Raw genomic sequence first — 72,089 nt, 5'->3', positions numbered from 1 at the left:
AGTGGCGCAACAATGATGATGATGTGGGGATGAACCATAAGAAGAAAAGACCCCCGCTAAGGTGGTGTGGTATTTCCCTATAATCCCCCATTTGAAGCAATTGTCTACGAATAAAAGACATGCCCAGTTATGCGATGGCACGGCGAAGAGCGCAAGAAAGACGGAATGCTTAGACACCTTGCTGATGGCATGCAATGGAGGAACATCGATAGAAAATACAAGAAGACATTCTCATATGACGTGGAGAATATAAGGTTCGGGTTGAATACTGATGGGATGAATCGTTTCGGCAACATAAGCAGTAGTCATAGCACTTGGTCCGTGACTCTATGAACCTACAACCTTCCACCTTATATGTGTATGAAGTGGAAGTACCTTATGATGCCATTGCTGATCGAAGGGCCAAATCAGCATTGAAACGATATCGATGTGTACCTAAAACCCTTAGTTGAAGATCTTATAATGTGGAATGATGGTGTACAGATATTGGATGAGTACAAACATGAAAACTTCACCCTACGCATAATGTTATTTGTAATTATCCAAGATTTGTCTGCTTTTGGTAACCTATTGGGACAGTCAGTTAAAGGATACAATTGATGTGTCCAGTGCTTGGAAGATACAATGGGTCGGTGGCTAAAAAATTCTCGAAAAATGGTTTACATGCATCACTGTCTGTTCCTTCACCCAAATCACCCGTACCGCATCAAGACAAGCACTTTTGACGGGATAAAGGAGATTGGTTAAGCTTTGAAGATTCGCACAAGAAAATAGGTATTTGAGATTGTAAAAAAATATTAGAGTTATCCTTGGAAAAGGGTAAGATAGTACAAAATTCCCGAGTGTAAAAAATAGCTCTTATGTGGAAAAAGAGATCAATATTTTGAGGCATACCGTATTGGAAGGACCTAGAGATGTGACACGCACTCGATGTCATGCACATCTAGAAGAAATTATTTGATATCTTGATTGGTACCATACTAGATATATGTCACACCCGGTTTTACATAGCCAAAATCAGATGTGGCTTATATGTGCCCAAGATATTCAACACACATAAGGACGTCACAGGTGAAGTAACAAAAGTAATACTTTTATAGAATAAATGTTAAACTCTTACAACAATTGACATATATTGTCTTCTATGAAGATATCTGCAGCGGAACAGAAGCACTGGTGCCCAACAACACCGCAGGCAACCAACCGGGAGACACGCACCTAGAACGTCACAACCTCGTCTTGATAATCTTCAACATCTTCACTCACTGAGCAGCACCACACATGTCGTAAGAAAAATAGCAAGTGTGAGTACATGACACGCTCAACAACTGTGGGAAAGATAATGATATGTAGGCTTTCAACAAGAATAGGCTAACACATGGTATATTTACGTAAATGCAAGTAATAAAAATATATTTGGACTCAAAAAGTAATAAACAATTATTAAGTGAATGTAACCCGTACAGTGCAACACTCAGCGTATAAGGCTTCCCACCTTGCATACCATAACCGTCTAGTACTCCCTATACTATAACTAAAACCACAACCAAACCCATAACCACAATCCACTAATCATGTGAGGATCCTAGTCTCCGACAACCGCGGGCACGACTCTTATAACAGTTTTTAACACTCTGCAGAAATTGTCCAGCTTTCCCCACGAGTCAGTGAATTCTATGTTGTCATGTTCGTGAAACACTTAACACACGCCAATGATGTGACGCCAAAAAATCACTAAATGACATTTTCCACTAACCAGAGCCTAATCCAGTATGCATCTGCCCACTAGGTTTCACCGCTAGGGTTTATGCGAATCTAACTCCAACCCAGAAACCCCCTTTTATGCTGATACAACACACACTGGATAGACTCTAACTAGTATGTCACGCCTTACCCATATCAGCCTCGTGGTTGGTACATTACTAGCACGCTTCTCAAAGCGTGACTAGTCACCGCTTGCTTTTACCTGAGGAGAGCGCTTTGACGATGACGCGTGTTCTCCGTCTTGCGATCTTGATCGTCGGCAAGTCTCTCCCGCTCCCGATCCCTCGGGCAGTCTTGTCACTTGCACCAACATCCCCTTTGCTTAACTTTGTCAACACGCCATCTTTATCCTCCATTTTATGCTTTGCTTGACCTCCATGTGTATGGCTAGGATCACCCTTGACTCTGCCCGGCCTCCTTGATCGTCCGGCACAAAGCCTCCCACTTGGCCCCGATCATCCCGTCGTCAACCGCCAAGTTGCATCCATCACCTGCACACCATGAGACAAGTAAACATGTTTCTCCAACTCCAAACTAAATTAGTTCAAAACCAAAATCACAAATCCTCAGTTCAAAATAAATTATACTGAAAATGTGAATACTAGATGATTCACCGGACCATCCGGTGAGTGTAGCACTATTTGTTCCAGAAAAATTTTGCTCTATGAAAAAAAGGTTGGGTGGAAGCTTCCAATGATCTCATGCCCATCACCAGATAATCTGGCATGCGTAAATCCACCAAAACATCCTTCTGCAACCTCTCTGCAACAAAAGATACGGCAATATCCTCCCTCGCACTGAAATGGCGGACTACCCAGTGTTTGCTCTCATTTCTTCTTCAGCACTGAAAATACTCTGGTGCCCACTTCACCGTACCACCGAATCATCCGGTGTGGTCAAGAACTTATACACCGGATGTTCCGGTGAGGCATTTTTCTAGATTCTGAAATAGTCTGGTTCAATTTAAACTTTGGTTAGCCATAAAGAAAAACATGCACAAACAAGCTCATGTCAACCAAAATCATCTCAAATCTAACATTTTCATAACTTATCATACGCAATGAAGGCACATTTCAACTTGGTATCTCACAACCAAAGTGTTACAGAGTAAAGTGTGAGAATGGCATCATCAACATGCAGAATGAGTTCATACCTGAAGACATACGAGGTCAAGGTCCAATGCCTAATTTCACAACCCTGTGTATGACTTCAACCCCTCCAGGGTTACCTCCTTGATGTGCATCTCGCCACCCGCCGGTGGCTTCGCCAGGCAAAGATTGGATTTGGCAAGAATCGAGCAAATCAATGCGACCAACAAATCAGGAAAACAGCTCTCAACCATGGATTCGGATGGGCGTACCAGATTCATCAGTGGTGGGTGACTCGATTCCACGGTGGTGGACGACCTTGTCGAGGTAGGTCGAGTCAAGGAGGTTGGCTTAGCAAAGGATGGGGAGGACAATTCTCCAGGCAATCTTCACATTGATGCCAATGGGAGGGGTGGTCCTCCGGCCGCTTTGGACATCGGCGGGGCAGCGTGGCGGCCCTGGGGGTGCTTCTTTGGCAGCGTAGAGGAGCTCTGCTCGTTAGGTTCCTCGGTGGCATAGAGGCAACAGGGCTCGCATCTCGGCAGGCAACAGGGTAACGACGGTGGGGGTGGGGTTGGTGGAGTGGGGGGCGTGTGGGAGAGGGTGGTCCTTGGGGCGCTCTGGACATGTGGTGGTCCTCGGGGTGGTGGGAGGGGTTTAGGTGTGGTTTTTTCAGGTTGCTTGGTCCAGCATGGGTTTTTTGGATTTTGGTCGGTTTTAACCGAGCGATGGGAGGGTGAGATGCAGACGAAAGCTGACATTCATGGACTACGCCTTTTTAAGTACGAGAGATTTTAAAATTCTCTTGTGGTGACTTTTTCTAGGGTTCTTACGTCAAATTAGCTATGCATTTAACCTTTTTTATCTATTTTAAAATTCTGCTGTGAGGACCCTCCTTACCGTTCTTACGTAAAATAACAATGTCCAAAACTATATATTGGGTACCCACTTGTATCCCTAAAGTCTGAGACATGCTTAGTTCAGCGCTGGCACAACCACACAGGCCATTCGGTGATCGGGCGAAGCAAACGCAACGCAACGACTGGAATCGAGACCAAAGTTACGATTCACGACCATTGATCCATGGCCGTGAGTGTCGATCTGCCGAACCGATCTGATCATCTCTTTGCGATCTGCCACGGCAATCAGCGCATAGGGGCGAGCAGCGATCAGCAGGGAGCGATCTGCTGCACTGAGCATGGTGTCACAAACGAAGAGCTATCGGCTGTGAGCCTGTGCGTGGCAATTAGTGATCAGAAAGGAAACTAATATGCCGCGCATGCATGAGCGAGCAACTACAAAAGTGATCGACCAGGAACAGCAATGATCGGGCTTTTTTCCTGTTAAAGTCTGGGGCTAATACAGACTACCAAGTTGAAAACGTAAAAAAAGGCCCCGTCTAGCCCTTGCTCCGTCATTTGTAGCATCCCTCCTCCCTCCCTCCCTCCCTCCCTCTTTCCCCGCCAGCACCATCTGGCCACATTCCACCACACCACCTCCAGCACCCTCGGCTAGCCTGAGCCACCATCTATACCCACACCGTCTCCATCCTCACCTTCGGTGAGCTTCTTCTTAGAGTCATCGCCCCACATTGCCCGTCTTTCTTGTCTCTGATGACACGCCACCTTTCCTTGTTAATTTTTATGTTTTATCACTCCCTCGCTGCCAACTCTGCCCACCACCACCCACCATTGGTCTGGCTATTTCCCGCTGCCCTCCCTCTAAACCCGCCCCCACACTCCAAACCATAGCCCCGAACCCTAAAACTCTAATCCTAACCTTGCGAGAGCATTGATGGAGTCGAGGAGAAAGGTCTAGAGCTTAATCGTGGTAGGCCAACAACCCAAATAATTCTTGAGCATAATATAGCTTTCCGAAAAAATTTGCCAAACCAAGCTGGCTTCCATTCAATTCCAACCCGGGATTTCAATTTGGTTCTACAATATTTTGGTTCACCCGCGAGAAGATCGAAATTCGTGAAATTCCATTAAAATTTTGGTCTTTTTTTCTCTGCTCGATGGGTCTACAGATAAATGAAAGCAAAATTCGAAATTAGATATTTTATTTCTCTCCAAAATTTTCAAAATTTATAAAACTTCACCGAAATTTTGATAAAATTTTAATCCCTCATTCCAACAGTCTCACACCTTCCGCACACCACGCAATGTGAAAAGGCAAACGCGGCATGCATGCATGCATGCACGGCAACGAGTCAAGTGCTGCTTGCCGCGGCGGCGCGAGCCATGTGCCCCGTCCGCCGTTGCACCAGTGCCAGCTCACGGCCACCCGGCGTGACGCACGCGACCGGTTCTTCCTCCGCCTATATCTCTCTCTCCGGTTCTGCCCTCCTTGCCACAGGCCTGGCTGAGCTTAGAGAGATCGAGTTGTGCTCGTCCTTGTCAAGGTAAAGTCAAGACCGGCCGAGGCATCGGCGTCGACATGCCTCCCCAAAGAACCCTCCCTTCCGTGGAAGCCGGCGCGCCGATGGTTGCGGCGCTATTGCTGTGCCTGTGCGTGCTGCCAGTGCGCGCGGCACCGGCAGGAGCGGAGGTCACCGAGTTCCCGGGGTTCAGCGGCGAGCTCCCCTCCAAGCACTACGCTGGGTAAGATTGAGATATGCATTTGTTTAACCGTCAGGATTTTAATTTTGTTTTATAATTTTTTTCACTCATTGGTGAAAAGATTGAAATTTGTGAAATTTTGATTAAATTTGGTTATTTTTCGTCCGCTACGTAGGTTTCACATGCTAGTAAAAGAAAATTTTTAAATTAGATATTTTATTCTCCTCTGAAATTCCTAAAATTCGTGAAATTTCACTGAAATTTTAGTCGTGGTCAAGTTTCGGAGAAAAAATGTTCTTTCTCATGATCTGAAAAACCCGAGCCACATGGTGATTTCTCCGTGAAGTTTCTATAACATCACAAAGGTCAGGTACACCGCACGGAGCTCAGATCTAGCAAAACCAAGCCGGTTGCCGTTCTCCTCCGTGGTTTGGAATAGTGGTTTGCGTGGTCTACTTTAGGGGGGTACTCTAGATCTTTCGTTCAGGTGCTGAAAGAGGCTCCTCGTGAGACCCCTACCATGGCTGGCCGTGAAAGATTTGTCCCCCACCGTGGCTTCGGTCCTGGTCATTTTGGCCGAGGTCCCGGACGTGCTGGAGTGCGCGGAGGGCTCGGGAGAGGAAGAAATGGCCGGTTCAAGAGTCACCCTCAGAACAATAAAAAACCGTGGGGACATTGCGATGACGATGTGAGACAACAGGGGAAAAGCAATAAGGGCAAGGAGCAGGCCGCTGAACCCCAAGCGCAGCAAGGGGAAACATCTAAAGGCAAAGAAATTATTAACGACCAGCAGGAAGTCAGGGGGGCAATGATGTTGGGAGAGATGATATCAACAATCAAAGAGAGCAGATCCAAGCTGGGAGAGATGACATCATCCAAGATCTCCCTCTGCGACACCCTTGGGGGCATATGGCCCCTTTCTGTGGCTCGGCGGTGCCAGGGCTTGGATTTTATTTGATCCCTGCTGGATCAAGTGACAAGAAAGTCCGAGACATGGCTACCTGTGCCATGATAACTGTGAAGGAGGGGGCTGTCACTGCTAGACAAATTGAAGCAGAATTTAGAACCCTAGCTGAACCTACCTCCACCTGGAGGTGGTATGCTAAAAAAATCAATGATAACCCATACCAGTTCAGACTTCCAACTGAAAAGAAAGTGGAAGAGTTGTCACACTTCTTGGAAATGAGGATGACAACTATCTCAACTGCTATTATCAAAGTCAGCCAATGGAACTCCTCGGCTAGTTCAAAAGGCCCTCTGGAAGTTGCTTGGTTTAGAATCAAAGGCATACCCATAGATAAAAGAGATGAGACCACTGTCTGTTATGTTGCTTCTCTGGTTGGTCTGGCAATGGAGGTGGACAGGGGAAACGTTGGGAAACTGGAATATGTTAGAGCCAAAATTGTTTGCAAGGACGTGAGCAAAGTGCCAGCTGTGGTAGAAGGAGTGCTAGAGTTCCATTTATATGACTTCCTCTTCCAAAGGGAAGTTCCCCAGGAAGGAGCTACAAATGCTACTGGTAACAAGTGGGTTAGGGTTAATAAAGATCAACCTGATCAGCCTTCCCCTAAAAAACCAAAACCTTCTGAGCCATGGGAAGAGCCCAAAAACACTGAACCCTCTACTCAGATGGGAGGGAAGTCAAATGCTCCAGTGAGGAAACTTATGGCTGATGCCCAAAAGGCTTACAGTACCATGTGCCCATCTCCCACTCCAATGGAAGCTGATAAAGGAAAGTTGTTGAATCCGCCACCAGTGAAGAGGAGGAAAGTGACGAAGGTCTGTTGATTGGTGACATAATTGCCCTCGGTGGGGACTCTGTGATGTTGGATCAAACCAATGATCAGACTGAGTGCGAGGAAAATAGAAAACTATGGTCAGTCCAAATCCCAGTATCTGGGACCATTGTAATCAATGAGTATGGATCTAATTGGACTAAATCAAAATTTGATTCCCTGGCTGCTGTAGAGGCCAAAAGAGCCATTACTAGTGGGAATATGGAGAAGGAAAAAAAACTCCCCCAATCAATGAGAACATAGCTGTCCAGACCAAAGAGATGCTAGAGCCCTCTGTGCTAAAAAATGAGAGCTCTGAGAGAAAACAAGTTGCTGTCTCTTTGAGCAATGAGGGAGGAACTGAAGGATCTGCTCTGGATCTAAGTCAGGAAGAAGTGGAACAACAAAAACAACCACAAGAGGAAGCTGTGGATGGGGTGCTCAAGGCTTCTGTGCATGTTGAACAGCCCCTGCCTACTGACATCGAAAAAGATCAAGCCAAAGCTCAAGGTACTGCCAAGATCAGGCAGAGTGAAAGAATACAGGGTTAGACACAACCCACCTTGAACATTGCTGAGAAGGCTTCTCTATGGACTAAGAAAAAAAATCTTGAAGGTACCTCCTTAACTGACTCCAATTCATTTGTTGTTCTTAAGAACTTAGAGTTGATAGCCAGATCTAGAGGAATGGGTATAGATATTTCTGTAAATGACATGCAGAAATTTGATGTGATAAGGGAGTTGGAGATGGCACGACATAACATGAAGGTCAAGGAGGAAATAGGGGGTCAAGATACTTTAGGCAGTACTCAGAATGATCAAAATACTCTCCCCTTTGAGGAGCAGTTAGCCCTCTGCCTTGAGTCCGAAGAATCCGATAAAGAGGGCTTCCAAATTGTTTCTAATAGAAAAAAGAAGAGATACAAAAAGCTTAACCAAACAAAAGGTAAGTAGGTATTCTAGATAGGTGAAAACCCAACCTCTTGTTGATGAAATCAACTCTGAAGGAGAGACCCCCATGATTTGCTCTGGGTGGAATCTCAGAAAAAGGCCAACTAACAAACAAAAATACAAATAATGATAGGAATCTTTTGGAACTGTAGGGGGTTTCCAAAAAAGGAATCAAAACTTTTTTGAGGGACTTGATTCATGAACAGCAAGCTGACTTCATTGGGTTGCAAGAAACCATGAGGAAAAGCTTTGGGGACAAGTTCTTTAGAAAAATTGATGCTACAAAGTCTTATGTCTGGCACTGGTTGCCCTCCTCTAGTAGATCAGGTGGCATATTATGTGGTGTTAACTTGGACAGATTTGATGTTGACTCCTCCTCTGGAAGGTTTCACATCCTGGCTTCTGTAACTGATAAAAAATCTAACAAGAAATGGACAATGGGCATCGTGTATGGCCCTGCACAGGAAGAAGAAAAAGACCGGTTCCTCCTTGAACTGTCTAGCATTTGTCAGTATAACACTCTTCCCCTGCTTGTTGGTGGGGATTTCAACATCCTAAGGTTCAGCACTAAAAAATAAGATTTCAAGAAAACAGAATCACTGATATATTTAATTCCATTATAAATTCATATGAGCTTAGGGAATTGTTTATGTCTAGTGAAAAGTATACTTGGAGTAATAACAGAACGAACCCAACTATGGAAAAATTGGATAGGGTGCTCATGAGTAAAAACTGGGAACAAATGTTTTCCCTTACAACTCTTAAAAATATTCCTAGATATACTTCTGACCACAACCCACTTGTCTTAAACATGGGTGATGATCCAATCATACAACCAAAACTTTTTCGTTTTGAATTGTCTTGGCTCTCTCAACCTGATTTTAGACCTAAGATTGCTGAGATCTAGGGTAAACAGGTGATAGCTAAATCTAGCCTAGATGTCTGGTCAATCAAAGAGAAAAGGATTAAAAAAATTTTGAGAGGGTGGGGAAATAACCTTAGAGGGAAGGCTAGAAGTAAGAAGAAAAGCCTCAGTGATGAATTGCTCGCCCTTTGAAAATCTGGAAGAAGATGACATTCTAAATAAGACTCAGCTAAGAAGAAAAAGTGAGATCCAACTGGAGATGATGCACATGTTGGAAGAGGAGGAAATTTACTGGAATAAAAGATCAAACTTGAAATGGCTCCTAAAAGGGGACAATAACACCGAGTTTTTCCACAGAATTGCAAACGGCAAAAAAAGGAAGAACACTATTTTCTGCCTCCAGCAGGATGATAGGATTATTGAGGGTGATGATAATCTGCTCCATCATGCTACTCAGTATTACAAATAACTCTTTGGTCCCGGGGATGAACCTCTCTTTCATCTGGATGCAAATTGCTGGGACAGTGAGGAAAAAATAACTGCTGCTGAAAATACAGCCTTAACCACTCCTTTCACTATCAAGGAAGTTAGAAATGCTGTCTTCTCTAAGCAGAAAAACACTGCCCCAGGACCTGACCACTTGCCTATAGAGTTCTACCAGCAATGCTAGAAAATCATTGGGCTAGATCTCATGAATATGTTCCATGATTTCTATGAGCATAAGTTAGAAATCTGTAGATTAAATTATGGGACCATTACTCTCTTACCGAAGCTTAAAGAGGCTAATAAAATACAACAATACAGACCTATTTGCCTCCTAAATATCAGCTACAAGATTTTCACTAAGGTGCTGACTCTAAGACTAGAAAAATATATGCATAGGTTGATTGATCGTTGTCAGAATGCCTTCATAAAAGATAGGGACTCTAAGACTTGAAAAATATATACATAGGTTGATTGATTGTTGTCAGAATGCCTTCATAAAAGATAGGAATATAATGGAGGGGATTATATACCTTCATGAAACTTTGCAGGACACTAGAACAAAAAAGAAAGATGGCTTAGTCTTGAAATTAGATTTTGAAAAGGCCTATGATAAAGTTAGTTGGGACTTCCTCTTCAAGTGCCTTGAGCAAAGGGGTTTCAGTGAAAAATGGTTCCAATGGATAAGAGCAGTTGTAACTCAAGGAACCCTTAGTGTCAAAATTAATGGGAGAACTGGGCCATACCTTCAAAGAAAAAAAGGGGTCAAGCAAGGGGACCCTTTATCTCCCTTCCTGTTCAACATCACTGCTGATACCCTAGCAAAAATAATGGCCTTGGCCAAACAAAACCAGCTTATCAAAGGTCTGATGCCAGAGTATATCGAGAATGGTGTGGCCATTCTCCAATATGCTGATGACACAATAATTCTCTTAAAAGATAATGAAGATATGGCTATCAACTTAAAACTACTCCTTTATATTTATGAAGCCATGTCTGGCCTCAAAATCAATTTCCAAAAAAGTGAAGTTCTAATGATAGGTCATGATGAGGAGGAAAAGAAGCAATTGTATGCTGAGATGTTTAATTGTGCTACTGGTAACTGACCTATTAAATACCTAGGGGTCCCTATAGCTAGTAGCAGGATCTTGGTGGCACACTGGCTGCCTTTGGATGAAAAACTTGTGAAGAGGTTAGATGGCTGGCAAGGCAGTTCTCTGTCCCTTGGTGGTAGAACTACTTTGGTCAACTCCAGTCTCAGCAGTGTTCCCATCTACCATATGTCCATATATCTTCTCCCTAAAACCACTCATGATAAAATGGATAAAACTAGAAAAAAGTTCTTCTGGCAAGGGGGGGGGGGGGACTTAAAAAAAGATACCACTTAGTCAAGTGGGACAAAGTGTCCAGCCCCAAAAGCAAAGGGGGTCTGGGGATACAGAACCTCAGGAAGCTTAACATCGATCTGTTGTGCAAATGGTGGTGGAACCTAGAAGATGAAAAGGGTATGTGGCAACAGATTGTGGAAAAAAAGTACATCCAAGGAAAATGCGTATCCCAATTAAAACCAAACCCTTGCAGAATGACTTACTAAAGGTCAAGAATTTCTACTTGGTCGGTAGAAAAATGAGGATTGGAAATGAAGAAAAAACTAACTTCTGGAGGGATGCTTGGTGTGGGGAGGTGGCTCTCAGTGACAAGTTTAAGGGTCTCTTTGAGATCTGTAATGAACAAAATTTAACTGTAGCGACTGTTGCTTCCAAACACTGGAACTTCTCTTATAGAAGATGGCTAAATGAAGAGCTTCAGTGCCAATTGAGAAGATTGAAAGATATGCTTTTGACTTGTGCTCTGTCTTTGGAGAGAGACAAACCAATTTGGAATTGGGGGAATGCTACGAATTTTTCTGTGAACTTTATGTACAGTCATCTATGTAGATCCCAGGCTGGTCTGAATCATAAAATAATCTAGAAAGCTAAAATTCCCTTGAAAATCAAATTTTTATGTGCTTGATACATGAAAATGCCATCCTTACTAAAGATAACCTTATCAGAAGGAAGTGGAAAGGGGACCCCAGGTGTATGTTCGGTTGTGAACCCGAGAGCATTGACCACCTGTTTTTTACATGTACCATGGCTAAATATGTCTGGAGTTTGGTGGGCTTAGTCATTGGGGCTAACTGCCGACCACAAAACATTGATCAGTACTTTTGCTGGGTAAACCACTTCCTCCCTGAAGGGGGAACCTTTTATATGATTAGTTTAGTGGCCATTATTTGGGTCATTTGGGGAATGAGGAATAGAATGGTATTCGATAAAAAAAACCAGTTAGAACTCCTACTGAGATTGTGTGTTCTGCGTGTTGTTTCCTTGAATACTGGGCAGGTCTCCTTGATGGTCAACACAAAGACACGCTGGTGGCTGGAGCGTAGGCGCTGTAGGAGATGGCGCTACTCTTCCACCCCAAGAAGCAAAATAATGTTACTTCAACCAGTGCAATCATCGAGATCGTCTAGCAGGTGTTTAGATGTATGCCGGTCTTTTGTAACTACGGTCAGGTGTGCTGTCACCTGGGGTGTATTAACGTATATCGATAGCAGTAGGTGCAATGATAGATGCCTAGTTGGTTGTTTTGATGTGCCTGTTAGTTGGATTCGGTGGCAGTATTTGCTAGGGGGCAGTCCTCAGTACTGCTTTTGGTGTTCAAATTTGGCCGTTAGTGAGTTTTGCTGTAAATATTTTGAGCCGGTACGCAAAATTGGTTGTAATTTCGTTGCCTTTGAGTAATGAAATTCGGGGATAACCCATTGTGGAGAAAAAAACATCACAAAGGTCATGACAGAACGGGTGCGGATCTGCCGCATCGGTTCCATGGCTGTAGGGATCGCAGGCTCAGAAGACCGTCGAATTGTGGAATCTGATGGCGGACCAGCGCGAGATGCTAGGTCAGAATATGTCAGGGGGATTTTGTTGGTTCCTCGCTTGAATGATTGTTCGTAAATGTCCGAATTCGCGATCCGGCAGGTAAATGTTCTATGGCCCATGGCCTCCCAAAAGCAGCAGGGATATGTAGCTCTGGATGGTGTTTGCAATTTCCCAGAGGGGGAAGTTGACAAAATTATTCTGTTATTTGCACACAAGGGAACTCTGCATTTTGCCAACTATTAGGGGACATAAATGTAGTGTACTTTGCTACATTTTGGTGTAATGTTCAATTGAGCCATAAACGAAGACTAAGCAATTTCATCACTGTTACTTGTTTTAGATGTGCCGGTAAACATCCTGTACATTGAGAAATTTGGCACAAGACATTTATCATCTCCATTTTTATATTTCGCAGGTACGTAACAGTGGGGCATGTACTGCAAAAGAGACATATGTATTACTATTTTGCCACTTCTGAAAGGGACCCTACCTTAGATCCTATCGTCATATGGATAAATGGTGGCCCTGCATGTTCAGGGTTTAGTGCTTTTGTACATTCAATTGGTAAGCATAATCTTCCCAGCGGTTTGTAATTTTTTCTGTTGTGTAGTTCTTTTATGTTATTGTTTTGATGTAATTCATGCAATCCATATCATAATGGACAAGTTCCATTTTGGGATCAGTTGAGTTAACTTACATTTGTACCACTACATTTTTGACAGGACCATTCACAATAGAGGGCTCCCAGGTTCGTGTCCACGATGAACCAAGAGTGATGAAGAATCCTTTCTCATGGACCAAGGTGTGCCAAATCAATTATCACATTGTCTTTTGACCTTTTCTTTTGACAAAACTGTATTCTATTTGCGTAAAAATTTTACAGCAAAAAATATTGCTTATTGTCCCAAAAATATTACTGATGCCTTCGTTGCGCAACCAATCACAGATGGCTAGCCTCCTTTTGGTTGACTCACCAGCAGGTGTGGGCTACTCTTACGCTGATAATGAAGATGACTACGTAACAAATGATTCAAGCAGAGTAGTTGATCTGTACAGTTTTTTATCGAAGGTCAGAAAGTTTCATGAGCATTTCTTGTAACAGAAAGGAACTTCTCTTATATTGACGATTATTGACGATCGAGGTGGTTCTTAATCCAGTGGTTTGCTGAGTATACTGAATTTCGGTCAAATCCTTTCTACATAGCTGGATGCTCTTACAGTGGAGTGATAGTACCGGTACTGGCACAGGAAATTCTAAGGAGTGAGTTGCTAAAAACATTTTTTTTGTACAATTCCTGTAGAATATTAAAGTGATGTTTCTTCACTATAAAATACAGATTTAGTGATCTTTCTAGTCATCTCTTAATTCTAGAAGGATCTTTTATAGTTCTGACACATTGCAATGTTTAGGAAATGAGGAAGGTGGAGTACAGATAAATTTCAAGGTGAGTTACCAAGAAATTATATTGATTTTATAGCATAATAACTATATTATCCTGTGTCATGGCAATTGAAACCATAACAATTCTTTGTCCATTTAAAATGTATTTACAATGTAACGGAAACAAAAAATTGAGTGGAAGGGCTCAAGGGAATGATCTGGTTCATGACCCTAGACCCTAACACCAAAGATTAGTCGGAGCGAAACAAAATTCATGCAGGTTAGCAAAGAAATGGTGGCACCTACGTACCAGCTGATCATATCATTAATCGAAAGGCCCCCATTAAATCAACAGTAGTTTCTTGCACTATATTGCAGGTGTCGTAGTGCAATACCTGATGAAAGAGGTGGCTCCTAGAGAGGCACTTGGAAGCGTATCCTTGAATGGTTTTTAGGTGGATAGCCTATAGAGAATAGACTATCTTACGCCTACCTCGTCGCGAGATAAAACCTGGCAACTTGATCTCAAGTCTTGAAGTTGCTTGATCATCTTCAGTATGTTACAATATTAGATTTAGTCCTTGCATTGGCCCCTGGAAGGTCAATTTTGTGACTTGAAGCCATCCAATAGTCATGGGAGAGTTGATACATGATGCTTAATTCCTCTTTTTTTTAAAAGAGACTTGATGCTTAATTGCCTCTATAAGGAATCCTTCCAGATATTTCTTTCTCCCTTCGAGATAGGATAACTATAGTATCCAAATTTTATATTGTCATAGTGGAAACATGGACTGCTCAGTGTAGGCACAATCAACAAGAAAGTTGCCTTAAAACTCGAAGTAGTGTGTTAGAAGAAACATGATTACAGATTTTTCTTTTCTTTTTTCATTCGGATATTTATTATTCGCAAAAGAATTTACATTATAAGGTAGGTTGGATTTAAACTTGAAGTCTGTCACTAGTGAGGAGTATGACTTTTATGCACCTCAGCCTTTCTCAGTAACGGTTTATTGTGCCACAACTAATTAATTAAGAAGACGTTTCATTGATCTGTGATCGATAGTTGGCATAAATTAGTAAGCCAGGTTGGCTCATGTGCTTTGAAAACATATTCATGTGCAAAATAAATTTAAATGCATGTAGCTAGACAACTTATCTTTTGATCTTCTCTAGATACTTGGGTGTCAATACCAAAAAGTGAGCAATTTGCTAGGTAATATCGTAAAAATTACAAAAGTTAGAAAATATCATCGGTGTGAGGATGATATGCAGGCCCTAGGCCCATATGTTATCCTCACAGCCGATGGTATTTACCAATATAGGCACTTTTACGATGTTATTCATCTAATTTTGCCAAAAATTTACTATGTCACACCAAATTTGTGGATTTCAGTAAACAACATTTTTTTATCCCATATTCTTTTTAGATCTTTGATTAAGTTTGCATATAGCATTATATGTATGCCACATTTCTTCCAAAGTACATACACATTTTTAAAAAACTTGACCACAGACAGAAGATGTTTCCCTATCTTTGTTTTAAGAGAGGAGAGTATCGAACCCTTAAGGAAGGTTGTTGGTGTAGTAGGTAAGGAGGTGCCTCACCTGACGGGCCTCATGCTACCAAGTGTTAGCCGAACGGTTGGCTCATCAAGACTACGGTTTCACCCCATGATCTGGGCAGGCTCAGACGACCAGCTCCCTGGTCGATGGAAAAGACTATACGACTAACCCCTCACCTAACTAGTCAAATCGCATTAAATGCCATCAACTTAAGTTTTTTTTTCTTTCTGAGGCACCTCCTTTTGGAAAGTATGATGGTAGGAAGGCGTAAAGTTCAAATGACCCATTCTGTAGTATTTAATGCTATAAGACGACCTCGCAGGCAAACGTGACAGTGCTCGGAGGACGTGACAGGGCCTGCAGGGCGACCAGAGCCAGATGGGCGTGCATACCCCTCGTAATGATGACCTAGAAGTAGTCGACTTTGCTAAGAGTCTATGTTGTATGGCTTGGTACAGTCTGTTTGTTTGTTTTGCTTTTTCCCTGTTATATAAAGGGGAGGACCTAACTTATAGCAGGAATTTTTTCGGTAACAAGTTCTTTCACTCCATAAGAAAATACATATAACGTATGACTATTATCTCATGATAGGCCTGAACCTGGAAAACCCTCACGTTCTTGCGTCCATTTGATCCAACCATAAGAAACACCGATCAACGTACCCATCATCCGGTACATTCCGGATTTATTATTAGGAATCATCCCGTAATAGAGATACTCACACTCACACGACTTACAGGCACCCTGGTTCGAGCTTAGGTGAGCATCCTCACAACTTGAGACTCTACCAATATAGCTATTGCTCAGTTCCAGTACATACACATTTATATTCTAAAGACCATCGCAGTGCAATTAAATCAATTTTCTGTTTTTTCTTCGCGCAGGGCTATTCGTTGTGTAATCCAGCTATTGACGTAGACATAGAGAACAATGCGCTTGTTCCTTATGCATTTCGAATGGGTTTGATTTCAGATGAATTATTTCAGGTATAGTTATTACAAACATTGCATTGTTTTTTTCTTTGTTGCTGTTTGATATTCGACTTTTCTGTCCCATCCAACAGTTTTTTTTTGTTTTTGAATCAGAGTTTGGTTACTACGTGCAATGGAAAGTATTGGAATAACACCACTCCAACCTGCCTAGAGAACTTGAACCAGTTTTATATGGTAATCCTAAAACTTGATTTATGCAATGCATTTACTTATTTGGATCTGTCTAACAATTTTGAAAAACATGAGATGCAGCAAATCAAAGGTATTAACGTGGAGCATATTCTCTGCCCACCATGTCGATACAAGATGGGTATAACCAAAGAAGTTATGGAATATGATTCTGGTCAAATGTTTGAGCGTCTTTCTGAAACCTCCGAGTATGGTTTAGAATGCCATGTCAGTAATTGATCTATGAAGTAAACCTTAAGATTCCATCTTCCATTTTTTAGAATTATTTCTGTAGCGTTTAGTGCATACATTAGTTTGATAGAAAGAAGGCTTTTTTTAAATCAATGAAGTGAGAAATCATATATATTGAATTTTCATTTCAGAATCGAGAACTAGCCCTCGAGAAACTCTTTGGCACAAAACTGGGAGGAGAAAAACTGCATGCCAAACCGGTAAGGTGGTACCGAATTTGGTTAATAGACTTGGTGAGATTTCGTCAAGTAGCAGTCATTCTATATTTGGACAATGTCTCCATTTCTTTAGATTGAAGTATCAGGAACATGGAAGAGGTGCCCCAAGTTTATCCGATACACAAGGGATATTCTAACATTAACAGAGTACCACCTGAACATAACATCCAAAGGTTACAGAGTGTTTTTGTATAGGTAAGTAAATTAGATAGGTGACATTGTCTTTTTAGTGTGGCACTGATATATCGTGGTAATTTTAATAGATGTGTTCAGATATAAATTATAAACAGCAATATGGATGGCACTAGGTGATTTTTTCGTACATTCTGTGCAAATTATTATTTTTTGTTATGAAACATTCAATTTAAAAAGACATGTAGTACTGCTGGACAACTTGTGCAGCGTAACTCATCCCAATGGAAAAATGTAAATTAACTAGGAATTATACCTGATTTACATTGTAAAACTTTTTTTGTTATTTTTTCATATTTAGCCTAGTGTAGTAGGTCTGTTATAGAAGACACGAGAAATACCAGAAAAATGCAGTTGAGTGACTTTAAGGGGAAGGGTATGTGTTATGAAAAGCGAATTCACTTATGAAGTGTGCACGAACAAAAGTACGGCAAAGTGAGAAAATGGTGACCAATTATTTGTTTTTTGGGGGGTATTTTTCCATACATTTTTATTTTAGAACAGTTCCATATATCTTTTGTGTAATCTGAATTATTTGCTGCAATGCAGTGGAGATCATGCCTTGCTTGTTCCTTTTTCTGCAACTTTAGAGTGGCTGAAGAAATCAAACTACAACGAGATCGAGAAATGGCACCCTTGGTTTGTGGAGAATCAGATTGCAGGGTAAGTAATAAGTAATTTGACTGGTTGACTGATTTTAATACATAAGAGGTGATGTATACCCGGTGTTAGAAATTTTTTTAATGTTATAAGCTAATATGTTTCCTTTGATTATTTCGAATAGGTATTCCATTAGGTACGAAAATAATATATTATTTGCAACAATCAAGGTATGCATTTCTGGTCCTTATAAAATATAAAAATTATCATTCAACCAGTTGTTCTAGAACCATTGCGTAATAATTTTTTAATTTCCTACAATCATTCTAGGGGGCTGGTCATGTTCCATCAGACTATTTGCCATTCGAAGCATTTGTTGCCTATCAAAGATGGATAGATGGGGCTGAATCTTTGTAGTAGCTTGACTCCCACTGTCATTGGGAGAAAAATAAATCTGAATTCAGCATCAAGGATTGTAAGAGCATCCCTGTTTTGAGACCTATGTTAGTGGCTAGTCAGAAGTAAGCTGCTTCTCAGTAGAAAGGTTCATCTGACAACTAAGGTTTGAGGATTTTGTTGATGTGCTGACAGGAGCCAATATTTCCCTCATCCTTCAATGGAAGATGCTTATCCCGATGTGCTAACAAAGATGACATTTGATTTCATATATTGTTAGTAGACTAATGATTGGACTTAATATTTTCTTCAGACATTTGTAAGATCATGGGGGGCCGTGATCCTCTTTCTTTGATCCCAGTGAAGCTCCGCAATTGCTGGGAATACAGCATGTTAAACGTTATGTCTAACAGACACCTGTAGATTTGGAAGTACAGTCCATAAGAAAGCCGGACACACGCGTCAGTAGAGCAGTAGTAAATTGTTTGGCAAAGCTTTCTTATAGCTAAATCTCACTCGAGAGTACCATGGGGCTCCAACACCTAATTTTGTAGCCATCAGATTTCTTTCACTAATTAGTAAAGCTGATACCACGATATGAAATCTAATCACCGTTACCACACCGAAATAATACGAACAATACCGAGAGCCTGGAACTTAATTACCAACCTAATTAAGAACGTGCGTTGCTTGTGTGTACAATTTTGTAGTATAATTGACGAGCGAGATGGCTCTTCTCTACATCCATATAGTTTTAGATGAAAGAATCTTATTTCAATATAAAAATAACGTTCCAGTATCTGCACCAAATGAATACATATAGATTTTACAAAAGAAAAATATAAAAAGAACAAGAAGAAAAGACTGAAACTCAGTATGCACAAAACAATACTGAATCTCAAACCAAGTCCTTCAACTCAAAACCGTCCTACACTCCAAGACAATGAAATGCTTACTTGTTGCAATGTTCACATGTCTTTCATCACATATTGAGAGGATCTCAAAGACACCCCAATCAAAAGGTCACCCATAAATAGGAGGCAAAACTATAGGCATCTAAAGCAGCACACACATCCAAGGCCAAAATCTTAGCCAACGTAGACATGTCAGATCAGAATCCATACCCAAAGCCACACCTGGCCAGCCATCACCACTAATGGAAATAGGTGACCGCTTGACATGACTAGCACAACAACCATACCAACCATAATCACATGAAGGCTCCTCCATGCAGCCGGTGAAACCAACGTGTGTCCACCAATGTATGCCTCGACAGTGTAGCAACCCAATGGGTAAACTCGTAAGATTCAGCCTAACATTTTCACTCCAGAAAAACTCCAGTGACCTGGAAGCCACTAAGGACCTCGCCGGACCGTGCGAAGGTGCATCACCTCCCCACGCACCAAGCACAGCACTCTTGATGCATGTCTTCCGACTTCAAAGTCCATAGGTGCCCCTATTGAAGACCACAAGCCTTGCTAGACTGTGCAAATTAAGGTGGAACACCTCCCCGCACACTGGGTGCAACATTATCACATCGTGCAGCAACAAGCAGCCAAATAACTCGAACACCCATGGACACCCCATGTCCAGGAATTTGCTGAGGTGGGTGAAAATCTAGGAGACCATGACTTCATCACTGTTAGTGAGGAAGGCAATCATGTCATTGTGGGCTCTGAAAGTTGCACATCGACGGCATTCCCAACAGTGGTGATCTCGCGTACGAGCGAAGGAAACTCGACCAGTTCACCAGCACACCACTGGAACGATGACCAAGGATCATCCCAGGGCACTCTCGACAGCACCAAGCCAAGCTGTAGCGGCGACGACAACCCCCGCTATGCATCGTCAATAGTCAACTACGCCGGGAAAGCAGATCTAGATGTCACCATGTTGATCCACTCACCAACACACTCACCAACACGTAGATTCGACCAGCTACCGAGCAAATCGACCACCACAACAACATTCATCACTACCACCATCATCAATAGCACAAGGAACCGAGGAACCACATTAGGAGTGGGGGAATGAGAGGGGAAAAGGGAGGAGATGGAGACCGCGTGTGGTTGCCGCTTGGCGTCACCACGGGCTGCTGCCATCACCTCATACCCTTACGTCGTCTCTTAGAGCAACTCGGGGGCGACACAATCCACAAACACCTTCTTCGCATCATTGACCTCCCCCGAGCTTGGCTCAAACGATGAAATCTTGAAGCCTTCGGCTTCAATAGCCTTCGCATCGAGTAAGCCACTATGACTCATAAGCCCCTTTCTGCCACAGTGGGGCATGGGCGGCGAAGTCTCCTCTCCAGTCTCTGTAGCTCTATGGCCACCGGACGACTTGTCGTCAGAGGAGGAACTCGAAGACGAAGAGGAAGATGAGTCAGCTACCGCCTCAACATTCTCGGCTCCTTCAGCCTCAGTTTCCCCTACCGCTGGCTCAGCGGTCACGTGCGGATCCGAAGGCTCCTCATCGTCGTCACTAAGAATTAGCGTGGGAAGGTCCACGCACAAAAGGACGACTTCGGTGAAGAGGAGCAAGGATCTTGTGTGCCCTTTGGGGGCTCCTATCGAATGGGTACAACTCGAAGGGCCAGTAAGCCCTCGGGAGTCAATTCCTCGAGAAGTTCGTCGAAGGCCACTTCGCAAGGTCTCTTCCTTAGGGCAAGTGCTTTCTTCTTTTTACCCCCTTGCGACAAGGGGTTTGCATTTCTTCGCTTCCTTTGGCTGCCAGCAGAAGGTTCTTCGCCGATATCGGCGGTCGGGGAACCCTCTCCTCTTTGAAACGGTAAGGGCGCGGTCACTTTTTGTCTGTCCTTATAGGCAAGACCTCGAAACTCAAAAATTCGGTTGAGCCACCGGTCGAGACCTTGCTCAGCGCATAGCTGGGCTTCACCCTGGGTGAACTTCCCGAACAGCATCATGGCCTTAGCCTCCACTTCGGCTACCGTTAGGTCTGCCACAAAGCAAGAAGTGTAAGCAAATGACAGCCAAGGTGCATTTAGGAATGTGATAAAAGATAATACCTATGAAACCTTGGAGAGCAGGATGAGGGCGGTAGAGCCCCTCCAGCCCTTTGTCACCAAATTCCGGGATGGTCCAATCACGGCTGAGGGGCCATACTCTGGATGCCACAAACTCTTCTACGAGATCGCGCGTTGACAGGTACTTCACACACCTGGCGAAGGCCTCAAGTGTCGGTCTTTGAGAGGCCTTCAATTGCACATCGGGGCGCGGTTCCCCTTCACTTCTTCGCATTTGGATGCAATAAACTCTTCTTGATCCACTTTGTGGTAAAACCAGCACTGTGTCCAGTCCTTCGGCCATTTATTTTTGTACACCACGACTGGCGGCCAGCGCGGTAAGTAAAGTTCAAGCATCCATAGTGGGCTTCTCTTTGCACACTCCAAGCAAAGGCCCTGGCTGACGGCTTCGCTCCTTCGGAATAGGCTGCCCAGGCAAAAAGGCCAAGCCGAACAATGGCGTTTGGCGTGAGCTGATGCAGGTAGACTTCAAACAATTTCAAAACTTTCGAGACCATCTTGTCGCAAGGAAAGCGGAGCCGCGCTCGGAAGTAGTCGACGAAGACGATGGCTTCATCATCTTCGGGCTCTAGAGTCTCGTGGCTCCCCGGGAGCCTAGCCTTTGAGACATCACTAATCAGGCCCTCCCTTACTAGCCCAACCAGGACCTCGTCGTCCACTTTAGATTGTCCAATCTAGTAGGTCTTCGGACGGTTTGCCTTGCCCTTCAGAGCCATTCGCACTAAGCTTCGAAAACAAAAGAGACTGCGAGAGACTTCGAAAAGAAAACCTTCATACGAGAACTGCGGCTTCAGCGACTTCAAGCGATAAAAATTGAACCATCGCATGGAGCATATTTATTGCGGTAAAAATAGGGGGTAACAGCGGTTAAAACGAGACGCGTCAAAAGTTGAGCCGTAGCCGTAAAAGACATTTTGGCATGAAGCGAAGACATTTAACGTCCTTGATCCGATGGTTGTGTAGGGGCAGAATGGTCATAACAACACAAAAATACCAACAAAAAATAAAAATAATAATAGTCAAAATGAAAAACAAGAGGGGACAATCTGCTAAAAAAAGTTAAACTAGCCCCGGTGGCCTTCGATGGGTCGAAGGGGACGACGCTGAGCTATATCATCAGATTTACGGGCTCAACCCTTCGAAGATGAACCTTACCTATAGGGGGCTACTGTTGGGGGATGATCTCCCACACCCCTACGGATGGTGAGTCAAAGTCCACCGGTGGTTGAGCAGTGATGAATATTGCAGTTATGTTTCAGGAAGTGCAGGCAAAGGCTCTGGCAGGCCTTCGGTCGGAGGCCAAAGGTCGATCCACGACGCCAACTGTTAGCATAGGCGAAGGCTTTAGCGGGCATTCGGTCGGAACCCGAAGGTCGACCCACAGCGCCAGGGATCAGAATAGGCAAAGATCCTAGCGAACCTTCAGGTGAAGACCGAAGGGTGACTCGGGGTGTAGCGTTGAGGCTGGCTGAAGGTGCCTGGTGGGCATCGAAGCCCGTGTAGCCGCTCAGGGTATAGTTGTAAATGTGCAGATGTACTTGATGGTACCATAATACCCCGAATATATCGGGAATGTGGCAGTTAGAGGGTGAAACTATAAATCCTAGCGTGAAGTGGTTGTGTACGAGCTATAAATAGCCTAGCACTGTAACTAAGGTGATAGAGGAATTAAGATTATCTCACCCTCTAATATGTGTCACACTTAGAAACCTTTGGCAGGTAATGGCTGACTAGACGTAGTGACAATGCTGGGCTGGACTCTGATCGGTTCACGATTGGGCCCGGATAAAGCCGTGGACTTGGGCATTTGATGTTTCAGCCTAGGTTTGCTTGCAACTGTGGGGCTGAATTGGCGTGTTGCATAGGAGTGGATTCTGGGCTTCTGAAACTTCAAAACCAATTAACTCCCAAATAGGCTGCTGATCCTCCAGGAGAGCTCTGGTGGCACCTTCCTCGGTGTGATCTCAGGAGGTGTCAGCCTAGGTGCGTATTCCGGTGAGGGTGTGAGATCCAGCGATTATCTTGTGTAGTTTTTGGTTCCCATGTTCCTCCCCAGTGTGAAGAGCATATGGATTTTGTCCTTCCACCTTCAACGTTGATGGTGATAAAATGGGCATCCTCTTCGGCGAGATCAGGGTAAGGTTTGTTTACTCGTAAGTGGTGGAGTTCGTATCAAGGTTGATGAAGGTTGCGTCGGTTGTCTTGTGTCCGACGAGGTTACGGCCTTTGGCTGTTGTGTGGTGCCAATGCGTTCAGCGTGCTTAAAGTCTGTCATTGGCGGATTGTCTCTTGTCATGGAAAAAACGGCTCCCAGCATCTTCTTTGGTCCGTTTCATACATCGCTGGCGTGGCTTGTTATGTATGGGCGTTATTTGGTGTTTGTAACAGGTGGTCTGTAATTGTCATGTTTTATCAACGTTCCTCTCAAAAAAAGTAAATTAACTCCCAAATCGGGTGTACGATTTGAAACTGTTTAAACCATAACGTTGTTCATAGGTAATGCTGCAAAATAGGAACATGTTTAAAATATTTTGCCTTTCTAAAACATAAAAAGCTCAAATATACCATTTCAATAATTCAAATATATTATCTCAATAAATCCTCACATATATCTTTTCAAGTTATTGAGTTAATCCTCACAGACGACAGATTGTTGAAGATATCTTCAATAATTTCAAATAAAATCAAAATAATTGTTGAACTAGGTTCCGCAAATGTGGAATCAAGTCTTTTTTATTTTTTAAGTGTATAAGTGCATATGGAAGACAAGAAATCATATAGATTGTAGAGAACTAATTATAGGGATAAAAAAGAGAAAATAGAGAAGATCGGATGTATACCAGTTTGTCCATAAACAAAACAAGCTGCCTTTGTTCGATTAAAAATTGCGGGAACCATAGGTTCTACTGTTTCACGATAAACCTATAAATTGGATGAAGACGTGACTGAGAATGAATTTACAATACTTAAAAAACATTAATGAAAAGGGTATGCAATTTATACCTACCTCATCATTTGGAACATCTTCATCTAACACATCATCAAATACAAACTCATGCTTTTCAACATATTCAGTAAGGTCGACCTGCGGAATGATGTGCCAGACATTGAGTATTGAGTGAAAACTGTCAGAAGCTTAGTATTCTCAAGAACATTGGCCATAAATACTGCAAATAGAAGAAAACAAGCAAACCATAAGTTTAGTCTCATGGACAGTCAGAGAGTTTGATCTTTGTTCAATGTCTATGATATCTTCTTCTTTCTTTGATTTTTCTTTTTTGGTAAGTGGTCTTTTGCGCACCTGCATTTGACATATCCAATGGAAACTATTAGAGTGGAAAGGTTACAGTAGTTTCCGCTAAGCCAATAAGGAATATTTATCACCAATTGTGGAGCAAAAATAAAAGAACATACCACCACTTTGATTTTAGCAATAGGCGCTGCCTTCACTTTCTCAGGAAAGGCCTTCAGGTAGTTACTTTCAGCGAAAATGGTGGACTTGCTCATCTGCTTATTTGCTGTGAAACTCAGATCTGAATCATCAAAACCTCCTCCATAGCCAAACTTTTGGGCACCATCATACATCCCTGGTACTTGAAACTGTATAGATAAAATATGAACTTCAGCTCAAGTTATTATAGAACTGTCAATGTGGAAATGAGTAGATATCCTTTTTTGCAATACCACATTGCCAGGGCAGAGGTTAGGATTAAAATCAGACCGTTACATGATTAAATACATAGCATCATCTCCTCACAAAAAAAAATGCATAGCATCATCTGAACTAATGAACCAAATTAACTTTTAACAATTCAACAGCTACAATAAACATACTGATGTGGTGCTGCATCTTAACATCCAATCACAATTCTACCAAAAAATATTTGTTTAACATTCCAGCATCTGCACATGAAAAATAGTATGCCTAAAAGAAGACCAGAACACTGTATTCACTTTCCAAATCGTTGATCAATTCAAAAACTAAATAAAAGAGATAGTTTCCACGACCTCATGACCCTCCATTCACATTCAGAACGTTAGATCCACCACATCGACAACTTTCTCAAACAGTATGATTAAACCCCAGCCACACAAGAACACCAAAATAGAACTAGCAACTAAAAAAATAAAAGATACAGCTGATTAGTCTCACATCGGGGATTAGCTTGGTGTCGAACAAGTGGAGGTCGAGTAGCCCAGGGCTAAGCTGTTGCCTTTGCCCCGGCGAGTCCCCCGCCATAGCCACCGCCACTGCAGCGTCCCCTCCCCGTAGCCTCCCCGACATCGCCGACTCCACTAACACGAAGATCTCCCCATCCCTGCACCGCACCCTATCACGCTGCGCTCACAAAAATACCTGTGATAAGCTCAGCCAGAGAACTCACACCTCCACGCAGATCTCGATGAGCCGTCGGCCCATACCTGTTGCGCCCATAGGCCGCGCTTGTTCCGGCGTTCCACTGCAGCCCCTGGGCTCTCAACTCCTTCCTATGCCCAGCCGCTAGGGATGAAGGATTAGAGGCGAATGGATGGTGGAACACGTGGTAGTCGATCGTCTCGGGCGGGCCATGCTCCTTGGGACGGAGCTCGACGGCCCTGAGGAGAGCGGTGGTGGTGAGTGCCCGGCACTGGAACCACACAGTGGTGGGGAGGCGGCCCAGGTCCGCGCCCGCCAGGAGAGTGAAGTGGGTTGCCGCCATCACAGACGTTGTGGTCGCCGTCGCCATCCGCTCGAGCTGTGAGGGTCACCGAGGTTGGTGGTGGTGGAAGAGGAGACGACGGCAGTGTCCACAGGACCGCCCCCAACCTCGGGGAAGTTGGATCTGGTGAGGGAGGGCGGAGGAGAAGATGGCAAGCGGAGCTGGCGGCTGCGGTTGCAGCGCTGTGCCGTGCGGTTGGTTCGGTGGTGGTAGCGGCAGGGAAATATCCATGGGCCCATGTAACACTCTGGTTTTTAATTTTCTAATTCCCTAAAATTTTACTAGAATTTTATTAGGGTTTAAATCAACAGATTAGGACAAAGCCTATTTTCTAAAAAAATTGAATTTTGCCCTAGGTTATATTTTTGTGTTGCATTCATGCTGGAGTAGATGCATTAGAGTTTTATGTGTGGAAATGAATTTTTGCAAACCTCGAGGTGCGTTGTTTAATTTTGGAAAAGATTTGAAAAGTTTCCTTCAAAGAAAATCCAATTTTCCTCCTAGGCCGAATCTCTCCTCCTTTCTCTTTTTCCCTCTTTTCCCGACGTCCCATCTCTTTCTCTTTTTTTCTCTCCTGGGATGAGCCCACTCCGCACTTCCCTCCCCCCCCCCCCCCGCCTTCCCGCCTGCCGCCGCTCAGCAGCCCAATCCCGCGCCCCGCCTCCCCGCCTGGGCTGGTCGAAGGCCATGCCCAGCAATCTCGCGCGAAGGCGCCCAGCCGATGTCCGTCTCCACTCAGTGCCGCTGGCATGTGGGGCCCGCCCATCAGCCGTCGTCTCTGACACGAGCTCGAGCATCAGCCGAGTCCGCATCCCGCCTGACACGCTGCCGCCTCTCGACCGAATCCTAACAAATCCCAACCGAATTCGTTCGCCTGTGCGTACCTTCGCCTATATAAGTGCGAGCCCCCTCCTCTCTTTTCCATCTATTTCGCCCACACCAATCCGTCGTCGCCGCCATTATTGCTCTCGGTTAAGCTTTGTCACCGACCATTCTGGCCGCGCTTTCCCGCCTCCATGTGCAGCCCCGGCATCGCGTGCTCGAGAGGAACCAGTTCCGTCGCTCCTCGTCGTGTCCCGGCCACCGGAGCTTCGTCCATGACACGCAACCCTATGCTGTCGCTGCCCCTCTCGCCATCGACCACCTTCCCGGACCGCACCGCGCTAGGTAAGCCATCAAATGGAAAGCTCTCACTCTCCCAAGTATTTTGCGTCGTTCGCTGTCGTCATCCGTGCTCGGCGATGGGGTCTCCGCCTCTCTCTGGCGAACACGCCGCCGCAGGTTCCCTCCCGCTGTCGTGTCCGCTTCACCGCCGGCCGTTTAAACCCTCCCCTTCGCCCGAGCCAATCGCGTGTTGCCATGTGGCCTCCGTAATCCAATCACCTACCAAGAGCCATATCATCGTCCACATCAACCGACCATGTCATCCAAACCGCTGACGTGTCTGCCACATCATCAAGCCCATTATCTAGTCATTATTCCTAATTGTTCTAATTCGGGAAAAATGTTAATTTTGCAATAAAGCCCCTAAACTTTTCTAAATTTACCAAAAAGTCCTTGTATTTTTACAGTTTAGACCCTAAACTTTTCCAAAAATACTTTTAGGTCCCTCTATTTTTACAAAATGACCTCTGACCTTTCTGTTTTATTCAAAATAGGTCATTTTCTTTTTCAGAATAACCCTAAAACTTGTTTTTAACATATCTTTCTCGTTTTAGCTCCGATTTAGACGATTTTCGCGCTCCCACATTCGTAGCAGCGTGTACTATCGTTTAGTACCTTTTTCTCATATGTTAGCTACTGATGGTGTACTGTTATTAGCTAGTTTTGTTGTGTATTTTTTCGGTGTGTTTCGAGAGCAGACGCGTAGCAGTTCGAGAATCTCCAGGGCCAAGTATTTGAAGAGTCTGAGCAGCAAGTTGGGAGTGGCAAGTGTCCTTGAATATTTTGATCCAAGTTTTTAAATGAGTTCTTTATTTTGAACATGCATACTGTTAATTCTGAATCCTATTTACTTATAGTATCATGTTCTATATATTTCCTTATCACCCAGTTGATATGCTTAGCTTTGCACCAGGGGATGAAAGGGTTAATGGTTAAATATGACTAATGAACTATGCAACTTTGAGTTGGGAATACTGGAGATGGTATAGCAACATGGAACCTTAGGCCTTGAGCAAAGTAGTATTGTTGATATTGATGGTTATGATGTTTGCTTAAGCAACCTAAGTAAGGATCGGTTCGTGGAGCGACAACCCAAGAAATACCGTACCAACCGCGAGACCAGGTACGGGACATGCCTGGCCTATTAATTAGTGGATTCTAGTTTTGTGCATGCCAAACGGAAGAGTGGTTGTGTAGGGACGGCAAAGGCCAGAACCATTTGGTTAGTGGTATGAGATGGGTAGTGAAAGGAAAGGTGAAAACTTTTTGGAGACTACAAGACGCAAAAGGGGCTCCTAGGTGGTGTGAATGTCACTTTGACAGCGGTGAAACCTAGCGAGCATGCACATACTGGATGAAACTTTGTAACGGCTTTGTAGTGACTTTCCAGGCGACACACCACTGGTGTGTGTTAAGTGTTTCACGGATACGGTAACAAGAAAATTCACGACTCATGGGGAAAGCTGGATAACCTTTGCAGAGTGTAAAATCTGATATATCAGACGTACTCACGGATATGAGAGACTTGGATCCTCACATGATTAGTTGGATGGGTTTGGTTTGGTTCGGTTGGTTTGGGAACCAGCTGATGTGGAATTCAAGTGGTTGAAAAACATGTGTTGATGTTTCTAGGAGTTAGAAGTCTAGAGATGATTCACCTAGTCAAATAGGATGCTTTTATACCTCTTCATTAGTATAGTTAGCTTTTATGCAAATTTAAACTGTTACAGTTTTATTTCTTTATTTAAGCTTGCATGACATTTATTTTTCCACACTTGCGGAGTACGATATGTACTCATACTTGCTGTTTCCTTCCAAATGTCCACCAAGCTCTGCTTAGACATTGAAGAAGAACCAGACTTCTATGTCGATGAAGATTGCTGGGCTGGTGGTTCCTCCGGTTAATTGCCTGTGGAAGTTGGAGCTTCGCTGTGTTTAGTTTGTGTACTTTTGTTTAAGACTTTGAGGTCTTCCTATTTCTGTTTAAGTTAAACGTTGTAATAATGACACTGTGTGTGATATATTGGTAAAGTCGTTACATGTATGAAACTTGATCCTGGCATACATTTAGTTTATGTATGGTTTTGTCCTCTTCTAAAACCGGGTGTAACAGCCCAAGATGGTTCACCCGGGGATGGGGTGGGGGCGCGCAGAAGGTGGAGGGTAGGGGCGCGGAGAAGTTGGGGCGGCGGATGCGGATGGGTCAGGAGGCGATGAGGATGGGGATGGCGCGGCAATTTCAGGAGCCGGGGGCGGGGAATCGGGGAGAGAGAGGTAGGGCGGTCACACGGGCGGGCGGAGCGCAAGCACGAGCAAGGAATCAGAGAACAAACAGCGCGGGCATGGCGGGGAATTGCGGATTGAGGGCACAGCCATCTAGAACAGCGATCGGAGGTGACGCTCGGCAGCGAAATTACGAGGGGAGGTAGAGGAATATTCGACGACGGACAGATCACGCCTTGTTCTTTTTTTTAAAGTAGGAGAGATTTTCATTTATTGGTGCAGATGCTCTTCGTTTCATGTTGTTGTCACTCGCGTTCGGTACTGGCTATATATTGGTCGTCTGCTTCATTCTTGTCTTTCTTAATGCAACAACATGCAGATCTCCCCAAAGAAGGGAGAAACTAGATTGTGAAGCCACGTTGCATCCGCATCTCCGCACAGAAGCGTTTGTGCTACGTGATAATTTTGTGATTCATCACTTGGAATCAGCTCCAGGTCCCATTTCCAGGTTCTATTCCGGACCCTTTCCACTGGGACCGAGCCCAGATCGCCCTTTTGACAACTTGCACCAATTAACGCGTAGTGGTCAGAAAAAGAAAAAAAGAACAACTAACGCGTAGCACAACACTCGACAACCCAAAGCCTTGACAAGTTACATGCATGGTCTGATAAGATTGATGGTCAAGATTTCAAACACTGATCTTTCGGTCCCCTAAATTGCTCTGCAAGCGACGGCGACGTAACACCACTATGAGCTACTCTGAACCTAAGACCAGAGCTGAAGGCAGAAACTACGCGGAGAGCTCCAAGTAATGGGAACGTAAAGGGGCCGGAGACTTCAACGCTCAAATGGTCGGATGCTCCGGCACGCCGGCGGTGGCAGCACGTCAGTCCATGTCGTGGTGGTGGTGGTCGCCCTCGTAGGTGACGATGAGCATGGCCGGCTCGCCGGGGTCGCGCTCCACGTGCTTCCGCGCCGGGCACCCGCGCACCGTGCTGCACTTGTAGTACCCGCTGCTTGCATCATGCATCCATTGTTCAGTAACATGATAGGCACAGAAAGATTGGTAACCGTAAGTTTCTGATCGGACGGGTTGATGATTACCGGGGATAAGGCGAGCCCTTGATTGGCTTCTGACCGTACTTGCGCCACGAGTAGTTGTCCGGCGGGATGTCCGCGTTCCGGGAGCTGATCGCCGGCACGCGGACGGTATGCTTCACGCGCGATTTCCTGCCATTGTTTTGTAATTCGGGAGAAATCAATAAGTACATGAAGCGATCATTAGTACGCACTTACGTGTGGACGAGACGACGAGAGCAATCCGATTTGGAAGCTTAATTACCTCTTCTTGGAGGAGCAGTGGCAGCGGCCGCCGTGGGCGGCGTGCTGTCTGCCACCGGCGTCGTTCTCGGAGCGCGCGCGGTCGTGGCACTTGCTGTCGAGCCGGCCGGAAGAGTACTCGAAAACGGATTGCGTTGGCCGCGGCAGTAGCTTGCCGGCAGCTTTGCCGCGTGCAGGCGGGAGCTGGAGCTGGGGGCGGCCGTTGGACACGCTCCCTTCGCCGGTAACGCCTGTCAGTGTCGACGGGAGCGACGAGCTGGCCGAGGCCGACGCGCTGAACCCATCGCACGACCTCGCCATGTCTCGCGTCACGGCGGGCTTGCTCCCCGGCGGCTGGTCCGACGGATGCTGCACGACGACGGGGCCGCGGCGAAAGCGCGCGTGGCCGGTGCGGTGATTGAGCATGGACACCGCCGTCCGGATCCTGGACACCGTCAGCTGGTTGCCCATCGCCATCTGCCGTCGGGGCGTGACCTGCCCGTCGCCTGGAGCCCCGCCGGTGTCGCCGCCACAGCTCATCAGATCATCCATGGTGATCATGACAAGAAACCAAGCCAAGGCGAGGACAAGCGCACGTCAGAGGAAATGAGAGACTTGAACGAAGGGGAGCGAGGAGGTTTATAGGACGGGTCGGTCAAGGGAGTGGACAGGTTGGAGTCAAGGGTGAAGAGAGTAGGGGACGCGGCTCGGGATCGATCGGACGGAGGGCATGGTCGCCGGGTGGGACAGGGAGACGAGTCGACGGCGAGGATCGGACGGCCGGTGGTGCGCTGCGCCCAACCGGAGGATTTTTACGGTTGCGGAGCGTGGAAGTGAAGCTTGACTGTGGAAATATGTGGTGCGAATGTAATAGCCATCAGCCAACAAGAGGGCGACGCGTGGAGGATGTACGGCGTGCACTGTACCTTTTTCTCCGGTTCCGTTGCATCAGCCAGTGAATTTCACACACGTTTCGGACGAGACACTGTCTGCGGGCCTACACACACTGTCTTCGGCCACATAATTACTCGACACCAACCGTTGAAACAAAGATCGTGGTGTATCACATGGATGGAGAAATGTAATAGCCTAAATTCTGAATCAAAAGAAATAAAAAATAATTTATATAGGAAATAAAACTTTTGCAAAATTTAAAACATATATATACATACATATATATGTAAGAGTGTATATATGCACATGTGTGTGTGTATATATCTATATATGAAAGGGATATTTTTTAAGTTTTATATATACAAAAGTTGTTTGAATTGTTTGACTGCTTATGGTGCCTATATTTACATATATTAAGAGTATATATGATGTATATATATGAATACAAGTATATAAACAAGATAGGAGTAAAGAGAGAAAAGAAGGAAAAAGAAAAGCGAAAACAACGAGAAAACCACCACGAGAACAAATCCAACTGGTGGCCTGCTCTCACCTCTCCCCCTTCTATCTTTTCCTTCCGACCTGCTCCGCTTGCATCTTCTCTTTCTTCTCAGTTAGGCCACGCTGTCGTCGATCTGGCCCGCTCCATCCGTGTGAAGCCAAGATCTGGTTAGACCCCTTTGTTAGCCTCACGCCAATCCTCAGCAACGTCGGATGGCCATGTGTGCAAGTCAAATCATCCAAAAGTACCCGTGTGTCATGCCACATCAGTGCTAGTGCTTGTGTGCATGTCCAGTCAGCAATTTTTTCTTTTTTATTTCTTTAATGTTCTGCTAACATCATAAATAGGGTATATTGCGTAATGATTTGCTTTCTTAGTATAAAAAATAATTAGAAAAATAGGAATAAACTAGGAAATAATTTTGATAATATTTTTATAAGGTTATTTATTTATTTTTAATGTTTATATATAGTTTTATAGTTTAAATAAATGCTAAACAAATCTATAAAAATCATAGATGGCTTCAAAAAATTCTAGAAAGATCCATAATCACATAATTTTATCTGTAGTTAATCTTTTTGTCCTGCTTTAATCTTTTATTATTAGTAACTTGTTAACCATAGTTTTGATTTGACCCGTTCCTTCGTGGAATGTCCGAAAATGTGTGATCTTGTATATGATGATGTTCGTTGTGTGATATTTGGTTCTTTTTAAATCTGTCTTTTTATGTGTTACCTTTTCACTTATGTTCACGAGTAGACGCCAACATTCCGGATGAGCTAGAAGGACTTCAGGATCAAGACTTTGAAAACCTAACTAAGAACATTGAAGATAAGTTGTATTCTTGAACATATTTATCTTAGTTTTTAAATTGTTTTATTTTACAAACCTGCATGCTAATAATATTGTTGGGAATCCCAAAAGTTAGACTTTACCTTAGTTATCCCTTAGCATCCTTGCCACCATAGTTTTAGTTATGGAAGGGTAGGTCATGCTTAGCCTTGCTTTGGGATAGTGTTTATAATAATGGCTCAATGAATATGATAATGATCCTATGCAACAATGATAAAAGATATTGGTATAATGTTTGTAGCAACCTAGTATAGATATTTGAGCAGGTGGTTTGATGAGACTGGTATAGATTATATGGTTGGGTTGTTGTAGTCTTGCTCAAATCTAAGGACCGGTTTGTGAAGTGATCTTTCGGAGCAAATAGTAAAACCATAAGCCTAGAATGGGATATGTCTAGCTAATTAAACTGCATACTCTTGGCATTATGTAGACCGTCGTTGTGTGGAATGGAAGGGTGTACTTTCAAAGTTTGCATTGGCGCAACAGGGGGCTTCCATTGATGAGGTGTATTCACACAACAGTAAAACTTTAGCGGGTCTGCACGTGCGAAGAGGAACATTTTAAAGGCTTTGTAGTGATCAACTCGGTGCACACATCAAAAGTACGTAAGGTACTGACAGGTACCAGCAACAGAGTATGATCATAACTTATGGATAAATTGTACATCCTCTACAAAGTGAAAAATCGATTAATCATCCGTACTCGTAGTTACAAGTGGCAAGAAAAACCTCACATGATTAGAAAGGGTTTTGTTGGTTTGGTTAATCATGGTGGTGGGAACTATGATTGAGGCATTATTCAACCTTGGTGGTAGGAATTTTGGTTGAGGTGTTAGAAAGTTGGTTAAGTCAAGATGGTTAGAATCTTGATGTGGTTGTTTATTTACATTATTCACTTAATTATTATTACTTTTCAAATATTGTTTTACTTAAAAAATCATATTGCCATATTGTTGTCAGACCTTCATATGCATATTATTTTCTCACAACTTGCTGAGTACGATATGTGCTCACTTCTGTTGTCACCAAACACTCAGTTGGAGAAGCTATTGAGGAGTTCGCTGAAGTTGAATTGTTCTAAGATGCTTTATACGACGGTTTAGCTTGTGGAGTTATCGTGAAGGATTAGATTCTATATAGTTCTGCTATAATTTTATTTAGATCTTGGTCCTTAAAGGTCAATTTATAAGATAATTAGTGATGATTAATATGATATTATAATAATATTCATCTATGAAGTCACTATGTATTAGAATTGATTCCTAGGTTCACATATAGATGAGATTGATTTTTTCCTTAAAACGGTCTCGACAAGAAACAAAATTGGGTGGCAAAGTTGGAAAGAAACTGAGTCGACTACATGACATGTGGAACATAGGATTAAAAAAGTATTGTAACATGGAACATGGAGTTGAACCAAATAAAAGCATAAGAAAATATTGTACATCTAAAATGTGGTGTGACAAAGTCTGGATCAGAAACAAACATGCCTTACTCAAAAGATGTGTTTAGTTGCTTGTACCACTCTTCTCCAAGTGCTATTTGCCTTACTGGTTCTTCTGTATGTGTAGTTTTTTTTGAAGCCTCAATATTGGAGTATAAGCTGCAGTATAGTATGTGTAGTTCTTCTCCATGTTATGTTGTTGGTCTAGCTACCTCTGATAATTCTTTTGCTCCAGGTTGCTATACTTGTGTATGTTCATCTCAGAGTTCTGTTGTTGGTCTTGGTGGCTGTGCTGATTCTATTCATGTTGGAATAGCTTTTGTGTTACTTCTATTCATGCTGTAGCTACTGTGTTTACCGTGCCAAATTGTGTTACTGCTTCTGTTCATATTTATGCACTCTGCGTATAATGCCGCTTGGAATATTGTTTCCGTATCTGTTTCTAGCTCTTTGCTTACCATGCCACATTGGATTATAGCGTCTTTCATGCTATTTGTTGCTAGGAGTGAACATGGAAAATAAAAATGTGGATATGGATGGTGGTCGGTTTAATTGGCCGGTGCTACATATGAGCATTCACCCTCTACTTTGATTAAATATGCTGCATAGTTAAGCTCGGATGCTAATAAATTCAGCACCTTTTTCATTTTAGCTCTGTGATAGGCAAGACAATTTTTTTTTAATTCATATCCCAAATGTCAAGGAAGGCGCCACTCCATCAAAGGAAATTTTATTCCTCATAGAACGAACTTTCCGGTAAGACTAAACTTCTCAAATCATATGGTTCCAGTACAAAATAAAATGTAAAATATGACATGCAACATAGATTGATTTGCAAGAAAGTAGTAAGCCACCCATGATTCCATCAAAGCACATACAGGTAACTAGGAACATTTATTTATTGTACGAAGGACAACATGAATAGACAAACGCCTCTACATGAGCAAGCCAGAATAAAAGCCCTGGAAATTGTTATTGCTTAATATTCAAAATGTCATAGGTATCATAGAACTAATAAAATGTTACATGGTTTTATTTGGACAATGAACAAACTAAACCTTCTGGAGGGTAACGGTTCCCTTTTGTGTCTCAAATATTTTACCTGCAACCATGAGCGAGTAGAATTAATGGCATAGAAAGTGATTAGTAAGCTGTTAAAGGCTACAAAAGTGATAGTTCCTTTAATACAGAGAAAATAAAGGCAAAAAGAAAAGAAATAACTAGATCACTAAGCAAAACACAAAGTACGCAGCTACATGTTGTGAACAAATATTATTCATAAAGGTACATGTTACTAGGTATAGAGATTGGAGGCCCAATTTTACGAGTTGTCTATACTTTTGTGAATATTGAAAGACAGAAACATAGGATCACAATAACCAATATGGCAGTATCTCTAGCCATGTCTTATAAGCATGCTTTAAGATGCAACAATAAAATCACAACAGTATCAATTCAACCAAAGAAGAAACTATTTGACTAAAGAAAGGGCATGCAACTGTTTTCATATGAAGCACTTGAGGTTGGAGAACAGATCTAAGACAAGACCAAGAAAACATCTTTTATCAATCATGGAATATATGAGATGACAGTTTCCACTATATAGGGCACATCATGTTAAATATCATGCATACAGATGATGTCTTTGCGTGTCATTAATTTGAACCACAGCAAGTATTATTTGCATATCAAAACATGTAGGACATTTTCACTAGATACGCCCCCAATTACAAATGATATCTATTCAAAATTGTGCACAACAGCACTGCTCACTGATTTTTGTATATTTATATCTATTCAGCTGAAGCATCAAAATATTTATGCTTGTATTTAGCGACATGTTAACACCGGAATTAGAGAAGGATGACGCCAGTTCACTGATTTTTTGCACGTTTATGGCAGAAGAAGAAAGCTTTGAGTTTCAACTAAAATATTTGATATCATGCAAAAAAGATGAAGTTGCAAAAAGTGACTTAGGCAAACACCTCGCCTTTCAAGGATGCCCCAGGAAAATATCACGATTTCTACAAACTAGTTTTGCTCATAAAAAAAGGGAATGTAATAATAGGCACCAGTGTTATAGAAAACACGCATGGATATAAGAATGGTCCCTTTTACAGCAACATCAACGAGTTGATCTGGTTCAAGTGTAGCACCAATTTTTTTTTATCAAGACCACAATCAAGATTGTTTTTTTTTTCTAGGATGCCAAAATTCCTGAGATTGTATGCATCAGTCGGGATATTTTTTTCACTTTGTACTGGCATCTTTAAGATTATAGAGGATGTTTTTCATCAACCACTAATGGGATGTTTATATACTAAGAACATCTGATCTCTAGTTCTTTCCAATCGTTCTGTATTCCGAATGCATGCACATGTGTATTCAATATCAATTTTAAGATCCACCTCACTCCCTACCCCCCATATACAACTGAGAATGATCTCATATTTTTACTTAAAAGCGATAATACTACCAAAGGTGTGGATCGGGGAATGCTCTTCTCTTATGTTGACTATTCAATTAAGCATTTGTGGACTTAAAACACAGTTTCCACAATCTGTGATTTCATCGAAATTCAAAAAGTTTCTAGAGAATTCTACCTTGACCAGATGGATCAAACATTACACCGCTGGAAGAAAAAATATTTAGAAATTTATCAACATTACAAATGGCACTGTGATTACATTATCAATATTGCCCATTGGCAGTTACTACTAGGATATTTCAGCAGGTTAACCGCAGCAGGTAGTGCAGTTGACATGTCAAAATAAATATGTGCAGATGAAATGAAATCTTTTCTCTTTTTTTGAGCTGAAAAGAAATCTTTTCTAGTAGGGAGTGATGCTAGAGCTTGATTTCACACTTCTTAGTGGTACTTGAAGGATAAGAATGCCCGTTGGTGGTTATCATAAAAAATGGGCCAATGTGTGTCCTGCCTTGCTGTTTTGTTGGTAATGCAATAAGACCTGACAGCAAAGGTGATTTTCCAGTGCTGATCAAAGAGGCTTGGTGGTAAGAATGCCATACATTGATACATGCCATAGCTGCAGCCTTCAAGTCAACCACCACCAAATTATTACTCCCATGGCAGAGTATTCAGTCTCTACATACTCCAGGGACATGTTCTCGAGAGCGTAGCCATAACGCCAAGGTAATATCAGTTTCAAATTAACCCGAAAGGGGCACTAAACCACCAACACCAACAGCGGCAGTTCTACCTTCTTTTCTCCAAATCATTCAGTATTTTTTTTCAATGCATTAACAACAGAAGGAAATCATTTATAACTTTATAAGCATAAGTGCCAACTAACTCGTGAATAAGTGGCCCAATTCCTAGATTAAATGCTTCTATTTGCCATTTCATTAATCCATAGACCAAGAAAGAAGAACCAATGCTAGAGCCTAAAGCCCTAAACCAATTCCTAGATCCTGATCACCTAGTTAACTAGTTGCTTATCCAAACCAAAAACAACCCAAGCTAGAGCCTGAACCAAGCAAATCAAGAACACTACACACCTTCGAGAATATCGACCGAAGAATATGCCAAAATATGGGAACAGACAGAAAGGAGCGGAGGCAGTCAATTTCAGGAATGAATCTTACCGACAAAGAAGCAAGCAATCGGGCCGATGCGACGGCCCGCGGCGTCACTGCGTCTTCCTCCGGGGCGGCTGCTTGTCCGAGGCCAGCCTGTACATCCAGTACACCTGCCGCGAGCGGGAGGAGCGGTGACAAGTCGGGATCAGATTGGATCGAGCGATGAAGCGGGAGAGGGGAAGAAAAGGCGAGTGGGCTGCGCACGAGGGCTAGGATGTGGGCGGCGAGGAGGACGACGACGAAGAGCGGGACGGCGTCCAGTATGCCCGAGCCGGTGGTCAGCTGAGGCTGCTGCTTCTGCGGCATCGTCGGCGGCATCTGGGGAGGATCGCGGCGGTGGGTTTCTCTTTCTCCTCTTCTCCTTAGCCTCGAAGCAAAAACCCCTGCGATCGAGGGTAGCTACTAGCTGCACTGGGCCTTGTGGAAGAATATCATGTAATTAAATTATTACAATCTATTACTGACGTTAAACAAATATGTGGCTGTAGTTTAGTGGTAAGAATTCCACGTTGTGGCCGTGGAGACCTGGGCTCGAATCCCAGCAGCCACACATATCTTTTTATTTGCCTTTTTCTAGCCGAGTTACTCTTTTCGTTTTGTACCCTATCCGAGTTACTAATTTTTTGAGATGCTATCCCGGTTAATTTTGATCCATTCGCAAAAAAAGGGTTAATTTTGATCCCTTCCAAATTTTCCTTTTTGATATATGCGCGGCAAAACTACCACTATAAAGTATGAAAAACTTCCTTCCATACCATGAAAATATACTATGGATGCTCCAATATCCATTTTCATTATCACACTACTAATTACACTAGTAATTTTGAAGGCAGAACAAGTATTCAATATGAGCCGTTATATGTTGTAAACAAGAGGGACATGATTGGCCTGAATGCGCTCAGGTGAACAGATGCAGAAAAAGAAAGTAAAAGATGTGTCAACATTTTATACTTTATTATAGACTTTCTAAATATACTAAAATATATGCAATATATATATTTTATTTATTAACAAATTGTGGCAACTTTATTGTTCGAACGATTTTCAAAATAGACAATGGTCTGGAAGATATTTGCATTTGAATCTTGGAAACTAGCATAAACCCCACCCTCTCCCACCTAAAAAAAAATATAACCGTTCAATACTTGGCTAAGTAATAAACATTGGGTTAATTAGATATATACCATTGAAATTTACTGATGATGAGATGTGCCACCACCACTTACTGACTTTGACATATGTCATTATGCACTTTTTTGGACCAAAATATTTCTTCTTCGTGTCTCTTCTTTCTCCTACTCATCTTTATCCCTGCCTACACATGGCCGGTAAGGTTGAGGTTATGGAGGAGAGAAGGGAGGTGGGGATTGAAGGGCTAAGGAAAAGAATATGGGGTAATCTAATAAAAAAAATTACATAATGGCATATCTTATAGAAGAAGCAAATCATTATGGTATATTTCGAAGTCGAAAAGAGGCAATCTTCTTATTATACTAAACGTCGTGGCATTCTCCTCTCCATGTTGCGCCATGTCATCTTTTTGTTTCCCACTGTTAGATCAAGTTAGGAATAAACCCTAAGCCATCCTATCGATTCAGGAACCGGATGACGTCTCATTCTCTGGAGTATTATCAAGACTTTAGGAGAAGGCGCAAAAATATCAGCCCCATCTTCGGTCGTGCAGCACCTCCAGTCACTGATTGCTCCTACTCCGGCCATATCCTCCTACGTGCGTGACAATCCTTTCCACCTTGGCCTCCCATTCCACTGCATCTTACCCATCCGCCTTTAGGAGCTTAGAAACATTTTTATCCAAGCCCTTCCAGGACCTCACAATGTTATCATCTTGTAACACCCAGTTTTAAAGGAATAAAATGGCGCGTAACACATGTATGCCAGGATCAAGTTTCATAAATGTATTTACATCATCATTGTATCATCACAGTGCCATTATTACAATAACGTATTTAACTTATTACAAAGGGACCCGAGGGTATAAAAGAAAACACAACGAAACAAGAGAACTTCAGCGCGAGCAGGTCTTTCATCTTCCACAAGTGTCAACCGGGGGCACACTAGCCTAGAACAGCAACTCCGGATCGAAGTCATCGTTGCATTAGTATGAGTTCGTTGACCACGTAATGGCGATCCATCTTGATGATGAATTCCATGATAACGAGAAATAGAAATTAATCATTCGATGTCTGCTCCGTCGAAGGAAGCAGCTTCATTGATGGCTTCTGAACAGCGGTAGAATGCAAGAAAAGGGACAACGTGTGTGAGAACAAAAATGTACTCCACAAGTGAAGCGAAAATATTCTATGGGGCTTAAGTCAAGGAAAGGTTAGACATGGTTAATTGTACTAAGCAAACTTTAACCTAATGACTCCAACAATAGGCATCCTATTTACTAAATGTGAAGACACCACTATAACAAAAGGACTGACTCATCGCATTTCATCCAACTACCAAAACTCACAAGGTAATTCCATTACCCGGCTACCCAACCAACCATACCAAGCCCTGATCCCATCTAATCATGAAGAAGTCCAATCCGCTCTTGACGGTGAGCACAGTTGATCTGATCAGTTTGATACTCTGTAGAGTTTGCACAGCATTCCCCACGAGTCGTGATTCCCATGTTGCTTCACACTTCTAAGGTGTGGAGTAGGGGTCTCACTACAAGGCCTTTACAAAGCTCCTGTCGATCCGTAGGCATCCACTGAGGTTTCACCGCTAACAGACGATTCCATTGCTGCAGAAGCCCCCTCTTGTGCCACTCAACCGCTCATTGGTGCCCACAGAACCGGAGGGATATCTAATTAGTTGGACAAGCCGTACCCATATAATCCTCGTGGTTGTGCGGTTTAGCCAGGCTACATGCTTCAAGAACCGGTCATTAGGATCCCACATAAGAACAAGCACAAACCAATTGTGCATTACCCTCACACGTGCATTCCCGCACCATCATCATACAAACATTCCGTTGGGATCCCTATACCATGTTGCAACAAAATTAACATACCCGATTCTTGTTGCATAATTATTAGTCAAGATTAACATTTCCTCAACTATGACGGCACTAGCATATCTACCCATCATTAACCATGACTCAACAACGACGATAAGAAATAATCATACAAAAGCTAGTAAACCCTAACATGGGATTTCAATTTTGACAAGCAAGCTAAGAAGGATAAATAACTACACATGAATCGTAAAACAGGAGCAAGATGTTCAAGGGAACTTGCCTTCAGCTGAGGGTTGCTCGAAGTCTTCAAAACTTGATCTTGTAGATTCCCAAACTGATCACCTCCTAACGACGAACCAGAATACCATGTTAGGGAAACTACTAAGAACAGTATATCAAATAGTACTAAAACTAGGTAAAAACCCTATAAAAGATTCTACATGATGCCACGAACATTTGAGCGTGAAAATCGTCCAAATCGGAGCTACGAGCAAAAAGTTATAAGTTTTTGAAGTTCCAGAGGCTAATCTGCAAATTGTACTTAATTTAAGAGAATAAACCGAATATGTTTTATACTGAAAATATTGATCATGACGTCATAAAGCAAAGCCGGATTTATTTTTTCTATTAAAAAAATCGCATGGAATAGGTTCATGAGCCCGTGGACCACGGCCTGGAGGCCGGTCCATAGGTCCATGGTGGGCCGATTAAGAGGTTTGAAGGGGTATCTAATCTCGATCGTCGAATTGAGATTGGGTGGGTGGGTTTTAAAGGGGTGGCGGATGGCTCGGCCGAGCAGTGTAAGCACAGGCAAACGCTCGGCCGACGACGGTAGGCGGCCAGGACCTCACCGGAGTAGTGCAAAATCGCGCTAGCGGCCATGGATCGCAATGGGAAATAGCTCAAAATAGAGAGGGTGACACGGGGATTCTATACCATGGCTTCATGACAGCGGAGAAGGTCTAAGGGCGGCCAACGACGGGGAATGGCGGACAGCAGGGCTCCGAGCTCGATGCGGTGGCGTTTGGTGGCTGAAGAATCAAGGAGCGACGGGAAGCTTCGCCGGAGACCTTGCGACGCCAAAGAAACAAGAGCCGAAGTCATAGGAGGCTCGGCCAAGGACAAATGCAGCGGCGGGGAGCTCCTTACTGACGGGGTCGAATCCGAGAGAAAGAGGAAGGGGAAAATGCGAGAAAAAGTGTGAAACATCACAAAGAAGGAGATGGAAGGCTTATATGCGATAGAGAGGGAGAGGAATGGGTGAATTTTAGAGGATTTGGCCGACGGCTTTAATTCCATAACTGTGACAGTTTCCAAATTTGTGAGGGAGGAATGAAGAGGGTTTTAAACGAGCGACTTCTAGCAAACTTTTGCAACTATTTTTCAAGCATAAAAACCTATTGCAAGTACGACGGCATGAATGCAACAAACTTAACTACAACCTATGGAAATTTAAATTTAGAAATTAATTTATTCTATTGAACAAAATTGCAACTCCTATTAATTTCTAGCAAAATTTTAAACTATTGCAAAAATTGAAAATTTAGGGTGTTACAAACTGACCCCCCTTAGGTTGAATCTCGCCCTCGAGATTCGGAAGGATCGGAGAAGAGATGGGGAAACTCTGCCTTCAGATCATCTTCTCTTTCCCAAGTTGTTTCCTCTTCTGAGTGATGCTTCCACTGCACTTTGCACATACGGGCTCGCCTGTTTCGGGTAACCCGTTTTGACATCTCAAAAATCTTGATTGGATATTTTGAGTAGGAGAGATCTTCTCGCACATCCAATTCTTCTAATGGTAGTTTTTCTCTGGGAACTCTCAGACACTTTTTCAACTGTGACATATGAAAAACATCGTGCACTCCTGAGAGTTAAGGTGATAACTCAAGCTGGTAAGCTACTTCTCCTCGTGTTCCTAATATCTTGTACGAACCAATAAACTGAGGTGAAAGCTTTCCTTTGACCTCGAATCTGTGTAGACCTTTGATCGGTGATACTTTGAGATACACAAAGTGTCATACTTCAAAAGTCAGTTCTCGGTGTCGATTATCTGTATCTCTTTTGCCTTGATTGAGCAATCTTCAGATTATCTCTGATCTCGTGCACTTGTCTTTCTGCTTCTCTCAGAACTTTGGGACCAAAAACTTGACTTTCCCCGATATGGTTCTAGAACAACAGGGATCTACACTTTCTTCCATATAAGGCTTCGAAAGAAGACATCTTGAGGCTAGCTTGATAATTGTTGTTGTACGAGAACTCTGCATATGGCAGATTCTAGTCCCAATTGTTACCATTCTTCAATACGCATACCCTCAACATGTCTTCAAGGATTTGATTCACTCTTTCTGTCTGACCGTTAGTTTGTGGGTGATATGCTGAGCTGAAATTTAACCTTGTATCCATAGATTCATGTAATCGTTGCCAGAACCGTGAAGTAAACTGACTGTCACAATCAGATACAATGATCTTGGGTACTTCATGTAAATACATAATTCTGGACATATATAACTAAGCTAGTTTCGAACCATGATAGGTTTCTTTAACTGGAATGAAATAGGCTACTTTTGTCAATCGATCGACTATGACCCATATGGAATCATATCTTGACTGTGTTCGCGGTAGACCCACCATGAAATCCATGCTAATTTTTTCTCACTTCCATTTAGGTACTTTCAATGGCTGTAGCAGTCCTGCTGGTCTTTGATGCTTGGCTTTGAGTTGCTGACAGATAGCACACAAAGCCACGCATTCTGCTTACACATGTTTCATTCCGTACCACCAATACTGATCTTTAAGATCCTGATACATCTTGGTACTCCCTGGGTGAATGGAATATGTTGAATCATGAGCTTCTTTTAATTGTATCCCGAATAGCCTTTATATCCAGAACACAAATTTTGTGCTTGTACCACATGGTACCTTGCTCATCGTCAATGAAATATGGGGCTTTACCAACTTTGATCAGCTGCTTGATTTCTAAAATTTTTTCATCCTCAAGTTGACCCTTCCTTATATCTTGTTCAAGAGTTGAGTTTATTTTTATTGCACCTATCTCAGTATTACACACCATACCCAGATTCAACCTCTTGAACTCCTTGCATAGCTTAAGACTCATTTCTCGAAGAGTTATAGCATTGACATGAGATTTTCTGCTCAAGGCATTAGCCACTACATTTGCCTTTCCTGGGTGGTAGTTGAGTCCCAAGCTGTAATCTTTGATAAGCTCTAATCATCTGCGTTGTCTAAGGTTAAGATCCAGTTGAGTGAAGATATACTTCAAGCTCTTATGATCTGAATAGATCTCACACCTTTGACCTATGAGATAATGCCTCCAGATCTTGAGTGCATGAACCACCGCGGATAGCTCCAAGTCATACGTTGGGTAGTTCTCTTTATGCTTCTTTAATTACTTGGATCCATATGCTACAACATGACCCTCTTGTATGAGCACACAACCCAAACCTTGATGAGCTGCATCGCAATACACAGAGAATGGATCCTGAGTGTCTGGCATGATCAATACTGGTGTTGAGGTCAATCTTTTCTTCAACTCATTGAAACTGGCTTCTCGAGCAGCGGTCCACTTGAACTCTGCTCCTTTTTCTAGAAGTTCTGTAATTGGCTTCACTATCTTAGAGAAACCTTCTATAAATCGACGATAGTATCCTGCTAGACCCAAAAAACTGTGAATCTCCAAAATATTCTGTGGTGGTTTCCAGTTCAGAACATCCCTTACTTTGGATGGGTCTACAGACACACCTCCTGCTAAAATAATGTGATCAAGGAAGGGAACTTCCTCTAACCAAACTCACATTTGCTCAACTTAGCATACAACTGGTTTTCTCTGAGCTTCCACAATATCATTCTTAGATGTTCCTCATGCTCTTCCTCATTCTTGGAGTAAACTAGGATGTTGTCAATAAATGCCATGACAAACTTGTCCAAATACTCCATAAAAACCTTATTCATCAAGTACATGAAGTAAGCTAGGGCATTGGTCAACCCGAAAGATATTACTGTGTACTCGTACAGACTATATCGAGTAACAAATGCCATCTTTGGAATATCTAAAGCAAGAATCTTTAGCTGATGACACCCAGATCAAAGATTGATCCTGCAGAACACACATGCTCCTTTCAACTGGTCAAACAAATCTTCAATGCAGGGTAGAGGATACTTGTTCTTGATTGTTACTTCATTCATGGCTCGATAATCTATACACCTCATTTGGGTTCCATCATTCTTCGGTACAAAGATAATTGGGGCTCCCCAGGACGAAGAACTGGGGCGGATAAACCCTTTGTCTAGTAGTTCTTGAATTTGCTCCTTGAGCTCAGCCAACTGATTGGCATCCATTCTATATGGCCTCTTGTATATAGGAGCCGTCCTAGGTATTAATTCAATGACGAACTTAATTTCACGATTAGGTGGCATACCTTGCAAATCCTCCGGGAAGACGTCTGGAAATTCACTGATCACTCTGCTATTTTCCACTGCATTGGCCTTGTTGAGACTGGCGTTGATAGCTGACTCTGTCGTGGCTTGGAATTCCACCTTGGTTCCATCTACGTGTGTCAACTGTACTGACTTTGTGGCACATCCAATGATTCCATTGTACTTGGTCAACCAGTCCATTCCTAGTATGATATCAATTCCTTTGGAATCCAAAATGATGAGGTTGGCAAGAAAGTCTACCCCTTTATGCATATACTTATTTTTAGGACATATATGCATTGATTCCATTTCTCCTCTAGGAGAACTAACTAGCACCGAATTTTCATAATGCTTTTGGCAGTTTATATGTATTCACAAACTGAGATGATATGGAAGAATGCGTAGCGCCAGAATTGAACAAAACTGTAGCAGGGTGAGAGTTGGCAGAAAACATACCCAGCAGTACATCAGGAGCATTTTAGGTTTCATCCACTGCAATGTGATGGACTCGATCATGCATGGCATTCTACCGAGGTTGCTACTGCTGATTGTTGTTGCTATGGTCCTGTGCTTGGCCTTGTTGCCTCTTGGGACATTTGTTGGCAATGTGCCCGAAGTTACCATAACTAAAACATAGGCCGATATTGCCCGATCCTTGATCGGTGCGATTCTGCTGCTGGGGCTGGTTGTTGTTAGGTAATTGCTGCTAAAAGTTGGGGTGAGATTGCTACTGCGCTGGTGGCACTGGCGACTTGTACGACTCTGCAACCTAATTAGGCATTTTCTGTGGTGGCCTCTGTTGCTGTCTACCCTCTATGGCGGAATATTGGACCTGTAGTAGGAGGGTTGAAGCGGGGACAGGTGTTGCTGCTAGAAGATTGACCTTGCAGACTACGCTTGCGTTCTTCTCCCAGATTCTGGAGCTTCTTCTTCATGATGAAAGCTCTATCCACCAGCTTCTGGAAACTGGGGTACTCGTTGGCTGAGAGGGCATACTGTAAGCTAGTATTGAGACCCTCCAGGAAACAATCTTGTTTCTTTTCATCAGTATCCACATCATTGGGGGCGTAGTGGGAGAGCTGGGTGAACTTAGTGAGGTATTCCCTTACTGACATGGGTCCTTGCTTCAGATTAAGAAACTCCTTCATTTTTAGCTTTAATTCTCTTACAGGGACATGGTGTGCACGGAAGCTGTTCCGGAACTCTGCCCAAGTGATCTCCTAGGGATCCTCATGGGTGGCTGTGTAAGATGTCCACTATTCTTGAGCCGGACCAATGAGTTGATGAGATGCAAAAAGAACTTCCTCTCTTCCAGTGCACTGAGCTATCTGCAGCTTGCTCTCTATTGTCTTCAGCCAGTCATCAGCCTCTATGGGCTCAATTGCCTGAGAGAAGGTGGGTGGCTGAGTGCTCAAAAAAGTTCTGAGCCTGGACTACGGCTATTGTGGCAGTGCTTGCTAGTCTTAGGGTCGCTGGTTGATAGCATGGACTAAGCCTTGGAGAATGGTCATCACTTGATTGGCATCGATCATAGGGGGCGGGGATAAAAGATCACGCTCATTGGTGGCATTGTCATTGGCGTTGTCACTGACATTGTCGTTGAAGTTGTTGTTGACATTGTCATTGACCTTGTTGTTGATGTTGTCATTGACGTTGTTGTTACGTCAGGTGTTCACCATCTATTGGTAGCCAAGGTTCAAGCGGGGAACATACGGGAAAAGCAAGGACAGAAAAACAAGACAAAATAGATAAGCATGAAAGAAAGAAAGAAAGAAAGGGACTCTCAACTATTACTATATTATAAACTAATGCAATGTAGAGGGAAAACCCCCACATTACACCAACACTCATGCAAAGATCCAACTCATAACAAGGTTCACACTATAGACACAAGCACAAGTACACACTAGCACAACCAACACCAGACAACTAGAACACACAAGACTAAACGATTTATTCAGGTAGTGACATCCTCCTAGCTCGACTCTACTCCTCGCCTGCTGTGCCTGAAGGACTTGCTGCATCTGCCAGATGAAGCTTCTTGCGTGACAGGGAATGGGGTGGTACAGCCACGGGTGCCACAGGAGCCTCCTCGGCAAACTAGTCGGGGTCCTCTAGCAGAATCTACATCTCGTGAATGCTCTGCTCTTGCTCTGCAATATATTGGTGGGTTCCACACACGGGGTATTGATCTAGCTCTACATACTTTCAACGAAACAAGATACAATCCTGCTTACATGCATGTATTTTCTCTTTTTAGTCCTAAAAGACAAATTATATTCTTCGCGTCGTAGACACCCTCAGGCACCATGTTCCCCTCTGGTAGCATTCCCCTTAGCAGATCTAGCAATGCTTCAAAACTCTTTTCAGTCCAACCATGAGTTCCCTTCAGCTGTAGAAGCTTTAGGTCCCTAAATATTTGAATGTATTTCTCCTTATAGTTGGGATAAAGTGGCGTCTTGGAATCTCGCACAAATTCTTGAAATTTAGCAAACTCACCATTATTATACTCGTCGTGCCGCTTGACATCCCGCACCATCTGGTCCATATTCTCCACAATATCCTCAAAATCATTATCATTGAAACCTAATATGTCCTCGTCCCTAAGATCATGATCCATATCACAGAGTATAAGTCCTTGAGCCACACTGTCAGCATCAAGGGCCAGATCCATCTCTCCCTCGTTAAGGCCTTCCTCGCCATGTTTGTTTCAACATGTATAATTCTCTTTAAATCCACGTATGACCAAGTGTGCATGGATATTGTTTGGTTTTGAAAACTTCTTATCATTCCTGATATCACGACATGGACAATACATTATCGTTTTACCATAATCTTTCATATCTGCCAAAGCAGCACTCATAAAATACTTCACCTCACTCATATACTCCAGACAAGTTTGGATCTTAAAGTACATCCAACTTCTATTCGCCATCTACAATGTAAAAATATTCATCTTCATTAACAATTACCTTAATTGGGTGATTAAGCATATGATTAAAAATTCTATACAATTACACTAGATCTGTGGCATGAAGCGGAAGATCGGGCAAACTTAGTATCAAATCTAACATAAATACAACTCACTTGTACTAAGATTTTGGATAAAAATGTAAAATGGTCGATTACAACTCAAAGTACAAAAAATCAAGATTAAATAGGGGTTAGAGGAGGAGAAAAGAGAGAGATACAAACATTTAAAGACCTAGCAATAATTCAAACTTCAAATCAACAAAATATTGGAGAGTCTCTGGTAAAACCGAACAAAATCACCAAATATACTATGCATTTAGTACTGTTGAGTATGTTCTGTGTGCACAGTAGCTGGCCAGCTCTTATAACAAAGCTAAGTCATCGGTGATGAGTTGAAATATAACTTATCATCTATACCAGTCATAAGTGACGGGTTGTAACATAACCCGTTACTTATGATTTATGCAGGGAGACCCATCACTTATGACCAGGTTATAAGTGACAAGTTATAATATGACTCATCACTTATGACTAGTGTAGAGAGACTCATTACTTATGACTAGATCATAGTCATAAGTGACATATCGTAACATGATCCGTCACTTATGACTATATCATAAGCGATGGATATAGTTATAACTCATTATCAATGTGATAAGTGACGAGTAATATTATGACATGTTATCAGTGATAGGTAAATGTCTGATCTTGATCTAAAGCTATATAAGTGTTAGGTCGTATAATGATTCGTCACTAAATTGTGTCTCCTTTATATATTTTTCATGCAGCGAAAGGTCACATATTTCTTCAAAAATTATGGTCCGACACGGGAGGTAGCAGCCCCAAGCTAAGGCAGGCAGTGGTGCTTCCTGACATTGCGTAGCTCATGGGTGGTCAACGAGCTTCTCGGCATGGGAAGCATGGAGGGGCGCTTCCAGTTCGCACCGATGGCGGTAACCCACATCGACAGTGGGGCTCCAAACCGGCGGTAGGTCGTAGCACCCCATGAGAGACCAGCGTGGCTTACTTGGGTTGCCACCATACGTCCACCGTGTGCACCAGGTTCATAATTTTTAGAGTTCATTTGAATTTAAGCTGATTTTGCCGTTTGTTCGTTTTATTGCTTTTGGATTTACATTCGTGTACTTTGGATCATTCTGTGTTTCGTGAGTCCTAACTCGTTGATCATTGAACCTATGTTTGCAATTAATAAACATGACAATTAGAAGTTAGTAGTTATGGACGATGCTATGCGTACAACACATGTGTCGTGTCCGACGAGCACAGCACGCGTCAGTGCATGGGTCCTATGCCATGGACTTGTGTCTTGGTCGTACACGGGTTGGATGTTCCGGGTCGTACGCAAAGCACTTTCGTTTCACAAATGGTCACAGGGTGGGCAGTCAAAGTCATCCCCGGGTCGTACGCAAAGCACTTTCGTTTTACAAATAGTCACAGGATGGGCAGTCAAAGTTCAGGTTAGGAGAATGAAGCCACGTTCTTAACTTCCCTTGTGTTGTTAGCAGACGCAACTGAGAGACACGCAGACTCGATTTAGAGCTCTCCTTGGCAATCTGCACCCAAGGAAGAGGAGTACATACAAGCAAGCAAGGTATGGCAATAGAAAACTATAAAAAAATGATCCTGTATAGTACGAATTACCTAGCATAGAGGAACTAGCATTATTGATAGTAGGTGATATATTGATAGAAAACTATAAAAGTGGCATTATAGTACGGAGCCGAGCTGAAGGCCTAAAAGAATTTTCTACACTACGACCTGCATTAATAGCTTCACAATATAATTTATTATTTTCATATGGTGAAAGAGGTTACTAACTCAGAATAATATAGACCAAAGTAAAACCCAAAAACGAAATAGAGTTACTATACAAGAATACTATAAGTATCATATACACTATAAAAGAGGACAACCAAATCCTACGGTAGATTATCAAAGAAAATTATAGTTGATGCTTGTGTATGGGTAGACAAAGACATGTTACGATTTATTGCATTAAATCAGGATAAACTGAGAGTGGAATATTTATAGGGCATAGTAGATACTAGAGATAAAAGATTTGTAGAAGGAAATGAAATAAGAAAAAGAATAATTTTACCATCAAGTCACACATGATCGATGTTATATCATACAAAATTATGATGATAGCATAACTATGAACTGTACACTATGTAAAAAAACAATATGTAGAACTCTGAATGAAGTCTACTCTGCTTGCGTCTCTTGTGTGACAATTTATGTGTATCTGTTGAGCCGAACTGTCTTATGTGAATGCTCTTGAGAATTTCTCTTTAAAATAGACAAACATGTTCAAGTGGACTATAAGATGTCAGTCACTTGAAATTTACTATTTGACCTCAGATAATTGGCCTACCATATCTATTCCAGCAGCCAAATATATAGTAAATATCAACTAACTCAAGCATCTTATCCTTATTTCTAACAACTGCAATGTATCAGCTAGCCATCATTGTCAACTCCGCTGCCTTCGGAAAGGCCTTTTGGATCAACGTAAGTTTAATAAACATATTTAATGTTATTCTTATAGCTGTACAGACAATCATATAACTAACTAATCTCCTCTACACATTTATATTATTGGATATAAAAAAGCTCAACCAACTTAGAAGGAACTAGATGTTATTATAAATAAGAAGAAATAAACATCTAAATTCGCGTAGAAGAGGACTCAAACCTAAATAGTCTAAACGTACATCCACACCCTGAACCAACCGAGAGCTAACCTCAGTTCATAATTGGATATATAAAGGATGGGGCATTTCCTTCATAGTCAATTCCATTTACATCAACCATTTATTAAACTAAATAGAAAGTTGTTCCAGTCCACAAACTAATATATAAAGAGGCTCCAGTCCACAAACTAATATATACGTAATACTATCAATATTTGTCTCGCACAGCCCAATTGAAATGCTATTTAACAACTGCACGATCCAAGAAGAGGTTAAGCCCATGATAACCCCACAAGTAGCAAATGACCGAATAGAACTACTATCTTATTTTAGTAAGTTCGGGAGATCATGTATTTAAATAAAAAAGTCCATATAACCACCGGAACTATCAACTGGTGTATACTTAAAACTCCAAACTACAAAAATATGTATTGTGGATCTTAAACTTTGTAATACTATTTACTTAACCTCCTAACCTGGTTTATGAGGCTGTTTCTGCCTCGCTGGCATCCACGCTGGCACTGGTTTTGCTACACGTGTGGGGATGGGCACTGGGACCGCATGTCAGTGGTCGCCCTGGTCTCCACCGGCCAGCTGAACAGAGCAAACACTAGCACCCAAAGTAGCACATGGCACCACTGGCCAAATCCCACGCCTCTGAGCCAAATCCGCTGTGCTTGAGCCCCATTCCTCCGTAGCCTGGCTATGTGAAACCAAGGGGAGATCCACCCAATGTTCTCCATCGTTTCCCCAGCTCAATTTTGTCCTCTTCTCCACCTGTCCGAACCTCTTCCCAACCTCCGACCACCACCTGATCCGGTCGCACGTCGAGACATTGCTGCAACGCTTCTTCCAGCCAAACGAGCACACAGTGAGCTCCCCCTCACCCTCTTCCTTCTTTTGTGTTCGTCACTTTCCCTTCAGCCCAATGCTAGCGCGTCTCTCCGTTATGACGCAGCAGCCCAGTGTTGCCGCACCTCGGCTGCATGCCGTCAGCTAGGCCACAGCTAGGCCCTCGGTTAGAGAACCCCCTAGTAGGCTTCCCCTTAGTGCGCTAGAGCTTCCCCCGCCCTTAGCCGACCGAATCTCCCTCTCCTTCCTCTTCTCCACCGATGACCGAGCCGTCGCCACCATCATGCTCATCGCCTGCCACCCTCCAGCAAGACCTGTTGGCCATAACCCACCAAAATGGTTTCCCGCAGCATGCTCTAGCTATTGGTGCCCTCAGCTGGACCGATTGGGCCACTTCTCGCCGACGGCAAGAGCTGCCCAAGCCGGCTGGCAATGGTGACGCTTTGCAGCTGGCCCATGCCACTAGCCCCTCGGCCAGAAGACCAACCTCGGCAAACCCCTCTCCTGGGCACCCCTCTCTCCCTCACGCGAACAAAAGTAGAATGATTACATGCTGACGTGGCCATGCAATAGATCTCCCGTAAGTATCAACCATGATCTTCATATCTCCATAAGGACGAGGTAGTTCAGCACTCCTTTTCAGCACATGATTAATGACAACTTCGTAGAATTCGATGCCCAACAGAGTACCACCAACTTTTCTCATAGGATCAGTTGATAGAATGGTAGCCTTTGCCACAGGGACATCATGTAACCCAACAGTAGAGAACAATATAACCTCTTTCCCACCCTGAAAAAAGTTATCATTGAACATATTCTTGCAAAATCTAGTCAATAAAGTGCAAAATAGTATGGAGCAAACCAACAATGAATGAGATATGTAAAAACTTACTCCTACATATCCCTTTTGTGTAGGAACTACACGCCTATTCAATGTCTACAAATAAAATAGAAAATACACTACATTAGATATGGACTGCACATTACAGAGGCAAAGAATATATTTTTCTTTGAGTATCATGTACCACCTCATAGAACATGTTTTCTGCAGCAATGGACTCTGCCTCCACATTGCCACTTTCATCTTGTTGATCCTATAATAGGCCAATAAAAATTAATGTGAAAACACACATCGTCCTTCTCTACCATAGAATTGATAACATAGTATTGTATTTCATTATACCTGATGCACTGGGGAATTAGATGCATAACGTGGACTAATATGTGCATGTCCTCCCATATGAGAATTAGCAAGTATCAATTCTTTCATCTCTACTAGTTGTTGAGAAAGTGCATCAATTTTTCTATCACTATCTTCTTTCATAGTTCCAAGGCACCCTAGCAGAAATTCTTTGTCAAGTTCAGCTTGTCGACAACCTTCAATGGCCATTTGGAGCTTGGTTGATCTGTACTTCAATTTCCCGGGCATTTCCAAATTGCCTGGTGTTGGGCCTAGACCTACAGAACGCACATACCCATTCTTCTCAGGTCCAAAGACACGTGACATCAGGTCACCTTCCTTTATGCTTTTTTCTGTCCACTCAGGATGATCTTCAGCGGCATCTTGAAGTGCTTTCTACAAATATGAAAAGTATATAAAGTTGTTGTTCCATACATCAATATGTGCATACTTATTGATACGTACAATCTGAGCTTCTGCTCCATTTGAAGGAAGCCCATTCTTACGAGTGTGTGTTTTGATGTACACCTCATCTCTACGGGGCGCTACACCATCCTCCATGTGCTACATTCAAATGGAAAATTCAAGATCTATATACAACATAAGGTCCCAACCGCTAAGACATTTTCTTTATGGATATGAGTATGTTCATTTTCAAGTTTCAGCATTAATTAATCTGATAGATAGAAAAGTCTCAAAGTGCACTAGTTGTATTATTAGAAGAAACATATCTACATACCAATTCATGAGTGACACGGGCATGACTTTTGCTGCCAGATGTATGCAACGCTGACATCTTTGCACGATTAGCTTTTCCTCTCTCACTGCGTTCCTAAATAATAATGGAAGTTGTATTAAAAGGTACAGCTGAATAATAAAACATGTATTAATCATGTTGGACTTACTTTGGCTATGGGGCTTCTCCAATGCTTAATAAGCCATTTCCAGTCGCTTTCATTAACCTCCTTAGGACAGGCAGCAATAAGTTCTTTATCGGTCTTATTTTCATCAAAATATGTTGCCTTCAAATCAGCCTTAAAATCCTTCCATTTCTTGGCAGCGGTTCCCATGACCCAGTCCCGTACTCTTTCATCTACCGCATAGAATAACTTGTTTGCAAAAAGTGGTGCACAATTAGACCCAAACCAAAACTGTAGAAGTGAATCATGTGAAATTGGCACTACACAGCGAAGATGTATTTAAGACAATACCTTTAAGTCGCTCCACATTTTCAACTCCTCGCTTGGCTCAACCAACCTCCAATCCGTATGTGCAAGTGATATTTTCTTAGATTTCACCATTGTAGAGACAAAATTAGCAAATTCTGTAGCATTGTCACCAACAGGTTGTCCATGCTCATTGATCTGCAACTGGATTGGGGGCTGATTTCCCCTAGACCAAATATTGTGCTTTTTAGTACGCTTCCTGCCTTCTCTTTTCTTTGCTTGTCCACCATTCAATCCAAGATCTAGACATAAATAGCATGTAGTAAGCTCTAGTGTATTAATTTGAAAGGCTAAATCATGATTTTTACTAATATAGGTACCTGCATTTTCTTCAATGGCAGTATCCTCTTCTGACAGGTCATTAGGGACATATTCAGCATTTCTATTCTCATCATGCATGTAATCATCATTTACACCAGACCGCAAGTTTGAACATCCAATTTCTACTTCCATTGGGTCAGTATCTAAGCCAACTCTTGTGGACTTGGACCGCAGGTTTCGATGCCCAAGTTCTGCTTCTATTGGCTCAATTTCAGCACAACCCATTGCCTAAAGGAAGGTAGAATTAATTTCCTCTCAACAACTACCATATATATTGCAATCGCGAGGAAGAGATACCTAACCTTTCTCTTTCCTTTTGGCTGATTAGAAGAGCCAGATCCATGATTGCCCTCCACTCCTATAGCCAACTCCCTTTTCTTAGCAATGAGAGTTTGCAGGGCTGCATTGTTTCTTCTAATTCTTTCTACCCTTTCTTCTTCATATTTATTCCCTCTTCCTACTCTGCTTGCCATTTTTCCTCCTACAGAAAAAAATATTTGCATCAGCAAACTTATTCATAGTGCAAACTACTAGCATTATCTATAAATAAAGAAATAAAATTATGTAAAATTAAAGGAAAAGATAGCAGCCGAGAAGAGTGTAAAATGGCATACTTTCGTTTTTTATTTGCATCAACAAATGTTCCATCGATGTCTAACCTAGTTGGAGGCACATCTCCAGGCTCAATGCTAATGTTTATGTTACCGCCACCTATATCAGGGCATGCTACTACATGTTCATTTTCAGTCTCTAAATTTCCAATATGTACTTCAGCCATATCATAGAAGTCTCTTGGCTTTGACTGAATAACAGCTCTCCAACCATTATCATCAGGGTCTTCAACATAGTATACTTGGGTCACTTGAGATGCCAAAATGAAAGATTCATCACTCAACTTAGCACCAGTATTGAATAAATGCCTGAAGTTAACATCTGTGATACCAAATTTATCAACTTTTACCCACTTATCTTGTACACGATTGCCAACCCAGTCACATTTGAAAAGCACAATATTTCCTTTGTGCTTGTAGTCCAATTCAAGGATTTCAGTTATAACACCATAATAAGTCTTATTTTCTACTAATGGATTATTATGTCCAGATGAGAATGACGAGGTTTGAGCAACTAGAGCCACTCCACTGCATTGGACAGACCTACCCTCGTCATAGGACTTGGTGTGGAAAATATGTCCATTTATAGTGTAACTACTATACTTTTTTGCCACTATCAAAGGCTCGTTAGTTATAATCTGAATCTCTTCAGAAACTTCTTCACCATTCAGTAATAACTCTGCAACATGAAACCCAAACCATTCATGAAACTTCTCATGATGAATACGACTGATTTCTCTTCGATTTTCATGACCAAGTGAGGACAGGTAATCATGATGTTTTCTGCAATGGTTAAACTATAATTTTTAGGATGCAAATTAATAAAATAACCCTATAGTGTATAGTAATAAGACAATTAGCATGTAGCATATCTTACCTCAAGTATGGATCTATATGGTCATAATTAAATAAGACATATCTATGCGCTTGGAGCCATGTTTTGTAGTCCAAGGTCACAATACACTTGCCTGTCAAATGTCGACCCATATTATTGCAAAAGAATGGCATGGTTCTAAATGAAGTATTATGATTAGCAACACCATTTCTGCATTTTTGAGTAAATCTAGTTTCACATCCTTCTAAATAACGAGAGCAAAAAGTAAGACTCTCATCAAACACATAGCTTTCTGCAATAGATCCCTCAGGATGACTCTTGGTGCGTACATATCCCTTTAACCTCATTAAAAACCTACATATAATTGAGACTCATGAGATTATAAATAGATAAATTACCATATGATACTGGTTGTTGATTTTTTTAATATTACCTTTCTACTGGATACATGTTTCGGTAATGAACTGGACCAGCAAGCCTCGCTTGGGCAGGAAGATGTACCATTAAGTGAACCATAATATCAAAAAAGGCTGGTAGAAATATAGTTTCCAGAAGGCTTAACGTTTCAGCGATTTCTGCCTCTAACCTTTCCATATCACTTATGCAAATAATAGGAGAATAGATTTGCTTGAAGAAATTGCTCACACGAATCAACGTTGCACTAACTCTTTCCGGCAATGTCTTTCGCACAGCTAGTGGAACTAAGTGCTGTAAGAGGATGTGGTTGTCATGACTCTTTAGTCCAATTATCCTTTTCTCCTTAACATGTATATGGTGGCGTATATCAGAGGCATAACCATATAGAAATTTTACTCCTTTCAGAACTTCACAAAACAATGTTTTCTCTTCAGAACTCATTGAGAAAGGTGCAGGAGGCAAAAAATAAGAATCTCCAACTTCAATAGGATGAAGATCTTTTCGTATATCTAGATTTTTGAGATCCATTCGAGCATTAAGATTATCTTTAGATTTCCCATCTATACCCAACAGTGTATTAATGATGTTGTCACATACATTTTTCTCAATGTGCATGGCGTCAAAGTTGTGTGGAAGCAACAAATCTTTCCAATATGGCAACCTAAACCAAATTGATTTCCTATTCCATATTATTTGTCTATCTTTACCCTTGCCCTTGCCCTTGCCCTTGACCTTGCCCTTGCCCTTGCCCTTGCCCTTTGTTTTTGGTTTTTTCTTGGTTGGGTCCTTTCCGAAATCTGAAGTCAAATCCTTTGTTTGATCCAAAACCTCTTCTCCAGTTAGTGGTTTCGGTGCAGTCCTTAACTCTATATTACCATCAAATGATGCTACATCAAACCTAAATTTGTGATTTGCATCTAGAAACCTCCGATGACCCATGTAACAAGACTTGCTACCATTCTTCAAACGAAGAGAACAAGTATGCGAGTTGCAGTGAAAACAAGCTAACTTGCCTGAAGTTATACATCCAGAAACATAACCTAACCCTGGATAATCAGTAATAGTTGATAGTATGGCAGCATGTAACTGAAAGTGCTCAGCCCTTGAAGCATCATAAGTTCTAACCCCTTTCTCAAACATTTCTACCAAATCGTCTACTAGTGGTTCAAAATAGACATCCATATCCTTCCTAGGTGAATTTGGGCTTGGAATTAACAAGGAAAGTATGAAATTTGGTTGTTTCATACATATCCAAGGGGGTAGGTTCAATGGAATTAGGACAACAGGCCAAATGCTATAGCTGCAGTTCATTGATCTGAATGGATTGAAGCCATCTGTAGCTAAACCTAGCCTAATATTGCGGCTATCTGCACCAAATTCTGGATATTTGAAATCAAAATCCTTCCAAACTGGAGAACCAGCTGGATGCCTCAATAATCCATCCTTTGTGCGCCCTTCATCATGCCACCGTGCATCAGTTGCAGTCTTCGGAGACATATACAGTTTTTGAAGCCTCTTCTTTATTGGAAAATAGCAAAGAACCTTTCTGGGAACTCTATGAACATGTTTCCCTTCAAGATTTTTCTTCTCTATTTTCCATCGTGAAGTTTTACATTTGGGACAAAAATCTGCCTTCTCATGCTCCTTCCAAAACAATATGCAGTCATTCTTGCATGCATGAATATTAACATATCCAAGCCCGAAGCATCTAACCATTTTCTTAGCTTCATGAAAGTTCATAGGTAATGCCGTGCCTTCAGGAAAAGCCTCTATAAGCAGCTCTAGTAGCATGTCAAAACTTCTATCACTCCAACCTCCAAGAAATTTAGTGTGGAGTAATTTAACTACAAAGCAAAGCTTTGAGAAGCTTTTGCACCCTGAGTAAAGCTCTTCGTTGGCATCAGCTAATACTTGATCAATATCTTCGGCAACTTCACATGGATCCTCCCCAACAACTTCATTATTTTCACTAAAATCCCCTCTTTCATCTAACCCATGCACTACATCACGAATCATATCAAACATTTCATCATCTTGCTCTAAATTATCCTCTACTTGAACCTCATCACACTCATCACTATGTTGTGCAAAAGAAGACGATGCCTCTCCATGAAAAATCCATCTCTTATACCCTTTTAAAAATCCTCACATATTAAATGCACATAGACAACACTAGCTTCATTCCAGCAACTATTCACACATTTTTTGCAAGGGCATAAAATTGTGTTTGCTTTTGCCGAATGTGTAAAAGCATATTGTATAAATTCTTTCACCCCTTGTGCATATTCAGATGTGTGCCTACATTTAGTTACTTGTTATAAGATTGATCATGAGAAAGTAATAGAAAATAAAAAAATAGTGGGAAGGTCCATCCATCTTTTATCCATACCTATTAGGTATTATAAAATTTCACAAGTCACCTAAAATTATAGACTATAGAAATTGTTAGAAAATAAATTAATAAATAAATAGTGGTGTTCTGTTGTTATATACAAAATATCAAGCACAACTGCTTGCCATCAGGCTACAACTACGCATAAAGACCGAGTGAGAAACTTCACACAAGTAAGAATTATAGAATAGCAAGATGTGCCATCTCAAAAGAACATTCATTGTAAGAATGAAAGCACTAACCACAAAGCTAGGGACAGCTCAGATCACACACTGAAGAAACTGCAAAATGATTAACAAAGAATCCAAGGTTCCCCTTTGAATTGCTCCATAACACAAACAAATCAGAAATTAGTATAAAAGATATTGAAAGCAAAGCAACATTCCCTACATTAATAGGTAGGATTGCCTTCTGGAATAGTATAAAAGACCATTCATACAGTCTACACTACAATTACAGACTTGATTAAAATGCTCCATCATTTGCCTTCAAAAGGAATAGATTTCTTTTGCATTACAAACAATAGAATAGGACACATATTGTATATCCCAAAACAGCATGCTCCCTTTGCCCATGAACCAAATCCCAAATGAGCCATCCCCAATCCCAAATGTCCAAGCCTAAGATGGTAGGTATCAGTTAGTACACCACCATTCACACGACGTAGCAAACAAAATTTGGGCGCAATAGAACATAGCGGGTAGATTAGAGGAGGAGAAAAAGAATGGATTTTGATTGCTCACAGTGCAGCAAAAAAAGTGAGATTCTGCATAAGAAAATCACTACTTCTACAAGAGGGGAATATCCATTCGAGTGAGTAGCAAGGTCAGTCCATACCAAGGCAACCAAGGAAGAAATCAATCTGAGCATAATATAGTTGGTTTTGACCAAAAAAAAAAAACACTTGGCATGCAAGAGGGGGGAGCAATCACAAACCTGCTTCCTTCTTTGTGCTGTCCACTAAACTCCCAAAGTCAAATAGTGGATTGGAGGGAGGTGGCGTACAGGGAGGTGCAGGGAATGAGCCAAGGATGAGGGTGCTGTTGAGAGAGGATAGCAAGAGGAAGGTGGTGCTGGGAGAGGACAGCAAGGGGAGGGTGGCGCTGGGCAATGGCCGGCCGCAATGCAGGAGGCAGTGAGCAGGAGGTTGAAGGGAGGAGAATTCTAGGGATTTGGCTTGTGAGAGGAAGTGGCTGGTTAAAACATTGGGGATAAGATGGGCATCTAGTATCTCCCTCCAATTTGGCCCTCTTCCTGCGTATACATATATATAACTTTTCCCCTTCCCGCCCAAATGGACCACGTGCATCAGGGGTTTCTTGAGTTCCCGGCAGATGAGGTGTCCTACAATTCTATCTAGGGCGGCTAAGTTGCCCTTATAATAATAGTATATTGCCGGCAGTCAATTTGCCCCCGTATTTATTTTTTCCCGGCAGATGGTTTGACCTCTACCATAATTTCCGGCAGAAAGTGTATTTCCGGCAAGTAACTTGTTGGCAATCTCATATTATTCACAACAATTAACTGCCCTTAATACTGTGTCATGGTGTAGTGTACTCCTCTCCAGCACGCCCCTCTTCACCTCGGCGCCCTCCAACCTCCTCCCCAGTCACCTCCCTCTGCCCCTCTCTCTGTATCTCTCTCGCCTTCCATGCCACATGCCTCGTTAGTGGACTCAACGGCCACTTACATGTGGTCCTAGTGCCCATCCCCGCCTTGTGGAAGAACCAGTGCCAACATGGATGTCAGCAAGGTGAAAACAGCCTTAGAGACTAGGTTAGAGGGTTAAGTAAACAATTTTGCAAATTTTAAGGTCCACAATGCTTGGTTTTGTAATTCGGGATTTTAAGTATACACCAGTCTATAGTTTAGAGGGTTATGCAAACTTTTTCATTAAATAAAGCATGATTGTTGGACTGGTGAAATTTTGAAGTACCCAATAGCTTTATATTCGAGAATAAATTAAGTTAACAAAATGTAACACATGGTCAAACTTTTGATATCCATATTGGGAAAAATATAGACATATTGGCTTTAAAATCGGGAAGGAAGTCATTTGTCAATACTAAATTTTTATATTTATTCTCTGTTCTTAAAAACTTCCACAGAACATTGTACTCCAGGGTACATTCTACCACGTGGAGCCAATCTTTCTTATCTTCAGTTAGAAAAATTAAAAGAGCAGGTCCAAGCCATATGATGGTGGTATCGAATCAAGAAATTTGTTAAGAAAGATAAGACAATACAACAGTTTACTTGCATTTACATCTATAGGTGCAATTATAGACAAATCAATAAACCAACGTAATGGGCCTTGTGTATTTCGTATTAATAGATAAATACATCGTCAGATAGAATCTTTACTTCCTCAGCCAAATAATCTGCCTTTTTCACCTACAAGATTCTACCAAGTATATAATCAATCTGCATATCATTAATGCAGATATATAATCCATGCTTCACTTCTGTTATACTGCTTCGCCTCACAAATATTACTTATCTTCACTGACTAAGTTCTAACACTAACAGGAAGCAGCTAACAATGACTATGATGATCATCATAACCTCGACCAAACCAGTGTAACTGTCTATTCTTTGTTAATCATTTACATCCATACTTAACCTAACGTGGCTAACAATGACACATATGATCCGCTGAATAAAGATGATGACCACAATGCTGATAAAGATAGGCCGAGTCTGAAATAGATAATGAGTCTATGTTGTACCAAACTTGCAGGAGAAAAGCTAGATGGTCATAACAACATTTGCAGGAGAACTTGCTTTGCTGCTACTGTTTATCAGCCGCTATAACATTTGCATGCTCTAATACTCGAGACTGTGTAACAATATATCATGTTTGGACACTAAAAAGCTACTTCGGTTGTCTGATGTATGGTTGCTACTATAACGTTTTGCTACAGTGATGTATTATCATCTATTGCTGCTGTGATGTATTATCAACTATTGCTATTACAAGTGAAGTCTACTGTATTCACAACTATATATATATCACAAATTGATTTTTTTCCTTAATTTACCTAACCATCACCTTACACAAGGGGGCGCGGCAAGGCTGCACACTCATTCTACTGGTATATCTCGTAACCGACAAATTTGCAATGACATAGACATTAATTACTTTGCAAAAAACCATATCAAATATGGAGCTGATATTACTCATTCCATACTCTAAACCATGGATCCTTTTGGGTGCTATGATATAACTGTGTCCTAACCAAAAAAAAAAGTGTTGTTGGGGCCTCTAACACCCGAATTTTTATTACATCATCATTACCAAAAAATTACACAAACAATGATTGTAACTCATGTGTAAAGTAATTGTAACCAAGATATAAAGGAAAATTCAGGTGTTATGAGGCCTTAAAACACTTGAATTTTTCTTATCTCATAGACACAACATCCCTAAAGCACAAATCTTGGTACAAATCTGAGGCACCAAAATTCAGGTGTTGGTGCCCTCTAAAATACTTTGGTGACGTTTAGAAATTCCAAATATCGATGAGCATATTGCGTACAGTTTTGGAACCAAAAGGTTAATTTATATAGCTATACTCAAAAAGAATATGCATAACATTTCTTTAAGTACCCTAACTAGCTTGGTGAGTTTTTAAATTTAGTGCATCTCTAAATAAAGAGTTTTTAAATTTAGTGTGGACCAAAATTTGGCTCGGTGAAATAAATAGAATAATTTGCTATTGACGACGATAAAGTACCATGATAATATCTTGGACCAAATCGGGCATGTATCAATCCGTATTTGTATTTATAATAATATTTGATTTGTATTCGTATTGGAGTATTGGAGTCTATTTAAACCCGTATTCATATTTGAATACGAATATGACTATGGTGCTCGATTGGCGTCATGAAATGGAGTAGCACAACTTTAGCAGGGCAAACTGCTGCTCCGCCGCCGGCGTCGGCGTGAGCAACAACCCAGAAGTGCCGCCCTTGACATCGTCCACGCCGCCTGCTAGCTCCGCTCTCTAGCTCGCGGCACAGTCCTAGCTCGAACCACCCGCTCCGTTTTCGTCCCTCGCTGCCGCTGTGACCGCAGCAAGAAGCTCAGCCTCAGCCCCAATCCTACCGCGCCGCCATTCTTGCTCCAGGAGAGCTCCCTCAATCTGTGATTGGCCCGGTGCCTCCACGCGATTGTTGCCACCGCTGTGCTTGCACTCGCGGTCGCTCTCGCTCCCCCACCAATCGCCCACGCCTCCTCCGTTGGCGGGCGTTCGCCACCGGACACCGCCGCATACCCCTTCGAAGATGTCCATATTAGCACTTAGATTAAATTAACCATAAGGATTAACTAGCCTAATACATAAACACCTAGTTTTTGTGCGGAATTAATGGGTCTGACAGTTGTTTGGAGACATCGTGGAGATGATCTTGGTCACTTAGGGAACAACAACGACAGTGATCAGTACACTCGGGGTAGCTGCGTCGGTGATCGCCAGAGATGACGCCAGAGTCGTAGATGATCGGGCTGCATTGGTCAATGGCCTTCGGCCACCTGAGCACCACCGATCATGATCGGGACGTGTGTGAGGGTGTTGTGGACGTGGGCAGAGAGAAAAGTACCATGCCACCGGCTCCCTCAATTTATATGGCGACCAAATCAGTTTTGGATAGGGCGGCTGTCAATCATAGCGCTAGGTTAGTTAGGATTCGGTCTAGATTAGTTAGATTGTGGAGTGGCCAAGATCAAAACTAAAATTCTCTCACTTGACTAAATGGCTGAGCATCATTAGTTCATACTTAACAAGACAGCTCATCAAGATAATGCAGTCACAATCGCTACTAAACGCCACCAAACCTCATAAACTATACTCCCTCTGGTTGCAAATATAGTTCGTTTTAGCATCCTCAACTATTCTCTAAATATAAGTCATTCTCGAACTTCTATGTATTTTTTTTCTCTTTTGTTCCTGTCTTGCCCTTGTTTAATAAATGATATCACTCTCATAAATAAATAAGTTATCTTTTCCGATGCAGAATAAATGAAGGGTAATAAGGTCATTTAATTTACTTTCTTAATCTTTGTGCACAAGTCTAAAACGACTTACATTTGCAATCGGAGGAAATAGTACACAATCTCATCTTGATATGGGTGCTCACTTATTTCTTAGGAGTTGATTTCTTTTTTATAGTCCTTTGTATCCAGAACATGAAACTGAGATATTAAAGTAAATACCTCAGAATCATATGCTATCTGTTAAACCCATGCGGGTAACATGTTCTTTAAATATATTTGGCGGTAAGCCTTTAATTAATGGGCCGGCAAGTATGAACTTTGTACTTATATGCTCGACCTCAATAGTTTGATCTTGAATTCTATCTTTCACAATATGATACTTAATGTCAATGTATTTGGTAGCACCACTTGACTTGTTGTTAATTGAAAATAAAATTGTAGCTTTATTATCGCAGTATATCTTGAGCGGCATAGTTATGTTGTCAACCACTCTGAGCCCTAGGACAAATTCTTAAGCCATATAACATGTCCAGTAACCTCATAACATACCACAAACTTATATTGCATCATAGAAGATGTAGTAAGGTATTGTTTGGAGCTTTTCTAGGACATGGCTCCTCCCACGAGGGGTGAAAATATATGCTGAAGTTGACTTTTTTGTACCCACACACCTAGCAAAGTCAGCATATGAATAACCCTTAACCTCAAGATTATTTGACTTCTTATACGTGAGTATGAAATGCTTACTGCCTTGCAAATAACGTAAAGTCTTCTTTACAATTTTCCAGTGCTCTAATCCTAGATTAGACTGATATCTACCCAACATCCCTGTTATATAATCTAAGTCGGGATGAATGTAGACCTGAGCGTACATAATGCTCCTGACTAACAAAGCATAAGGTATCGTCTTCATCTGATCAGTTTCTAATTGATTCCTTAGGGATTAGAACAAACCAAACTTATCCTCTTTAACAACAAGAGCAGATGATGCAGAACAATTATGCATATTATACCTTTTAAGAACTCTATCAATGTAAGCCATTTGGAATCAACCTAATACCCCTTTGGACATGTCCTAGTGTATCTCAATTCCCAAAATGTAAGAGGCTTCATTAAGACCCTTCGTATCAAAATTGGTTTGTAGAAATTACTTAGTCTCATGCATCATGTCATTATCACTGCTAGCCAATAGAATATAATCCACATAAAGTACCAGGATAATAAATTTGCTCCCATTAACCTTAATATAAATGGAGTTATCCACTTAATTTTCTTTGAAGCTGATTTTTCTTATGACTTCATAGAACATAAGGTACCATTTCCTAGAAGCTTGCTCTAGTTCATAAATAGATTTTCTATGTCTACACCCTATGTGTTCCTTGTCTTCCATGACCCTACCTTACGGTTGAGCCATGTATACATTCTTATGCAAGTTGCCATTAAGAAATGTAGTTTTGACATCCATCTGATGTAGCTCTAGGGTAGTTTTGATGCTATTGTAGTCAAGTCTAGAACTAAAGGTGCATTGATTAACGACCTCAAGGAGACATTCAACAAACTCAGGATGTTTTGATGCTTAATCCCAAGAAGTGCTCACTCGGCATTTTGTCCAACAAGCTTCTTGGCTTCTTGGTGTCAAGTCGGGGCATCAAGGCCAATCCATGTAAAATCGAGGCATTCTACCAAATGCGGTCACCTCGAACATGGAAAGAATTTCAAAAATTGAAAAGATGCATAGCAACCCTTAGTCGATTCATCTCTAGGATGGGCAAGCGAGGGATGCCTTTCTTCAAGTTGCTAAAGAAACACGACCGGCTCGAGTGGACAGAAGAAGTGGAGAATGCCTTCCAGGATCTAAAAAGGTATTTGTCATCTTCATTAATTCTAACACCGCCTAACAAAAAAGGAGATATTTTTGTACATTGCAGCAACCCCGCAAGTTGTAAGCACGATCCTGGTGGTTAAGCAGGAATGTCTCAAGAAAAAGGCCAAGGTTCATAAACCTGTTTACTACATGAGTGAAGTCTTACCTGATGCTAAGCTATGGTACCTGCAAGTGTAGAGGTTGCTATATGCAGTCTTGATATCTTTCTGGAAGCTATGACACTATTTTCAGGCACACAAAGTCACTGTTGTGAAAATGTATCCACTGAGGGATGTCATACGTAACAGGGAGACTACTGGACGAATCACGCAATGAGCGGTCAAGCTTAATGAGTTCAATGTATACTATGCACCACGAACAAGTGTTAAGTTGGGAGCACTAGCAGAATTAATCACCGAATGGACAAGCATTGAAGAAACAAAGCCAAGTGTGGTTGAGGACCACTGGACGCTCTTCTTTGATGGATCGCTCACTTCAGGGCTCAGCAGATGGCATTGTACTTAAATTTCCAACGGGCAATGAACTTAAATACATTGTTCAATTAAATTTTAAAACTTCCAACAATGTTACAGAACACGAAGGACTAGTAAACAGGATCCGCATAGCTTCATCACTTGGAATCAGACGACCTCTCATGAAAAGGGAATCACTACTAGTCATAAATCAGGTGCAAAAGGAGTACCAGTGCTCGGACGACAACATGGAGGCTTATCTGAACAAGGTGTGAAAGCTTGAGGAGAAGTTTAAAGGCCTAGAAGTAATGCACATCAGAAGGAGTGATAACTCTGGTGCGGATGAGCTTGTTAGACTCACTTCTTCTTGAGCATTAGTTCCCACGGGAGTCTTAATTGAGAAACTCCTTAAACCATCTGTCCCGATAGTTTGGGAAACGGATGATGCCCAACTCTACCAGTAGTCCGGTCAGGTCAGGGAGGCAGAACTTTCGACACAATAGCTGCACTACTCGAACGTGAACCGACTTGAATGACTCCGTACCAAGGCTATCTCGAAGGTCAAGACATCCCTGATGACGATGCATCTACAGAGAAAATTGCTTGTAAGTCCAAGCTCTATGCTTTGGTAGACGGCAAGCTCTACCAAAAGAGGAGTAAGGGAATCTTGATGAAGTGCATCCCTTAGGAAGAGGGCAATAAATATTGCTCGATATCCATGGAGGCATGTGTGGTAATCATGCGCGTTACCACATCTTGGTTAGAAAAGCTTTCCGCCAAACATTATATTGACCGATTGCCCTCCAGAATGCTTTCGAGCTGGTCAAAAAGTGTGAAAGCTGCTAATTTTTTTGAAGGCAGACCACTCGACCAGCTCAAACTCTGCAAACAATTCCTCTTTCTTAGCCTTCCTCCATTTGGGGCTTGGATATCCTAGGATCGTTCCCAAGGTGGTTATAAGTTCCTATTCGTGGCTATCGACACGTTCACTAAGTGGATCTAGGCTGAACCCTTGGGGAAGATAAATGTAGAAGCGACTAAAAAGTTCATGAGGACCATAATTGCTTGATTTGGACTTTCACATTGGATTATTATAGACAACAGAAGTCAGTTCAAAAGTTAGACCTTTATTGCGTTCTATGAAGAATTTGGCATCAAAACTTGTTTCGCTTCAGCAGCTCACCCTCAAAGTAACGGTCAGGTTGAGCGCATTAATGGTATAGTCTTGCAGGGTATAAAAACTCGAGTTTTCAGCAGGCTAAAGGCATACTCAAAATGATGGGTGAAACAACTTCCATTGGTACTATGGATCATTCGCACTTTGATTAACAGGTTCACCAGTGAAACTCCTTTCTTCTTAGTCTATACAACACAAGCAATGCTCCCGACAGAGTTGAAATATGGATCACCTCGAGTGGAAAGTTACTCAGAAGAAGGGCAAGAGTAATCAAGAGTGGACGATATCAATTTACTCAAGGAGTATGCGATCGAGCATCCATTCGAGCAGCTAAGTATCAACAGGTGTTGTGTAGATATCATAGTCAGAAAGTCCAACCTAGAAAACTCGCTACTGGGGACCTTATTTTATGAAAGGTGCAAAAACAAACTTAGCACCATAGTTATCACCTAAGTGGGAAGAGCCCTATATAGTAGTCAAAGTAACTCAACCTGGATTAGTACAACTATCTACTCCAAATGGCGAGATACTCGAAAACTCGTTGCACATCGACCAACTCTAACAGTTCCATTCATAGATAAGGTAAGTCAAAGGTAAGTCGATTATATTCTTATCAGATTGACTATCCTATTATATATTGTTAACATAAAGGATTCGCCTAGCTCTTTCAAATTGTGAAGACCCACCACCTTCAAGAGTTCAGAAGTATGTGGATCCCTACTTGCCCTAAAATGAGTCGAGGAATCTCTTTCGTTCCTCCATGGAGCATCAGCTGATCATCCCGGGATCGGCCGTCGACCAGCGTAAGGGCCAGAGAAGGTGGCCGAGGCAAAGATCCTGCTGGAGCTATTGACCGCACTGATGATGCTGAGTGGCCCTCCGTAGGTTGCGAAGGCGATCTATCGGTTGTTGACGGAGAAGACAACCGTACTTTCTTTACCATCGGAGGTTTGGGGGCTCCATCGTTGAAGACCTCGATGGTATCTAGGTCAATGATCTCATCAAGATCACCACCATCTTCATTTTCCTCCTGCACAGCTCGTTCTACAGGGTCAGCATCAAGGAAATGCCAGAGGTGGCAGGTGAAGGGTCGATGACCTCCGACGAACATTCTATTCCTTCTCCTCTTAGGCCTTTCGATTGATTCCTCCTCGTTGAAGAAAATGATTATGGCACTGGGTGGAACCATGGCAATAGGTCTTGGGGCTAGAGGTCATACTCCTCCTATTTCTGAACATGGCTTAGGAGATGACGATAGAGTGAAAGCCATGGTTTGAAGCTCTATGAGTTTCTACTAGGCAATGGGTAGGGAGAAAATGAAGGAGACGAGGTGAAAATGGACAGCCCCATATGTACCTATTTATAGCTGTTGAAACAAGTCATGTTATGGAAACAGCACCGTCAAGATCCGATACCACTGGTCGTAATGGCGAGGCCGCTTCTGTGTGGCGCGTTGGGCAGAAGTCGAGGCATCACTAAGGCGTTATGGCATGTCTAATCTCTAAAAGAGAGGTTTAGTATCATTACGACACATCAAAATCAACGGTTGTGGTGAAAATGAGTACGAGTGGGAGTGAGTTTTTAATGTTCACCTACCTAACTATTGGATTTTCACTTGATGACTATAACATAATTGCTGTTGTATGCCCGGGGACTTATACCCTCGAGCATGCGGTCGATAAAAATGAGTTGATGTTGATGCTCTACTCTCTGCTCGACCCGGTCATCGAGCAGAGAGTCAGGGGCTACATCATATATTTTGTATGCTTATACTTCACTTTCTATTTAACTATCACGTTAACCACAGAGCCGAGAGTGACATTGTTTGATGATAGTGCTTATGCTTCATTTTCTACTCAAACTTAGTTATTAAGCACAGAGTAAGGGGCCACATCAGGTATCTTATGATGCTATAGTTCTACTCTCTGTCTTGATTATCACATCAAACAGAGAGTCGGGGGCAACATCGCATACTTTTGATGCTATGGCTTTACTCCCTACTCGATCGATTCATCGAGTAGAGAGTTGAGGGCTACATCGCATACTTTCGATGTCTTACTCTCAAATCGAGTATGTTTTCCTCCTTAACCAGAGAGTTGGGGGCTACATAGTAATACCATATTTATTAAGTAAGGATGTATTTTTTGCAAAAAATTATTTAGCTTTGTGTTGATTGTTTTGGATAGAACCAGCAGAGGCATGTGTTGGGTTGATGACGAACAACTATACCTAATAAGGCATAACAGTACAAGATATTGTCAGACATCTCACGCCTAACGGGTAATAAGATTCTAATGTTCTAGTCGATTCTATGTGTGTTCTTTGTCGAGTTCATGTTCGCAATGCTAGTTGAAGTGCAAGCTAGTGAAAATTTTCAAATAAAATTTGAATATTATCCGATCTGTGGCTGTTAGTAGTTTTGAATACACCGTTGGTAAGTAGCACCAGCATTCTTCAAACCGAAAGCATCTTTACATAACAAAATACACCTAAGGGATGAACAAAAGCAGTTTTCTCCTCGTCCTCTATCCCCATGCTAATTTGGTGATACCTCGAATAGACATCTAGGAAACACAACAATGCACATCCCGTCATAGAGTCGACGATCTGATCGATGCGAGGAAGAAAAAAAGGGTTCTTGGGGAAGGCTTTGTTGAGGTCGGTAAAGTCGATACACATTATCCACCTGCCATTGGGTTTCTACACGAGGACAGGATTTGCGAGCCATGTAAGATGATGAACCTCTCAAATGAATCTCGTTTTTAGGAATTTGCTAACCTCCTATGCGATAGCTTGCTTCCTATCATCTTCAAACCTTCATTGTTTCCGCACCACGGGTTTGGTATCGGGTTTCACGACTAATCAATGCTCAATCACCTCCCGAGGGACCCTGAGCATATCAGATGGTTGCCATGTAAACACATCTTGGTTCGCCCGGAGGAAAGTAATGAGCTCAAGTTGCTATTTGGGATTAAGGTCAACCCCTATCTTGACCATCTTATCTGATTCAGACGGGAGAGGGGTATTGCCTTGACACCATCATTGTAAACTCCTTTGGTAGCCACGTTGGACTTTGACATGCCAGCAAAACTTACGAGCTTGGAGTCCTTAACCTCAACGATGGCTTGATGCTTCTAGCACTTAGACTCCACACCTTTTGAAGTAGTTGCCATCCAGCAGAAGTGCTCAACCATATCCAAACTTCGCTTATCACATTTGACTGCTGCACACGGATCCCCTTTGACAGTTATGACCCCTTCAGGGCCTAGGATATTGATTGTTTGATACACCTAGTGCACCACAACCATGAACTTGCCTAGTATTGGACGGCCCAGAATCACATTATGAGCTATCTCAAAGTGCGCCACATCAAAGGTTAACTTCTCTGTACGGAAGTTATTAGATTCTTCGAACGTGACTGGTAGCTCGATATGGCCAAGGGGTATATTGGATGAATTTGGGGTTATACCATGAAAAGGCTCAGCTCCTTCCTTGAGCTCTGACCTTGAAATTTCCATCTTGTCTAACGTCTTGGCAAAGATGACATTAAGCGAACTACCCTCATCAACCAATGTTCGATGTATCTTGATGTTAATGATAGTAGGATGGACCACGACCGGGTATCAGCTAGGTGCGGAAATGCAACTGGGTGGTCAACTTGGTTAAAGGTGATCAGGACCTCTGACCACTTGTGGTATCGAGTAGGTCCTGTTAGTTGACCTCTTTATAACCTACTTTGTACTATCTCTTGGACTCGTACATGGCAGATCCTCCAAAGATGTGTGCCAAGCTCTGATCGGCCCTGCGAAATTCAGGTTCGTCATCTTTAGCATCTGGCTTGGCCTGTTTGCTGTGATACTCAGCAACAATGGCCTTGAGCTTATCATCGATAATGATGTGGCATTCATTGAAGTCATGTTTGTTGGTCTGATGGATGGGACACCACTTTCCACCACCTCGGCTCAGTCCTTTGTTATCTCCGGTGTTGCGCGACTTGCTTCTATCAACCACAACTACAGTCATGTTAGGACGTTTGCACTTGTCACTAGGTTTATTCTTCTTTCCCCTTATTCTTTGAGGACTCGGGATTGTCCTTGCCAGGCTGAGAGTTTTTAGCATGTGCCTGAGCTTTAGCACACTTTGCAGACTTGTCGGCCAACTCAAAGAGCTCTTTGACTGTTTGGACTTGTAGGATCGAGAATGGCAACTAGAGGAGGGTGAATAGGCGCCTCAACAAATTTATTAAGAAATTGATGGCCTTCACCTATTCAAACACCCAATACACCTCTATAAGAGAATCACAACAGAACGCAACACAAATACACAATGGAAAAACTATACCTACCCAGAAATTCCGAAAACTCCAGAGAAAGATCAAAAACCAAACTAGAAGATTCAACAAAAAGTGGGTCTCATGGTTGGAATTGAACACTAGGTTCCACAGCAAATTAATTCATGACATATCCCCACACCAACGTTGAATCTTGAGAAAAGATCACTCAAGGATCAACAGATGAACACCAAGTGAAGAAGATCTCTAAGATGATGGTCTAAAAGCAAGGGAATTCAAGACCCTATCGTATATTGTTGGAGCAAGAGATCGTCTTGCCCCAGCAAGTACAACAAGAGTTTCTTCTAAGGAGGAGACTCAAGCTTGGAGACGAAGTTTGAGAGGAAGGAACACCACGGATGTATTGATCATAAAAATATGGACTGGGCTAGGTTGAGTATCA

The 72,089-nt window shown here is 42.2% G+C and overlaps 2 protein-coding genes and 1 non-coding gene across 3 annotated transcripts; 2 read left to right on the top strand and 1 right to left on the bottom strand.

Annotated features, from left to right (window-relative positions):
* Positions 1-5,268: 5,268 nt before the first annotated feature.
* Positions 5,269-18,193, top strand: LOC133920565 (serine carboxypeptidase 1-like). The gene is made up of 14 exons (XM_062365170.1): positions 5,269-5,455; positions 12,826-12,974; positions 13,133-13,212; positions 13,357-13,479; positions 13,569-13,671; positions 13,821-13,855; positions 16,239-16,340; positions 16,440-16,520; positions 16,599-16,742; positions 16,898-16,966; positions 17,058-17,179; positions 17,726-17,839; positions 17,961-18,006; positions 18,107-18,193. Exons 1-14 carry the CDS (start codon positions 5,292-5,294, stop codon positions 18,191-18,193), a joined length of 1,419 nt encoding a protein of 472 aa, XP_062221154.1. The 5' UTR covers positions 5,269-5,291.
* An 11,707-nt stretch (positions 18,194-29,900) lies between these two features.
* LOC133922164 (WRKY transcription factor WRKY51-like) lies at positions 29,901-31,248 on the bottom strand. The gene is made up of 3 exons (XM_062367371.1): positions 30,649-31,248; positions 30,411-30,536; positions 29,901-30,319 (listed from the first exon to the last, which is right to left on the bottom strand). The coding sequence occupies exons 1-3, from the start codon at positions 31,185-31,187 to the stop codon at positions 30,193-30,195; spliced, it is 792 nt and encodes a 263-aa protein (XP_062223355.1). The 5' UTR covers positions 31,188-31,248; the 3' UTR covers positions 29,901-30,192.
* A 7,147-nt stretch (positions 31,249-38,395) lies between these two features.
* Positions 38,396-38,467, top strand: TRNAH-GUG (transfer RNA histidin (anticodon GUG)). Its single transcript has one exon. It is a non-coding gene; the product is annotated as a tRNA-His (tRNA).
* Positions 38,468-72,089: the final 33,622 nt, after the last annotated feature.

Source organism: Phragmites australis, chromosome 6 (genome assembly GCF_958298935.1).
Source record: "Phragmites australis chromosome 6, lpPhrAust1.1, whole genome shotgun sequence".
Lineage (NCBI taxonomy): Eukaryota > Viridiplantae > Streptophyta > Magnoliopsida > Poales > Poaceae > Phragmites > Phragmites australis.
Note: the sequence above shows the minus strand (reverse complement) of the source record. Positions and strands in the feature narration are given on the sequence as shown.

Coding starts and splice junctions, on each gene's coding strand:
- LOC133920565 (XM_062365170.1), top strand. CDS start 5,292: ATGCCTCCCCAAAGAACCCTCCCTTCCGTGGAAGCCGGCGCGCCGATG. Junction 16,743..16,897: donor AGTATGGTTTAGAATGCCAT/GTCAGTAATTGA, acceptor TTTTCATTTCAG/AATCGAGAACTAGCCCTCGA. Junction 17,180..17,725: donor TACAGAGTGTTTTTGTATAG/GTAAGTAAATTA, acceptor GCTGCAATGCAG/TGGAGATCATGCCTTGCTTG.
- LOC133922164 (XM_062367371.1), bottom strand. CDS start 31,187: ATGATCACCATGGATGATCTGATGAGCTGTGGCGGCGACACCGGCGGG. Junction 30,537..30,648: donor CACTGCTCCTCCAAGAAGAG/GTAATTAAGCTT, acceptor AAACAATGGCAG/GAAATCGCGCGTGAAGCATA. Junction 30,320..30,410: donor AAGGGCTCGCCTTATCCCCG/GTAATCATCAAC, acceptor TGATGCAAGCAG/CGGGTACTACAAGTGCAGCA.